Raw genomic sequence first — 72,089 nt, forward strand, 5'->3', positions numbered from 1 at the left:
GAGGCTGGTTATATGCATACAGCAAGTCTCTGCTCTCTGATTCATTTGGGGTTTTCTTTGCTGGTTTTGAGTTTGGGGCCTTTTTTCTCCAAGAGAATACAATAAAATCATTGACCAAGAATTCTGCTATATGTAGTCTGTAATGTTTTTCAGAAAAAAAAATTTATCTAACCAAAGCAAGAAGCAAGGAGTGCAAATATCTGATCAGTCTGATCAGTCTCTCTAGCACTTAAATGCCAGTGTGCTAACTAGCTATTAGTATTTAGAATTTAGCACACATACTTTGAACCAAAATATAAATAACCCTGGATTATTGTCTGTCTTTCAACTGCTTAGTAATTTGAGTCTTCACCTTATCATTCATAGTGAGTGGGCCACACAAACTTTAGGGTTTCAGCATTGTCTGAATTAAATCAGATAAGTGGTTTATCTAGATCGTAACTGTTGCCTTCTACAGAGTACATGAACCTTAATAAGGCTGCTGGCCATCATAATTTTTTTTTTACCTCACCTGTTAGAGGATAAATTCTCAGAAGTTGTTACAGCTGAGGTCTATTTTCCCCTTCCCCAAATACTTTAATTTACAGCCACTCTCTATATATGGGTTGACATCGTCTCTTTTTCAAAATTACACTTGTGCAATTGTTCAGATCTACTTGAATTTTCAAGTAAAATCACATCCTGAATATTACAGCACAATAAAGCATGCATTTAAGTTGCCATAAAAGCTTGATTTTCATACTATGAACTTTCAGAAATAGTTAATATAAAATGTTTACCATGAGGATATTGTAAATATTGACAGATTGAGTCTCTATTTCCTTACGCTGTTTTTGTACCAGCATGATATCATAATAAAAAGCAGAGAAGACAACTCAGCCTCTGAGAAAGCAATCTCCTCTTGATGCTGGACAACTCAGGGCTTTTCTGCTTCTACAGTGGGCATTAGCACTGGCAGTTTGATATTCAGTGCATGATATTGAACAAGTAAGTTTTTGATAGAGATGTGCATAATGTGAAATGTGTAACCAGCCCAGAGTGCAGAGTCTGGAATATGTGTGAGAACCCTCAAAGAAGTTAAAAGTCCTATGGTAGGTCACCTTTTTGCTTTCTCTATTTCCAAGGCCCAGTACCTATTGATTTATTCCAGACAACAGATCAGATTCATTATTAATGGGAAGTCTTCAACTTGCACTAATCCCTAAACTTGCAGTGGAACCAGCTCAGAACGATAAATGAAAGGGTGGATTAAGTATTTTTGTTATATTCCACTTAAAGTTCTATTAAGCATTTAAGTAAACTCAATATTACCACAATAACAATTAGGTAAATTGGCTTTAGTGAGGACTTTAAGTCTCAGAAACAAAGCTGTTTGACCATGGTATTGAAAGAAAATATCATTTCCTCCTTATTATAGCTGATGATCAATATCTATGTTATACTATTAAAAAAGCATGGAAAAGTAGTAAAAAGGATCCTGAACTGAGCATTCCAAGCAGATGGAATGTGTCATTTATCTGGGCTGAAAAAGGCATACTCACAGAGCATGAAAATTGCAGGAGCCTCAGGGTCCTGGATTTTCCTGTTGGCCAGCTCCAAGAGATGACATGCGGAGGACTTTGGGTGACACCAGTTCTACTCTGAGGGTCTTAAATTTTCTACTGTTGCATATAGGTAAAGCCTTATAAAATAAGGGCCTTTTTACCTTCATAAAATCATGGCTCAGGCCTGCTACTTTGGCTAAGCAGAAAAGGACTATGGGAAAGTGACTCAGCTGAATTGGAGGTAGAAAAACAAGTTGTAGAACCATTACATGCTCACATCGTGGAGTATGGTGGTTGGTTGGATTATGTTTGTCATACTTAAATGGAATGATATTAGGCTAACTGCTTAAAAAGGCCTGGTTTTTGCAATAAAGCAGCTCTCCTTTGCACCTGCCTGGGGACTCTGAGTCACTTTGTACATTCTAGCACCTTATGGAATAATTTACCACAAAAGTCAATTCTGTAATCTGAAGATTATCTAAAATTAATAAAGGCTATATTTTTATTATATTTAAAATGAAAATTACATTTACTCTGATTTATGTTTCTTGTTGCTGGCCTGCTATATTTAGAATTACTTGCATCAACACATCAGCCAAAACATAGGTCAGGGGGAGGGAAAAGATTCAACATGAAGTTTGCACATGATGTTTATTCTGGGTATGTGGACAACTATGTGCTAATTTCTGTCAGAAGTCACCCACTCATAGTCCTGGAGTCAATCCCTGGATGTCACATGATCTCTCTTTTTATTCAAAGATTTAATTTGATTTTTAAATGTTTTTGTTTATTTTATTTTATTGCTTTTAGTTTTGTACAAATTTTATTTTTAAGAGTGTTTTGATAGTTTCTTTCTATTTTGAATAAAATATCATGAGGCAAATTACTAAGCCTCCAAGGAAAACTAGGACAAAAATTTCATATTTATAGGCAGTTTCTTTGAACAATTAAAGGTACATTCTTAAATGAACTGGGCTATTGGTATGAAACTTTATGACATAAATTGTCAGTAGCTCTTCAATTTATTTGCCTTCATGTAGCTGGGGAAAACATAGGCCTTGCACTTACAAGGTTCTTTTTTCATCCTTCAACCTTCTATTTTGGTCTTTAGTAATTTAGTATAATGTTATGCTGCTTCTGTATGCTGCCTATAGGTGGAATAATTTAATATTTTCCTTTCTTAAATGTTTTCCTATTATTTACACAAGCAGCTTTGGCTCTGTCACATAAAAACAATCACTGAGGCTTTGCATCCTTTTATAGTTCCCATAGCTTCATCACCTGCATCATTTCTGCCTGTATTTTAACCTTTACATACCTATTTGACAGTGATTGAGTATTTCAGTAGGGGATGAGTTCTTTGAATTACTTAAAGATGAGATTTTATCTGATCTTTTAAGGGTTTTACCAACACCCATTTCTAATGGCCTTGCTCAATTTCCTTGTATTAGGTAAAGTAAGCTACAAGGTAGTTAGGTAATGTAAGGTACAAGTCGTTCAAACTTTCTTTATTCAATAGAGTAACCATTCCACTAATCAGGAATCACAGTCCTTCTCAGCCATGGTGTGTTCTATCTATTTCTCAAACCCTGCACCTTCCTAAAAAAGCAGTCATCCACAAAGAGAGGAAGAAGTCAGAGCTGGATAATTCAGTTTAGCTGTTCAAGGGTTGTTATTCTCCCCATTTGCACTGTGGGAATGAAGCTGGCTGCCAGTGGCTCCTTCAGTCAACATAAAGACTAAGCTTTCCTGGAGAAACTCCAGTCCAGCCTCTTGCTATTATCCAGGTTATCTGACTCAGGGCATCAAGTGTTTAAATTTGGTTTTGTCATTGTGTACTTCTAAGACTAGCCAGAGGATATGTTGATAGTATCTTAAGGAAAGCATTTACCCAGGCCAAAGACTAACCTTAATCTTCTTGGATCTTTCTGAGGGACAAGCAAAGAGTTTAGGAGCCAACAAGTTTATTTCCTCTGGCTAAAAGCATAAAAGAAGTTTCCAAGATGTAATCACTTCTTGTCAGATACTCAAATGTCTCTGTCTGAGTTTTGCAGTGCAGTATTGATTGTGCAAACACTTGTGTGGTTTGTTTCTATATACATAAACGGCAAGAGGCCAATAAAGATCTTCCCACATTTGTGTTGTAGTTTAAAAATAATACAATTTATCCAAACAAGTTTTCACACTAAAAATGTAAAAACCTGGGCTATTTGTTTAAAGGATGGTAAGCATGAAGGCAAAAAAAGTTTAGCTTTGAAAAAAATTTGCTCCTTTAGTAACATATATAATATGACCACATCTTTTTGGCACAATCAGATACTGCACAGTTAACTACATTATCTTGTTAGGACAGTTATATTCTCTCATATGACAATGACTTGCAGTATGTAGTCACTGCCTTCTGGGGAAAGGAAAAAAATCCAGCAATTACTGTGCAGTACTCGAATCTGCCTGCCAACAGCAGAACAGTGATTTGTGAGACACATCAAGAGCTTCTGGCAAGATCAATCTAGTGAGACCCCTCTGATAGAGGAATAATGAGTTGACAAAGACCAATGTTCAGTTGGGCCCAAGTCCAATAAGATTACTGTACAGCATCATCAATATTGTCTGTGTTTGGAACTGACACAATCAGAATGGAATCAATTGTATTTTCCACAGCACTGTCACACATGATTTTTAACTTTGGCTCACAACACTGCAGAGAGGCTTGCAGATGTTGGCAGATTTTTGCTAACTTATGGGATGTCATTATTAAGTAGGAGCCATGCACTACAGTAATTTGTGGTTCTGTGTGTTCCATCATATGGTCTCTGTGTTTAGGAGGGAGGAGAAGGAGAGGATGCAGTAGCCGGAGGGATTTGTCTGTTATCATCCTCATTTTACTGTGATTGTTGAAAATACCATGTGATCCTAAAGGTGTAGATTGTTTTTCAGAGAAGGACTAATTTGGGTTGTTTAGCAAAGTGATTTTGCTCAAGCATGAGCAACCGTCTCTCTTTGAAAAAAAAAGAAGTGACAATGTTTTGATTATCTGACAAAAGATTTAGGATAGAGATGACCCCAGCTGCGAATAATAGATGCTCTTCCCAGGCCTTGTAATCTATATTTTAAAAATATAGAAATATAAAATATAGAAATATATAAAAATATTGTTTTTGGAAACAATTTTGTTTGGTCTTGTGACTACTGGAGTTAAACATTCTGTCACAAAAAGCTGTCATCTGTACTTACTGAGTAATCACTCACAGTAGACACTTAATGTATCTAGGCATTTCTGCATATAATATAGCTTAGCATACTCCCCAATAGGCAATAGTACAGTAACTTGTGAATTAGTTTAAATTAGACTTTTAGTTATTTCAATTTAATTTTTTTGAAAAACAAAGAGAAAGCTAAAAGGTCAAGTTTCTTCTTCAGAGGTTTCTTTGGGTGCTAAAATCTTTCTTTTTCCCCCTTTGTTCATATCATTATTGTTATTCCTTTTTTCTGTGTGGTGTGTATGCTTCTTTTTGAGAATGGGATTTTAAATTTCATGAAAAGTAAATTTGAAAGCCCTGAAGACAGAAGTCACATTTTGGTTTGTAAAACACAATAAAGCAGACATCACAACAATAATTTTCATATAAGTCTGCACCGTAGAATTTATTGATGTTCACATAAAGTTGTTTTGATACCCTTCAGTGTTTGTCTAATAAATACTACTTCAGACAGAAGACTGGATTAGTGTTAATGAATATTGTATTTGATTTCACTGTAGTCAAGAGTTTGATTTTGAAGACAAGAGATTAATGGCTTTGTATTACTCTTACTAGAAGCTAAAGGACAGCAAACTATTCCAGAGATATCATTCAAGAGCAATCAAATAATAGTAAGCTTTAACCATCATCAATTTGCTCAGAACTTGAGTCAGTATCCTGAAAATGAACTTTGGGACACCCATTGTGCCAAATAATTTCTCTTGAATCTGTCTGGTTTGATAACATTACTTATCATATCACACACAATTTTTTAGTGGCATTGCTTCTGTTGGTTATTCTGGTTTTTATGAATATAAGGGAATTCCCTCCTGGGGAAATTCCAGATAAACATTTAGTGTCCCCAACAAAATGAGAAACTTCCCAACCAAGACAATTACAAAATTGGGTTAAAATGCATTTATGCTTAGTAGTGTAGTGTAACTTTTAATGTAAATACTTGTTTATCTGAAACCTCATTCACTGGGATATGCCCAAAAGAAGAGGGAAGCAGCTGGCAATACACAGCTGTATGACTTACATGGTTACTTACTTACCACATAATTTTTTTCTGACTTGCATTCCCCTCTTTTTATAAGGTTTAACTGACAGATTGTTCACAGGATCAGATAGTTAAACAACACACATGTTTTCTGAAAAGTGTAATATGGCACATAACCTATTCAGCTAAATGTAAACATATTTAAGAAATACATGAAAATAAAATATATAAAATATATTAAACAAATATTATTTGGTATGCTTTTGCATATATGCTTTTGATAGACCATTGCCAAAATTGTTATGCATGAGAAACAGATAAGCCAAGTCACTACAAATCAGGCCTAAACTCCCTTATTTCCCATCACACTAAATCTTTTCTATGTTCATTTTTTTTTGGTTAATTAAATTTTAATCCTACAGGAGTTAGTCAAAACAGAATTCATACAACTTTACATATATTGTATTATGCAAATTAATAATCATAGCATTAATATATTCAATATATTCTGTACTTAATGTACTCATTCATATTGGTTTATTTCTCAGCAGCTGTAAACGAAGTTTGTCACGTACTGAAACTTCCTGATACAAAAAACCACCACAATTATTTCACTGAACATGGACAAAATGCAAACTTTCAACAGATATGAAAGAATAAAGGCTTCATTTATATCTATGTGACTGAAATACAAGTCAAACAAGTAAAGTGACAAAAACAGTATCTGCCCTTTGGGAAACACTTGCTCAAAGTGCCTCGAGAGTGAGGGGTTGTTTGTTTGTGTGGGAGATTTTACTGGGTTTTTTTTCCCCTTTTCTTCTCTATCTTGTGACCATTTCTTTTAGCCAAAGGTGTTTCATGCCTCATGGTTGGTATTCACCCCCTGGCGAGGTTATTAAAAACAGCTCCTGTGCTACCTCAGAAGATTACTTTTGATAAGACACAAATCACCAACTATTTAAACAGTCCATCTAATTTAAAGGACGACTGCTCATTCTGGGGATGGTTAGGGATGTTGATGTCACTTGCTGAATTGGGACTTAATTGTGATTTTAAATGACAATAATTTATTAAGTTTATTTTTATAGACTACACGTGGCCCTAAATAACAATAAATTTATGAATAGTGATTGCGTGCCGCAAATAACTCTTTTCTGTGGTCAGACAATGTGTGATTAATAAGAGTCTTTTTTATCATTTCCTGGACTTAAAACAATAAATAAAAATGTGCAATCATAGATATATAAATTAGGTCATGCTATTCAGAGGGTTATATTGAGAATTCAACCATTTTTGGTTTTTCCTTTTTTTTCCCATTTTACTGTATCATAACATGTTCCATTTTTATTGTGTACATAGAATGTCTCTTTATATTGTTATGGTGTGTGTATTCTTTATTCCCTTTTGCTGCTCATCCGTCTCTCCCTTTTCTCCCTTTTTTTTTAATGTGACACCTCTGAGCTGGTACCCATGGCAACACCCACTAGTAGGGGTGAGCCTATGAAGCCGCTGCAGCTCCCCATCACTCAGTTCTGACAATGCCAGTCATTAATCTAGCAGTGTCTGCTTACCCAGATCTCTACAGGTCCTCTTCTGGTCTTGTTTCCTTCCAGCAGTTGCTGCCCTGTGCACAAAGATTCAAAAGATTACTGTTAATGATTTTCCATTTATTTAAAACAGCTCAGACTGGCAGCACTGTCTAATCCACTCTTAATGGCACTGAACATTAAAGTAGAGGGCAATCACTGTGTGAAGTAGTTTCCTGAATTTCAAAATTCAGCTCTGAGTTTTTATAGTATCTTAATTCTAATTAAAAAAAACAGGAAAATCAAATAAAAATTACAATTACTTAGGTCTCTATTGTATTGATGGAGGTAGACTACAACATATAAAAATGTCCCCAAACACTTACAATGAAATTACTTCTGTTTTTCAGTCTATGAAGAATTGTTGTTGTAGGTTCTTTAATTAATGAGTGCTATGTTGTAGTTTAGCATCTTGCACATATTTTGCCTACTTCTATACAGACAGGTCTAAGCCTGACATACAAGGGAGCTCAACTTCCATTCCAGCAGAGGTCTTGACCTGTCCAGATACATTTGCAAAAGATACATTTCATTCTGAGATTAATCTTTGACTGAGATTTTAAGTGAGGCTAAAGACATTATGGACACAAATCCCACTGAACTATAACAGAAATTCTCTCCCTAGATCCCTCAGGTGTTTCTGAAATTAATTCTTCAATTTTAAGAGTAAAATCCAGGATGTAAGAATTACATTTTGCTTTCTGTGGGTTACAATTCATGCATTTAAATTCTGTGAAGTTAAGCCTTGGACACTTGTCTAATTTCATATATGTCATGTAAATAAAAAGTGTTTCATTCAGTGAATGAAAAGTTTCTAGATTGTTTCTACCTTTTAGTGCATATCATAATCTGTGCATGATTAGATAGATGCAAAATTTCCAAGGGACCATGCACATGCTTTCTTTTGCTACTATGGTATTTAGCAAGGCCTTTCTGCTAAGATGTGTGTCTGTGGTCATAACTGCAGTTGTATCCATTGAGATAAAAAATGCAGATGTGCTGAAACTTCCTGGGAATGGCTGAGATTTAAACTCATACACAACCTACCAGGTATTTCAAGAATCTGTTAAATGCCATTCTAAAACATGGCCTTGCACTGGGCCTCTATTTGAACTCCAAAGACCTATCAATTTTAGACAATGCAGTACAGAAACCTTTGTCAAATTTTTCTATTCCAACTTATCCAAAAATTTGTGTCCTTGTACTAAATAGCTCTTTCAAGACATGCAAAATATACCAGAATGTCTTTTTGTTAACAAAAGTTAACAAAATCTTTCTTTCAGGTCATATTGCCAGGCAACTATGAGGGACACTTCAAGTTTAAGATAAGTGCCTATCTTGACAGTTTAGAGGTAGCTTCAAATCACATTGTGGGAAATCTCTTTGACTTGATGATTGGCTGGTATGAACTTCAAAATATTTTGATAAGTGACTAAGAAGTGAATGACAAAAGTGAAAGTGGTATTGGGTTAAACTCATCAATCCATTTGTTGGGGGGACAATTTGTTGGAACAGTAAAGAACAGAAATTTATATAATCAAAAAATAGCAGACACTAGAATAAAAATTCCAAGATGCATTTATTCTAAATGGAAGAGGAAATTTAAATATGCCAAGTGCAGTTGAAAAATTTATCCTAGTCAGGGTTAATGTTAATGTATGTTCCGGTTTTTTATGTTTATCATTGAAATTTGGGACAGTATTATTAGATCGTTGTAAATACATTATCCTATGCTGAAAAAAAGAAAAATCTATATGTATTAGAAAATTATTCCACTCTTCTGTGAGCTCTGAAAACATGCAACCAGAAAAAGCATTCAGAATTTTTTGTTATGAAAAAAGCATAATTTCATACAAAGCAGATTCTTGTACCTCTTTTATTTTTTAATTTTTAAGTAGGAAAAGGTGGATAAAAGCTTTACAGAATAATTTATTAGTTAAATATTTTTACCACTACTTGTGGTATAGATCTAGCATATCTATTATCCATTATATGGCTGATTGTTATAAGCTTTTCAGTTGTTTTTGCTTGGATGTGCCACCTGAATTGTACTTTCAAACTTCAATATTCTAGGAAGTAAAGAGATGCATTTTCAACTCAACTGTAGATGTACATTTTGGGTTGACTATACATCAGATTGCCCAATTTAGGGTGGAAATGGGAACATACAGCTTTAAATTAATTTTAAAACAGTCAGAAATTTGGGAAGAGCTTTTCGCTCATCAGACACCAGAAGCCATGAGAACAATGTCATATCGTGGTCAATCCAGCAATTATGCAATAGAGGTTTTCAGTGTGTTATCTCTCAGGTATTAGCTGAACACCAGGATTTGTCCTGGGAAAGAAGCTGGTATCTCCTTCTGGATATGGAGAGGCTGATACGGGACTTGAATTAGAGCATTTTTAGCACAATTGTCTAAGGTCACTTATATGTCTGAAGGATCAAAAAAGCTGCTCCATTTATGAAATATTTACTAGAACTTTCTTAATCCAGTCCCCAGCAAGTATCAGGAAGGCAGATTCTGCTAACTAATTCTATAAATACGATGGACAAATAATAAATGACAATTCTTATTTAAAGATTTTTTTTTCTCAGTACCTGCACCAATTTATAAAAATACTGTTTCTTGCATATGGTTTTCATTTTAAAGTCAGGGAACCAATTTTTAATTTTTTTTTTCTGTAGTGAAATTGAATTGGACATCCCTCATAAATCTTGTAACTTTAGTGGACATTACTCATTTCACCCAAAAGCATGGATGGATGTTTTAGAGTTTCTCAGTCATTAAAATGAAAGCAATCTCAATATTACTTTCCTAGTAGCCAGACCCTTACTCATGGTGAGTCGTGCCTTCATCTGTAATAGGTGCTATTGATTTCAATGAAACTCTTTGATTCCTAGAGCACTGCTGAACAAAAGCCAAAGTGGTAAAGTCTGTCCCTCATCCCTTTCAACATGTTTTCATAAACACATTACAAAACCTCATCCTTAACATCTCTAATGTATATGTTTCCATTAAAATCAGTTCTTCTAAACACATGTCGATCAATGAAAAATCTTTGATGTAAACACCACACCTAGAGATTTTAAATATATATATAGATAACATCCTCAGGTTTTCTGGCTGAACAAAAAAAGGATTTTGGTAAAGATTAAAAAAATAAATTATCCTTGTTACTAATATTGAATGGATTCCTGTGTGAAAAGTCTACTCAGACTCAGTAGTAAGGGAGCCCAGAGCCTTACAAAGTACTGGAACTTGCATCATTGAGGTAGTGCTGGATCAGGAAGTGTATTACAGACAATAGTTTTGCTAGTTGACAGAAACTATAATACCAAGGGGGGTAAATTATGTTCAAGAGTACCTCAAAAGCAAAGGAGGTTCTTTGATTAATACATAACTCTTTATACTAGGTAGAAACTAATTAGTTCCAAATTCTGATCAAATCATGAGATTACATCCACATTAATACAAATTAATTTGTCATAATGAATGTTAATAGAATTAATTATAATTAGACACTGTTGCACTGGGTGAAATATTTCATAATGGTCTCTTTCACATTAGTAGTATATTATGTGCATATTTCAAAAATATATAAAAGCAAGAATTACATTTAACATTTTTTATTGTGGAGGCATGTCAAGAACAATTACATGAAATTTTGAGTCTAGTTAATGGCCCAAATGAACTTTTTTCTTGTTCAAAGCTAGCCTGCTAAACTCTCTTGAACATTGAAAGCCTGTTTATTTTCTCCTAGGAGGCAAGACATCCAAATACTGTCCAAAATCAAGAAGAGTTGACATCTTCTTTGCTTTTTTCATATACTCTGACTTACAGTCCCCCATGATGCTTGATGCTAAATCATGATATAATGAATACTGAATTACTTAGGCCTTTTCCAATTTCCATAGAAAATGGACTTTAATTCAAAACTATGCCTGGTTAATTAAACTTTCCATGATCTAATTTGATCTAATTATTTCTATAAATTGAGATGTAACCAGAGTTATATCCTAAGGTAGAATTAGGCTATGGTTACCCATTTTTACTCAGATGGAGGGAACAGTGATGTTCTCTCCTATTAACCCTAACCTTGCTGGCCACTTAAATTGACACTGTTCTGCAACCCAAATGGTGAAGAAGAAACTATATTTTCAAAATGTCTGTTGGGGGTGGGAGATGGTATTTTTTTAGAGATTGGTTTTCCTAAATGCCTTTGAAAACTACTGTTTCCCTTTGCATCCATCTTGATTGTTAATAGCACAAGAAAATATTTGATGTCATCCAGGTGTCTTATTGAAAGTCCAGTACATATTTTTTCTCTTTTTCATTTTTGTTCAGATGCACTAAATTATTAAATTCATTTCTCTCTAAAGACATCTTTTTATTTAGATCTGCTCTTCTAAATCATGTACAATATAATCTGAACCATTTGCATTTTTACTACATTCTGAAAAAAGGGACAACTCCTTGCTAAGTTATTTTATCTTGCCAAAAAAAAAACCCAAAACCAAAGCTTGGATCTATTTTTTTCTTTCTAGCAATAGTTTTTACCTTCTGAAAATAACTGCTGGTCCTCCTTTGTGTAGTTTCCTTGAGCAGTTCTCCTTGAGTGAACTATCATTGTTGCTCACCAAAATCTTGTCACATTCATTCAGCTGGTGTACACATATACTGTTCCTTGCATTTACCATAAAATAATTTATTTCTGAAATCTTTGCTGACAGAGAAGCAGAGTGCAGATGCTTGCTTTGCAAACAAACAAGGCAATCTGATGAAGGATTCAAGGCTTCTGGCTGCACTGCCTGAGTTCGTTTAGAGGTTAATAAAATCAGCTCCCTGCTATGCGTTAAAATAAGTAATTAATTTTGGGATATCTGTTAGAACTACAGTGTTATGCCTGGAAAGTAAGGGTAGAAGGCAGTCCGCTTACTGGAAATATCCTCCTTGAGGCATATCCTCACAACTAATTTAGAAGCCCATTTTCAGAGCAGCAGACAATCCAGACCACCTTGTGTAGCTGCCAAAGCTCTCTACAGACAATGAAGAGAAAAAGAAAGAGCATTCTGAAAAATTGAAGGCTGCCTGACTTTAGTTACTTTCCTGTCAGTACACATTGGAAAGATAAGGACTCCATCAGAAAATCAAGTCCATGTAGGTGAGGTGTTAAGGTCTCTATTACACCATCTCAAAATGAAGAACAGTAGGAAATCTTAGGTATTTCCATATTTCTATAATGTAATCTGGTAGTTTTGATCAGTCAGTAACACACAACACAAGGCCCAGAAGGTAGCCTTACTCTTTCCTTGTGCTTAAGAGTAATCTGGGAAAAGGCCAGACTTCTTGATCAAGGTCTCTGGAAATGTGTACAGGCTCTACATTATAATATTATTGGATTAAACAAGAAAAAAAAAGTTCAGAAGTTGAGATGACAATTTTAATTCTTTACCTACCTATCAAGAAAATTATTAAACCAAAAGCTACACTTTCCTTGCCTACCCTAGCCCACAAGTCAAGTAATCAAGGCATAGCTTTGCCAAGTAGCTCAGTAAGAGATCATGAATTGAAATCTTTACTCTAAACTCTGATTTTAAGAAAAGGTTTATTGAATAGAAATAATGATATTGTCCTTCTTTAACTATCAATTGTTGATCATTTGTTGATATATTTCAATTTTATTTCATTAAAACCAATAATAAAACCTTTTTACATCCCTAATTATAGTCATATGACAATATTTTATTGTTGTACAATAGTATCATAGAATGGGAGTGTAAGGTTCATTTTCTTTCATTGTCTTTTCTTTGTATATCCTCAAGTTACTCAACAATTCTGGTAAGGTATTTAGCATCATCTACACACTCTGTTGTCTTTGTTTGTAACAATGCTCTTTGCTAACTGGAGAAGTATTTTGTGTAGAAATTTACTAAATATAATAGACTCATTCATTAAGATAAGTTTAGTAAATAACTTGCATGAAGTATTAACTTTGAGTGATAATATGCTCTACTATGACAGAGATTTTGCTGGGAGACATAACAAACACATGTTTAACAGTTTAACAGAGTTAAACCTAGAATAAAGTCTATAAAATGAATTTTGTCCATTAAAAAAAAAAGAAAAAAAGAGATGTAATTTGACATGGCAATAGCAGCTACAACATTAGCTACCTGACCTTGCCCTTGAAATGACCTCAACCTTGACCTGCAGGGACACTCTCTCTAGGGATGAGAGGTATGTTATTACATGTTATTTCATTACAAGGCCCCTGCTGAGCAGCAACTGCCAAATGGGCTCAATTAAGTGCTTCTTGTGATGTGGATTACTGTCTACTGGGGCAAGTTGATACTAGCAAACATATTTCATTCTCTTAAAGTTTGACTGGATATGAAAAGCATGTGAGTTACTCATTTGGTGACACTTCAGTGTATGATTTATATCTGTTTAGAAACACCATAAGATACAGACATCAGTTGTGCACTGCAACCTTTTCTTGCTCCTTGTCCTTCAGCAGCCAGGCCCTGTTATTACACACAAGGATTATAGAACCAGACCCAACCTTCATAAAGCAACCTTCCAAAAAGAAAAACTACATCAAACAATAGTTGAATTCTGATAGACAAACTCTTGTTTAACACTGAAAATGAAGTCCAAAAATGTCACAGACGCAACTCTGTATGCTGTCTGACTTTTATCTCAGCAATGTTGTATCAGGGATTAAGTTCTGAACACCTATGAGGGCTGCCTTAATTTATTGCTTCTTTAAAATCAATCTTCTACATTGAAACAACTGTGTAATGCTGTTGGTAAAAATGGTGACAAGTGTTTCTTTCTCTCTCTCTAGGTACATGAATTTTATATTTATGAATTAAACACACAGGAATTAAACACACACCCTCCCCCTCATTTTCACTACATTTTTCACTACATATCTAATGGTTTTCCAGAAGTTCTTTTCTGAAGTGTCTTTTGAAACTTGTGGCAAAACACCTCATTGGCTGCAATGTACCTTCTATCAGACTGCCAAAAGAACATTGAGCAAATGAGCAAGACATTTAATGCAGAAAGAACACATAAGGTTTTCAAGTAACAATTTCAATCTCATTTTTATATCTCTGCATAAATTTTTTTGCATAATTTATACGCAGGAAAAGTAAGAAAATTACTTCAGAATCTGTTTTTGCATCCTACCTCTTTCCTTTTTCACCAATGAAATTTGGAGGGTAAACATTTTGCATGAAAACAGCTGGAAAAAAAAAGCTAGCCCCATGGAATTCAGTGGAGGTGTCATTATTTCTAAAGGAGCCTCCACTCCTTCCTTTGACCTCTGTGAAATGGGAAAAACTAGATAGCATTCCTTTGGTCCTGAAGGTAAAAAAAGGAAACATTAAAGGAGGAAATAGACATGTGTAGCCTTTCTTTGTACACTATAAAGAGTTCAAACTGTAAATATATTGTAAACCAAAAATGTCTCATTAATGCATAAAACAATTTCAAGGTTGGGTTCCAAGGTGGCAGACCCTTTTTGGAGGTGCTCAGTGAAAGGAAGAAGAGCAAAGGTCATAAAGAAAACACAAAAGGTTTCACTTCAACATGAGGAAGAACTTTACACTGAGATTGGCAGAGCACTGGAACAGGCTACCCAGGGAGATTGTGGAGTCTCCCTCTCTGGAGACATTCAAAATTCATCTGGATGCATTTCTCTGTAACCTGGTTTAACACCACCTTGTCAGGGGTGTTGGACCAGATGGTCTCCAGAGGTCCCTCCCAACCCTGGAAGTTCTCTGATTCTGTGATACCTTACCTTTCTACCATAGTTTCAGATAAAAGATATTTTGCAAGTTAATTGTCATGCACTGCTTTGCCTAGGAAAAAATCCTGCCTGGATATCTTCTCATGGCTGTTAGAAAACTAGTTTGTTTTTTTTTTTTTCAATTGTATTAGATTTTTACAGACACATAGATTTTCTCTTTAATTTTTGATGTCATAATAACTCATACTTTTTAAAGTGTAGTCTGGATAAAAAACCCCATAAAACTAAAAAGAACAGATGTTGCTTTGTGATGTTCATTGTTTTCCCAGAAACAGATACTCAACACAAGGTGGGAATGGAACCATTTCTTCATGAATATGACTACATTGAACATGAACTACACAAACATGAACTGCACAAACAAGTATTACTCATCTGCTTGACAGACAGTGAAAAAAAGTCTGGTTTTCTTTTTTAAAAAAACATCAGAACCTCAAGTGAGAAAGGACTATACTCTACTACTGCTCTATTACCAGGACTATACTCTACTACTGCTCTATTACCATCCTTTTCTCTACAATGATGTCTGGATGCTTATGCCAAGGAATTCCTTTCCTTTCCTTTCCTTTCCTTTCCTTTCCTTTCCTTTCCTTTCCTTTCCTTTCCTTTCCTTTCCTTTCCTTTCCTTTCCCTTTCCCTTTCCCTTTCCCTTTCCCTTTCCCTTTCCCTTTCCCTTTCCCTTTCCCTTTCCCTTTCCCTTTCCCTTTCCCTTTCCCTTTCCCTTTCCCTTTCCCTTTCCCTTTCCCTTTCCTTCCCGCCAAGGGGCTGCCACCAGTGCTGGATAGCCAGTTCCAGACAACTCCGCAGTGGACCAAAGCTGAGTCAGAATCTGTGGTGCTTCTGTGAAAACCTATTTTTAAACTGCAGAAAACACAAAGAGGGAGGGAATCAGGGCACGCAGAGAGAAAGAAGAGGAGAGAAAGCATTAAAGACATTGAAATTGAAATTATTGAAATTATTGAAATGGAAAGATAGAAAGAAATAGAAAGAGAGGAAGAACTAGGAAGAAATGAGAAGCAGAAGAGAACATCAGTCAGATATTCCGCCATGGTGGAGCAGGTTCTCCCATTAAATGGCTTTAGTCTTTGGAGAATATTATGCTGCCCAGCAATCAGAAAAATACGTTGAAATAAATTGAAACTAAATTAGGTCATTAAAATGATCAGAGTATAAATAATAAAAAGCAAAAAAAAACCCCTCTCATTACTTTCTTATGTGTGACTTTCTTTTAAAGTCTAAGGCTACCAAGACAAGAATGATTTCATGAAAACAATGAGGACTCATTTAGGAAAGGTGAAACATGTCTTGGAATAATGTCGGTTTTAAAGGAGATAATGTTAGCATCAGAAAAGGTTATTTATTTTTTCATGCATCTAAATTCTTTTTCTTTTTCTGAAATACACCTAGAAGCTACTACAATTGCTATTGCCATTATATCTGTGGTAGAAGAAGCAATTGCTTTGCCTAGTCTTGTGCAATCTCAAACGAATCCTTTGCAAGCATGAGGACAGATTAACCCTAGTTTGCATTTTAGATATCTATGCTTGTAATAAAAACTACTTGAAAAACCAAATGTGCACTCAAAAGGGAAATTAGTATAACTGCTGTTGAGGGAAACAAGTGTTTAGACTCTTCACAGCTTCAGGATAACTGTTAATTAGATAATGTATTCTGAAAGCCAGAGAGAGATATTAAGATCATCTGATTTTTCCTCCGGCATAATATGAGATTTAGGACCTTCCTGGATTAATTACTGCATAAATTAGGATGAAATATATAGAAAAACATCTTACCATGGCTGAAATCCTTACTGTGATGAGGATTCCTCTTAGACATTTGAAAAACAATTCCCTGATTTGGATGACTTTTTCTTTCTAAATGAGTTCCCAAGTCATTTTATGTTAGACAATTATCTAAAGTACAGGACAACGTAATTGTTTCTAATACTGCACTTGGAATTTCTAATAATCTTTGATGCTTGTACTGTAATGCAGTGAAAATATGCATTTCATCCTCTTGCATACTTGAAGGTAATAAGACAAATGAAATTACTGATCAAGATTCTGGTCTGTGATTGGCCTGGTTCTTTATTAATTAGGCTCTGCTGTCTTCCAAAGAGGAAGTAGTACCAGCTGAAATCTTAACAGGACAAAAAGGAAAAGCTAATTTCAGTTTTTATCAGAATACTGACACATCCTTGTGCTTGCAAAGCACTATAAAACAGGTACATTAGAGGAATATAGTTATGTTCTTTCAGAAAAGTCATGATTGCTAGTCCCTAGATCCAAAAACTCCCTTTAATTGACTGTATAAATGTAAAGTAATTATGTTTGAATGTGGAAAGATTAAACTCTGCACCTGATTTGCTTGTCACAAAGTGCCTTATTTATTTCACTCTGAACTTTTAGTTAGTATTATGAATTAATCTTTTAATGAGCCTTCTTTGTTTATTAAAACATTTTTGTGTTTTTAAATTTTTGTGAGTTAAATTTCTGTAATTATTTTTTTAATTTTTAGTTGGAAAAATACTACCTAGGTCGAATTAAAAATATATTTATTATATTACATTCGGTGTGATACATTTCTTAAATTTCCTTTGTTAGCTGCAAAGACAACTGTATATAAGTATGAACTATCTCACTGATAATTATTCTTGGGGCTTTTTTCTTAGAATATTTGGTGGCACCTGCTGTCTGGACAGTCATGATGAGTCTCCCATTATAAACTGCATCTAGTTTTCTAGACACTCACTACATTTTCTTTGTGAAATTTGAAACTTAAATACTTGCTAGCTGCTGTAGCTCCTGGAGCACTGTGAAAAAACTGAGGTTGAGCAACTACCACTAGTTTCAATTTTCACTTGGCATTTGTTGCCACCTTGCAAAAAGTTGCAAAATCAACAAATGAAGGGGCTTGTTTTATCTCATTGTGGAATTATCTATCATGGACAAGACCGAAATCTAGATTTGCCTATACCTAAAGATTAAGTGAACTGCATAATGTGTGTCCCTTAGTTGTACTTTTTGCTATGTAACATTAAGTTCATAGACATAAATCAGTGTTGACAATATAACTACATTTAATGTTGTAGGCCATTATTAAAAGACAGAGACATGGGAAAAAAATGATTGCTTTTCCCTTAAATTATATTTATAAGGCATGAAATAAGGCCTGTTAAATCTCACTATTCTTTTGTCACCCAATATTCTTCCATGTTTTCATATTAAATTTAAGTGAATACATTAATTAAAGTTTGATTATTTCAAGAAATTAAATAAGGGTACTTTAGTACTGGTAGTCACACATTAAGAGGTTGGTGCAAACATTTAACTCTGTTATGAAGTTGCCCACTTCAGGGAGAAAGTCAGAAAGTGCGATGTATGACAGATTATAGGGAGCTGAGGGCAAGGGCAAGCAAAGCACAAAACAGAGTGCCCAAGTAAAAGCACGCATGAAAGGAAACTGTGAGTAACTGTTCGATACAGGCATACTTGTAAGAGAGAAGTGTGCAAAAGTTATACTGCTTTCTCCAGAAAAAGAGAAAGAACCAGTGGAGTCCAAGAGGTAATGGGCAAACAGCAAGCAGAATAAATACTGTACATGTTATGTAAAACTTACAACATGTGAGAATTTTTAACACGTATATGCATAACACAGATCGGCCTAAAACCATTACATGGTCTTTATAAAATTTTGCAATTCGTAAAAGTTTGAAAACTTACTGGTGATTTCTGGAAGCTTGAGGTTGCTGGGGGTGCTCTATTTTTTTCCTGCTATAGTGTTTCTTTGAATGTGTAGTTATTATTTATAAGTGTATGGAACATTAAAGCAAAACTAGCAGTATCACCCCAGACTCCGCTTTCTTTACAACACAAGTAAACATACAGTCTGGATGGTGGATGATGTTTTTTCAGGGAATGAATGAAGGAGCATTCTTACAAGGTTCTTGTTGATCTTGTTTGTCAAACGATCACCAAAAATACATAATATATGGTTTTGGCTTTTTTTTCTTTTTTAATGTGCTCTTGCCTTCAATTATGTAGTAATTGCACACTTGTTAAAAATAAAGAAAAATTTCTGTTAATAAATACCAGCTGGAGAAGTGCTTTTTGTTGCCTAATAAAGCAATTGAGAATTAATTTAGGTCATAAGACCAGCATTGAACATTTTTAATGTATTCCCTAACCCTTAACTTTTTTTTTAATGTGGACAGCCTATTTGCTATCAAAGTGGGAAAAGTTGCAGCATATTGGCAACTACTTATTTAAGTGCAATACTCTGATATGATCTGTTTCAATTTTTTGCTTCTTAAGAAATAACCTTATGAAATTTATATTATAACATGTTTTATTCTAGCAGCTAGAGTTTTCAGAATATGTATCAAAAATGACACAAATATGATAGATCTCCTCCTCCCACAAAGTACCATTGCCCTTTTGGCTGAGGAAGAGGTGGCAGTGATAGCAAGACAACTTAGCAACAAATTACACCATGTATATTTTAAAAAATATAAATTAAAATCTGTCAAGTAAAAAAAACTGGCTGCTATCTGTTCCTCTGTTACTTTTAAGTTGTCTTAAAACTTTGTTGAACAAATTTCTCTTCATGATTCCTTGTATTTGATGAGTTTTTCTATGGAGTCCACTCTCCAGGAATATCATGAATTTCAAGGAATCAGTGTTGTTGCATTTAGGGAGCTTTGAGAATATGAACCTACTGAGAATTAAATTCAGTCAAAAAATTATCGAAATGGCTGAAGGAGAAACATTTTGTTTCATTTTAGAAGGATACCTATATAGCTTTCTGGCAAGCTTAAAAAGACAACCCAGTCAGCCGATGAAAAAAGGATGAAAGCATTTCTTGCACAGTCATCCCCGAGACTGGACACTGTTGCCTAGCAGTTCTGACAGATGATTTACACTTACCTGGTTGTCACACACACCATGAGATGCAATAAACAACATCAGGATGGTAGATTTCCTAACCTCAGAGTGGTATATTTTCCAGGCACACTATACTGGTGTATGGAAGGGCTCATACATAATTTTGCAAGCTAAGTTGTTTTCCTCTTGGGCAAGCCCTTTCGTCTTTTCTACTTCCAGTCTGCCTTAAACAATAACATTTTGCAGTTTTTCCCTGACACCTTCATCTTGCTGGCTTTTGAAAGAAAAGAAAGCTTCTTTTGGTGTACCTCTTAGAATTACATTGACCAGTAACACCATGTTATGAATTAGGAAAATAATGTCAGTCAGAATTGGTTGCATTTACCAATTTAAAACAAATTCCATTTCAAAGCACTTTGCCTGCCATCTGAGGTAATTGAAAAGCCAGTTTGAAAAATCTTCTAATGTGCTTTTTAAAATTGACCAAGTTTGCAGAGGCAGCTTCTTAAACAAAATATAATTAATTTCTATCTGTCTATGCTGATCAGGGCAGGCTGACAGTCCTTCTACATTCTTTGTTTTAAAACATGTGAATTTTTTTCAATAGACTATACCTGCCTTTCATCTTCCTCTTTTCCCTGTATAGATTGGCACTTTCTGTCTTCCAGGAATCTCATTACCATGCACCAATTCTCCATTGCTTCATAATAAAGGTGCCCAACTTATGTACCAAAAGAACTGTAAATATCTATTTTTATGTACCAAAGATTTTTTCCTTATAAACTTATGGTTACAATGGCTCTAACATGTCAGTAGTTATCTGAATTATCCTAACTCATGATATCTATTCAATTCAATTTCATTCTACATCCATACTCTTTGGTGCTATATAGTTACTAAGATGCTCCAAGGTCATATAGGTAACATTTGATTAATTTCTAGAGCAGCAGTTAATTTAAAAATATCCTGAGAGAACTGAATTATGTAATCTGAAACTCTAAGTCAAAAAACCCCCTCCAAATAAACCACAAGTATGAGTCTTGGGATGTACTGCTATCCTTACATACACTTTCTGTGTCATCTTCAGTAGTTTCCATTTATACATATAAGATCAGACTCTCTGAAACAAACCCTCAAAATCCAACTGACATTTAAATGTACTTGTTTCTTGATCTGAAACATGAAATATTTTTTTCAGACCCACAGAATTATTACAAAGTCACATAAACTGTTTTTACAAAATATATGAGAAACGTCAGCAGGATAATAATTTCTCCTTTTCATCTTAGAACATGGTAACACTAATGCAAGAAATATCTGGAGGGCTGATAACTATCTGGATTTGCTTTTTATTGCTTTGATGGTCATTGGATCATAGCAATCAGTTATTAATTTCCAGAAAAATCTCAGTCCTCTGATTTCATTGCCTCATTAATAACTTGCTTTCAGACCCAGCGATTGCACCAATCTAATCCCAGCTACAGCAGTATATCAATAGCATGCTTCCACTTAATCTCAAACTTCCCTCTGATTGCATACATATTTTAAAAATTTTACAAGAATAGTTCCTTCTGTTTGCCGCAGGCTCTTTTTTCTTTCTTTCTTGGAGACATTCTTATTTTTGCAAGTGAAAATTAGCTGCTGGTGTAGGACTTCCATAGGGACAAACAGATCCCTTTCTTCTCTCTAGTATCCTCTGCTTCACACCATTGTTTATGACTGCTCTTTTATCCAGTAAAGTAGATCTGAAGAAAATACAATTACCAGAAAAGGCATCGTGCATAGAAAGGAGGACTAGGACTTTCTAGAGTCATTGCAGGATTTAAGAGTTTCTTATAAATGTATGTTTTTCTTTCCTTTTTCCTTAAAGTTGAAATCGATTCTAAATATTTTGAGGTGCATCTTTTGATTTTAAAGAAAAGCTAAAAGCAGCATTTCCTGTGGGCTTTTGGAAGTGAATTACAGCCATAAAAACCCCTAAAACCAGCTGTACACTACTGGGTTTAAAACGCTTTTTCAGGGTTGGCTTCTTTATCCTCATGGTTCAATAAAGAAGCAGTTTTGTTTTTATAATAGTATACAAGATGCTTCAGGTTAATATCAGGACATCAGAAAAATCTCATGAGCCAACAAAGGCAAAATAGAAAACTGGACCAAAGTATGGAGGGTCTGATTGCAGAGAGTGACGGAGAGTGAGAGAGAGATTTATTTATTTAAAAATATTTACTTTGACACTAAATTATGTACTGTTGTTTTAAAGTCTTTTGTATTAAATCCTTTCATAAGGACTCAAACTGTGTTGCCCTACAGAGGAGAGGCGGCTTTGTTGATACTGATTACTTTTCATAAATTTTCTACTCTCATAGGGGAAACATGGTATGCATGAGAAGTTCTGCATATCATCCCATAATAGCTCTATTCATCACTACTAGCTTGAGCCTTAATAAAGTATGCCTTGTAACATTTGCATACCTGCACAAAGTGACTAAACAGCTTAATGAATGTATTTACAGGATAAAGTGGTAAAATGCAACAAATATTTTGCAATAAATATTTTGCAACAATTCTTTTACAGGAGTGGTTTTTTTGCTGACAAAAAAAAAAAGTTTAAGCTTTCTATTTTTATCTGAAGTTCTGTGAACTTCAAGATATTTTATGCAGGCTGCAGTACATCCTGTTGTATGAAGGTGAAAAGTGGCAGTGATCAAGTTTTAGACAATGAATGTTGCGAGAAAATCAATAGTCTGATTAAAAAAAGAAAGCTCAAGAGGCTTCTAACCCTAAAAAGTTGATTTGTTACTTCACTATATCTCATTGAAAGCACAAACTATATTAGTCTTTAGATTTACCAGGCGCATTATTCCTTGTGTCGTTCCGAACGTATCAGCAGTAATGAGAAAGAACATCTTTAGGTTAGCCCCTGTTTTCTCCTAACATATATCAGTTAGATCTGTAGGGAGAAATACTCTATACTCTATCAGGCAGGTGAGCTATAAAATCTGCCAGAACAAGGGACTTCTTTGCACTATTTCTGACCCTGAAGATTAGACTGGAAAAATCTTGGTATCAGACATTAAAAAATGTACTGTTCCCAAAGAGACAGTGAAGATATTATATACAGTGCAGAAAGGACTATTAAAAGTTAAAGTGAGTATGTGGGAAGGAAAATTATATTAAATGCTAAACACTAAATTAAAAGACAAAATGTTTAAAATATTTATTTAAAGTACTATAATGAATGATAAAGGAAATAATGGTTTAAAGCTTGAAAGAGCAAAAGTAAGATGTCATCTGTAACTAGCTACAGTTTCCAATAAAAAGGGATAAGAGTGGTAGGACATTTAAGGCAATATTATCAGAGAAATTACTGAAAAAAATATTTTGGGAAAGTTTCCATATGGTGAAGCAGAATATACTAGGTCAAGGACAAAGTAAGCAGAGTTTCACTGCAAAATATAGGCAACTTCTGTACTAGCAGTGAACTTTTGCTGATGAACCTCTGTGGACTCTTTCAAGGAGGCAGATTTCTGGGACTCAGTCCAACAAAGCACTTATTTTCAACTTAACTTTAAACATGCAAGTCTACATGTTAGACTTAATTCATGTAAAACATTGAGTGAATATAGCATTTTTCAGGACATAGCCTGATAGCTTTTGGTTTCAATAAGATCCTCTTTTGTCTTCAAGTTCTTAATAAATTTAAACTGCTGCAAATCATTAAACTCTTGACTCTGTTGTCTTGATACACAGTGAGTAAGTGCATATGGGCTACAGCCCAAAACCTTGGAGTATTTAAACACCTACTTGACTTGAACAGTGTGAGCAGATCTGGTCCCCAGTATCAAGAGAAATACAGTTCTTTTAGAAGAAAATAAAGGACATTAAAGACCAGCACACTTGATGAGAGGTATGTTTTTTACACAGGGAGAAGATAGGCAGATGGGAAGGCTGCATTTTGGAAAAGAGATGACAGAAGTGTGTCATAGATGTCCATAGAATCAAGAGAAAAATGACGATTCTCATATCTATATGTCTCTATATATATGTGCATGGATAGATAGATAGGTAGATAGATAGATAGATAGATAGAGAGATTATATATGTATAATGGAAGAGTTACAAGGTACCAATTAAATTACCAGCAGCATGTTTAAAACAAGCATTATGAAATGTATGCACAATATGTTTTATTAAACAGTGGTGCTTTTGAATGATAGGACCCACTAAATTTTATTGATCTGGATGCAGCCTTTGGCTTGTTGATCCTTATTGCCAGAAATGGAGAAGTACCATGCTGTACTTGCCTGAGCATACAGTCTTTTCAAATCACTGGCTCTTGGCTGCTGTCTGAGACTGTTCTTAGCTGGATTGGTCCAATCTTATGTTGGATTTTCACTCTATAATCCATAGAACACATGTACACAAGTAATTCTGGGCCCAGTAATGTGAACTCAAGAAAGCATAACAGTGCTAAAAGCAGAAAAAATGTGAATGCATCACTAATAATAAAACTCAACACACATTTTAACAATTAGCATCTCATTCATTTATGCCAACATGAATTGAGAAGATGTTTGTAAATTCGTTGTTATTCATTTATGAGTTAACTTGCTTTCAGGAAACAATACAGTGCAGTTGGCTGAAGTTGTAAAATAGTTTTGATATCTTATCTTCTGCTCACTGCAAAAAAGTAAGATATCTTTTTTGATTTTTTTTGTTTGTCTGTTTGGGGTTTTTTGTAAACAAGAACCAATAGTCTTAAACCTTGGAGTACAGTGATTGAGAAACACTTTAGTGAAAAGCACCGAATAACACACTGGAGAAAGTTGTTTAGGGCAGCTTTAAGACCAGCTTAGACTCTTGTTTTTACAAACAGGTTAGTATCTAACTCAGTCCAATAGTTGCTTTTCTTGTAGTTATGTAAGGATTATATATTGTTCATCAAAAAGGTCAAACCACATTTGGGTTACATAAATGTGTTGACTGAAGACCTGTTTATTATCATTTATTAAAACTACCAATATGTTCAAGAAATTCAAACAAATACTTGCCATTTAACTTGTATATTAGATACAAATAGGCAACCTGAACATAAGAAGAGGCTATATCTTGACAAGGTTTATACATCAGGCCAAAAAGTAACCCCGTGTCTTCTTAACACACTAAACCATAATTCCTGCAGAGAATATGTGCTATAATAAAATAAATAAAATGAAGTTTAAAAAGCATAAGCTAAGAATTCTTCATTTTGGTGGAATGAGTGTATATTTTGAATCACCTAGGAAAATCTGGGATTGTGATATCATTTGCATAATGGTTGATGGATGTTAGTGTCTGGTCCAAGACAACCACATTCAAGGATTCCTTTCATTGAAGTAAAACCAGGCCTTTGCACAACCATTTTAAATATTATGTTAATTTTTTTCTTCTTTGTAATGACTCCAGACTAATTTATAATTTTATTTGTAACCTTGAATTGTAATGCTGAAAATAAAGTATATTCTTTTCACAGTTTACTAGCTATGGAAAAGAAAGAGTACAGATTTCTTTATTATTTCTGAAACTAAATTATGCCAAAGTAGCAATACAGTGGTTTTAGTCCAGATTGCTATAGTAAGGACTTGATTTTAATAATATGAGGCAATTCACTATTAATGAATTGTGATGCCTCCAAAGCAGTTGTTCTCTAAAGAAAATATTTAATTATAAATTAATAAATTTATTGAAAGTGAATCAAATCAACTGAGAAAGGATACATTAATAAAACCCCAAACAAACAAAACAAAAAAAGCTCCAACAGACTACAAAACTGAATAAAGACTTGAAGTAGTTGAAACTATTAATCAAGACCAGAGAAAATTAAACAATAAAACAGATTACCTATTTTGATTGAAAAAGCTGAAAAAGCAAAACTATTACAATGTGTGTAATAAACAAGATTAACAAAAAAAAGTGAAAGATATGAAATTCAAAAAATATGTAATGTACCTTAAAATCCTATACATTTATTCTTCAAAACTGTGTGGTTAATAATAAAAAATACTGCTATTGTATTTCTTATACATGTTAGCTTAGCTTGGAAGCAAACTCACTCAGGACTTGAGAGGCTTGGCATAGTTCTAGATGTGCAGCTTTGAGAGAAAAGTACCCATTTTTCATGAAGGATAATCTCTGTTGATGAAATTAATAGAGTAAACTGTATTACAGTGTATTGAATTGAGCTTTTGAGCAAGTGGTAACCTAACTTAAACATGGCTCAATGAGAAATAATTTTTAAAATTACATCTAAAATGGATTTTGTTATAGTCTATGGGGTGATTTGACTGAAATGGAGTCATTAATATGACCCACCATATAACCTAAGCAATGAATTTCCTCATGTACCTTAGTCTCTGAAGAGAAACAATTCAAGGAAGATGTCTTATCTACCTAAAGTTTCCCTAGTAACAGCAATCTCTGCATGCAAGCACTACTGTTTGCCATAGAATTGTCTAGGAAGCTCCAGCTGAAGACATGAATAAATCACAGGGGCATTTCAGAAAGACAATTCAGTTTTTGTTTCATTTTAATTAGCTGGGAAAAAAAAAAAGAAATAAGTCCTCTTGGGAAAATCAGAGTAAAGGGAAAGGGCTGGTCAAGATTAGCTTTTAGAGCAACAGAAAGGAGAAGCAAAATGAGAAACCTTGTCAGATAGCTAGGAAATATATTTTCACCATCAAAAGTATCTGTTAAGACAAAAAAATTAAGCATTTCTGTTTTAAAATATGGAAGGTTCTGCAGTCTCTGCAAGGACATGTCATTGAAGAAACAGGCTAAAATCTCCTGAATGACTTCTGTGACATCAGGGAACCGTTTCCTTCGAGCTTCAAAGAAAGATAGAAGTCATCATCTACTACTTAATGGTGTAAAAATACATTAGCAATGTAAGTTTTGGACTGTTTTTCTGCCATGGGTAGAGTATATTTAGAAGATTCCAAAATGAAACATCAAGCAGAGAAAATGTAAATGTTACAGTAAAGTGACAGCTCTAACTCCTTTCCATTTAAATTTTCAGTTAATTCACAACTCAATTGCATGAGCACTCAGCTTTTTTTCCCAGACTTTTTAGGAATTTGGTTTTATGCCTCTACCTTCATAAAATCTGTACTGTATCAGCCCTCTAGTAAAGTACAATAGGGTGCTGTGCTTTTCAGAAATTTCAGTTAATCTGCTGAGACTTGAAATGTCAGGTTAGTAAAAAAATCCCCATGGCAATTTCATCAAGATTCCCTGTAGACAAATTCCAGCTGGACAATTGCATTCAGGCGATATAAGACTCCAATAAAGTCCAGTCAGACATGCAACTTCTTTTCAGTTTGGAGCTATAAGTGAGCCACTTTTTGAATGATTCTTCATTTCAGAGATGACTGAAATGCCTGCAATATAGTACAGAGATGATCAGAGTTGGGGTTGTTCAGCCTGGAGAAGAGGAGGCTCCAGAAACACCTTATAGCAACCCTTCAGTACTTAAAGGGGGGTGCAAGAGAGCTGGAGAGGGACTTTTTTCAAAGGCATGGAGTGATAAGACAAGGACCAGCAGCCTTAAACTGAAAAAGGGTGGGTTTACGTTAGATATTTGGAAAAAATTCTTTGTGGTGAGTGTGGTGAAGCACTGGAACAGGTTACCCAGAGAAGTGGTGAATGCCTCATTTGTGGTCCTCTTCACAGCCATGTAGGATGGGGCTTTGAGTAACCTACTGTAGAGGAAGGTAATCCTGCCCATGGCAGAGGATTTAGAGCAAGACAGTCTTTGAGGCTGTTTCCAACAGAAACCATTCTATGATTCCATAACGATCATGGTAGAAAGGTTTCGCAATCAGTCTGTAAAGATAGACAAGTATTTTGGAGTTTGAGATGTCTGTGTAGAAATATCAGTCTACTACCCTGAAGTGTTAAATGAAATTCAAGTACATGTCATTCAAATTCACTTATTTGAGATCCTCTCATATTATTAGATGGAGAAAACAAATGGATTAACTACTTTTTGCTAATTGGGAAGTCTAATTTTTTCTGACATCCTATTTGAATCTCAAGCTTGCTGCAACTAAAAGTTTTAAGAATCCTATAAGAAAGACTTCACACAGAATATATAGTCCTTAAAAAGCATGTTTGGCCACAGGACTGAAACCTGAAATGCAAATGTGCAGCAAATCATACTGAAGTATGAATGTGTTTAAAGCAGTGTAACTTCAGTTTGGAGAACTTTGTCTGATTTAGTCCAGCAGAGGAACATTGTGGAAAAAAGGCTACCTAGACACAAGATAAAGCACGAATTTGCATAACCCCGTTGATCCCAAAGCTGGTTAATGCAACCCAAGAAGCGGGAAAGGCTAAGCATGGGCCTCTCTCTTCACAAGGTTTTGCCCCACTGAAATCCAAATTTTCCCACCCACTACACCCTCCCTGGCAAGAGTAAAAGCTCTATCACCTTCTAATGGCTTCAAGAAAAGCATGCTTTCATATGTCTATTTTATCTCATTTATAATTTGCATTTCCCTTTGTCAAAGTGAGCGGATTAAGTCCCACATGTGCTCATTTTAATATCTTTGTTCTTTTCTTCTTTGTGTAAGCAATGAAGAGCTCCTCTGGGCATTGGAGTTGAAAATCAATTCCTCTGAAATAATTTTAATTTCACTGCATTTATCATGAAATAAATGAAACAGAATTTTTCTCATTTGTCTCATACATTCAATAATCAGAAGATCATGAATGTGCATTTATGAGATTTTTCCAAATTGAATTCCAATACAAAAAAGTCATATCTAGGTATAACTGACCTGAATATTTTCCAAACTAGACCATGCAGATAGAAGGTTATTCTACTGGCTAATATCTAAACAAAGTGTAATAATATCCAAATGTATTTCTCCAGTCTTTATTCATAATGTCACAATTTTTTTCCGTTATGCTAATTTTTTAAACATCAGTAATTGCAAACCATTTATCTTATGTTATGCCTTTCAGTACAGTGGACAGTCATTTCAGTTCCTAAAGAGATCCTGATTCCACAGGGAAATATCAGAGATAATTAAGAAGACTTCTACATAGAATGGATAGAGAAGAAATCTATCTTTTGAAAGGTGAAACACAATGAAAAACCAGGTGACAGCTTACTTAATATTTACAGTTGAGTATGACATCAGACAGAAGGGTAGCACTGATTGATTTTAATGGCAAGCAGCTGAGCATGCTTATTGATTTAAGAGATCGGTTACTTCACAAATGGCAAAGACCATTAATACACTAAAATCATAACAGTGATGATATGAAGAATAAAAAGTGACCTTGCATTTAAACTCTCTCCTTCCAGGTAAAATGCAGCACTCTCTGGATGGGAATGTACTCCCAGGTAAAACTTAAGCATCATTATTATTTCTTTTTATTTACTACAAGGCAAAATCTCAAGAGTCATCAAAAATACATGAGACTTCATTGAGATCTCATAAATTATTTTTTTAAATAAGAGTTTAAGAGGTAAGTCAGAAAAAAAATTTGAGATTTTTTATAGACTTTTACATTTTAGCTTTAATGAAATTAATTATAAAATGGAAATCATAATGAAATGAATTTTCACCTAGAGTTACCAAAGTCTTTCTAATATAGTCCTAGAAATTCTTCCCCGTCACTTTTGACTAAGCAGATATTAAAAAAATTAGGAAGCAGATAAAAGGAAAGCAGGCAGGAAAAATGCAGCAAAGAAAGGTAAGTAAATAAAGATTATTAGAAACAGAGATTAAATGAATAATGCCCTTTTTTGATTTCTCACCTTCCTTCTTATCAGTGCTGTTTAGGTCACTTTCTTGTTAACTCAAGGTATACTGAAGATCTTCTGGAATTTGTATTTCTTTAGAAGGGACCATGGATATTTTGTCATTGATTTAATTTAATTATATTTTCTATGTTACAAAAGGCTACATGTAAAAACCTGAAAGCAATATTTTCTGCATATTTTCAAGTACTTCATGTACAATATTTTTGAGTTCTCAATAATTTGTGTGTTTGTGTAACCAAAATTCTGTCCCTTACTAGTACCAGCAGGCCACACCAGAGAATTAAGTCCATACATCCATAAAATCAGAATAAGTATATGCAGTTTTCTTCACAAAGTCATATGTAAGACTATTTGAGAATACATGAATGTGACAGCTTTTCACTCAGGAGCACTCAGTCAATCCTGAATTTTTAAACTAACTCTTGTATTATAAAATGAATAACATATTTCATGGACTGCATGAAGCAAAAAATGACCATCAATTTGAGAACCAGTATTCTTTGACAGAATCTCTGACCACAAAACCAATATACTTTTATATCAGCTGAAGAAGACAAATTCACCTTTTGCAGTTAAACAAGTTTTTGTTATCTATTGAATTTTCTGTAAATGGAAATAGAAATGTCTCCAAGTTTTATCAGCTGTAGTATAGCTTATAGAATAAAACATCATGACTTAAGAACATAGAGACCACTGGTTTCAGAGTTAGAAATGTTAATAACAACCATATCTCCAGCAAAGAATCATACAATTTAAGGAGCAACTAAACCGCAACTTTATATTGAGGTGGGGAATATTCTCAGTCTGACACTAGCTCCTATAGAGTGAAGCAGAAGTTGCTCTACCATGAGAATCAGGAGCCCCACAGACTAATACCAAGATGTTGTTTTATACAGTTGGCATCTCAAGCAACTCTGAACCTGTTTTTTAAGGGTGTGAGCAGAATCTTTGTTTCCACATGGTAAATCACTGGTTGTGGGCCAAGAGCAGAAGAATGTGATGTACCATGTTTGTTAGAGTCTGCACTGTCAGCACGCCTGGCAGGCAGCAGTGGTGCAGCCAGCTGAGGAAAGCTTTAAGTAATCTATTAAATAAGAAGCAGATATATGATAACAGCTGTCAAAGTTGCAATTTAAGGTACAGAGAACTTTATCTTCTGTTGTAATTATTGTCATAATAAACACAGAACCACTGGCTCCAGTGGAGTTATATCAATTTCAAGTATCAAAGTATATGATCCACAATTACTGTATCATGTCAACACATTGATATGTATATTAATGTAGCTACACATAAATATAAATTTATGTATTAGGCCGCTCAAGAGAGAGGTGTTTAATTCAGAGATTTCAGAATCCTTAACCCATCAGGCAGTACTATTAAACTGAACATCACTTTTTGTCAATAATTACAAAAATACATATTGTTGTCAGCATCTATGTATGTTTGTGTGTTTCCTCCAGCAAGTTTAATGAAGCCAAAGCACTTAAATCAGCACACAGCATCCTGCAGTTAGGAGAGGTCAGAGCTTCTCCTGAATTTTACAAGAAGGCAGCATGTGTGCTGTTACCTCTTGTCCTCTGTGGCAAGTTCAAGTTCTAGCGGGATCTGAAAACCCTGAACCAATATTGCTCACAGAGGTATTTTGGTAATTGCAGGAAGTTCTGGCTGTTGCCCTCCATGACACATCTTTGAAGAAGCCATGTGTTGCTCACAGACAGTTAATGTTCAGGTGTCAGGAAATACTCATTCTGGGAGCAGCCTCTAAATGTAGAGTCACCTTTTCCAGAAAAAATTAGATATTTAGAAGAAGTTTTGTGTAAGGCCAAAAGTATAACATCAGAAAGGCATGGACTGTAGGGAACTAAAAAATAAGCAAGATAGTAACAAAGAAGACAGTAGTTTAATCTACATTAAAGAGAAAACTTGAAAATAATGGGTGCTTTATAGTCTTCCCAGTGGCCATGAATATGTTAGAAAATACAGGTGGAAAAAGAATTTTCTCTTTCACTCAATAGGTTTTTATGGCAAGAGAAATAAGATAGAAATACCTTTATTCACAACAAAGAAAGAAAAACAATGACCTTAGTAAGAAACAAAGGGCCAGATTCTGGTCTGGTATAAATCAGATGTTAGATGCCTGCCCTGGGGCATCCTGTGTCATGTGAGAGAGCTTGAACAGTACCCAGCTCTCTCCCTGTGTTTGCATGTAACCCCTATTGAAACTCTGTGGAGCATTTTGTTGCAGATTTCAAGCCTTTCAATACTGAAAAAATGCTATGTAGAAGCAAATCTGATTTCATAAGGTTTTGTATGATAAAAACTGACTGTATTCTATAATGCAGCTGACCAAAACAATACCTGTTTTCTACCTACTACCATTGTGACTATCACTCCCTGCCAACACAGCATTATGCAAAGCAAAAGCCAAAAAAAAATCTGTGGGGATAGAAGAAGTAGAAGTCTTATGCCAGAAACCTGCTTTTTTTGATTTATTTGATTTGACCTTCACAAAAACAGCAAGCAAGAAAACTATTTTTTTTCATCAAGTCATTGTGGACTGATTGCAGTAGTCTGAAAGAAACAATAATTGATTTCAATAATTAATTCCTTCTGACTAAAGCAATGTTGCTGTTTATGCACTCTTCCTAAGGCCAAGTAAAAAAGAACTTTTAGCCAGGAGTGCATAAGCAGTAATGTTACTTTAGGGAGCAGAAATCCCCTAACATACTGTTGTTTTGGGAAAGGTTTTTTTTACCCCCAGGCTATAAAATTTTTTTATATTCTCTCATGTTGCCTCAGGATGACCCTGAGATTCTCTCAGATTTATAAAACACAGGAAACAAAGTGGTATGCTATTTTGACAGCATAAAAAGAGACACAAAATTAAAAAATATAGTTTTTAGCAAGTTGAAAACATTGAAATATACTTCCAAAAATATGTGGAAGTACTGTAAAATTAAAGTGAGAGCAGAAATGAAAGCATTCAGTGAGGAATTTCTTTCAAGTTTTTTTCTTCTTTTTCATGATGCCAGTGTTGTTTTTTACATATTGTTATCTAAACAGATTAAGTACAGAATGAAAAGCAACTTCCTATTATAAATGTTGTAACTTTTTCCCTCAATTTTCATGGTAGTCACACGGATTCTCATGATGCATGGTTTACCAGGAGTCTAGCAAGCAAAGTCTTGCAAGGATTACTTTTTAAAATAATGTCTTGTTTATAACATAAACTCTGCCAAATTCATACGAGGGGCCTGACAATTCCATACCAAAATGATTTTGCTCATCTTTCTTGTATCTTGATGGTATCCTAGTCTGTGTTTCTTTACTTGTCTGGAATTTATTGCCTAAATCTGCTGTAATATCAAAGTTTTATTATTGGTGTTACTCCTATAAAAATGACATAACATAATATAAAGCAGTACCTTATTATTCACTGGATTCCGCTTTAACTCCGTGCAGGTAAAGAACTTGACCTGGTGTGACTCCACTGGTCCCTTGGTGATCAGATTCCTGTTATATAGATCAGATTTAAAGCAAAACTAGACCAGATGTTTTTTACTATTAGATAGATTAGCCCAAAACTAAAATTAGGAAAACATACTGGAGCTGATTTACTATCAGTATGTGATCTGTTGCTGCAGAGGGAGCAAGGGATAGCAGAGCAGAGGCAAATGGCAATTTATTAATGCAGGCATGGGAGTCTCATACCCTCACCCCTGACTGCTCTAAAAATGCTGAACAGAAGGCCCCAGTCTGGTGATGAAAGCTGGTTTTTGACAGGAAAGCTCAGTAAAAACAACACAAAATCATTTCAAAAATGGTGCATGAGAAAGTTCTGGGGGAAATACTTACCACTACAAATTTTTTTGTCTACAGATATATGAATTATATGTCTACAGACATATAAGTTCAAACTTTGCCTTGAGTGTTCCCTTGAAAATATTAATATGCCTGAAGCATTGTGATGAGCCACCAGAAAGCAACATCCATGCAATTCTGTTCTTGAGTAACGAGACCCTTCTTTTTACTATGCAAACTGGCCTTGTTAAAAACTTTGGATTAAAAAAAAGGCTTTCCATAGAGTATTGCCATTTAGCATAACTAAATTACAGCATGAAAAGTTCATGCTCTGAGGCAGACTATTGTAAAATTTCAAGAATATAAGAGATTTTGTCACAACCTGCATATTAAAAAATCCTTACATTCATATAGCAACTGAAAAAGATATTCTCATGATGTGTTCATAAACTTATCTCAAGACAAGTTCAGAATAAAGCTCCCCAGAATTCTGTGAGAAGGACAAAGATGATCATTGGAGCTTTTCAAAGCTTTTCAGTCAAATATTTTATTCACCAAAAATGTAAACTTAGGAAAACTGACAGTTTGTGGATTCAATTGCACATGCTGGAAACTGTATGTCAATGGAAAATTGTGTATTGTGAGACTGCTTTCATAATTTTGGAATTTAAAGAAAAACACACAAAATTAAATGAAGCTGTTGTTGATTTTGAACTAAATCAATCTGGAGAATTCCTATTCATCAGGAAAATGACAGAGAAGTTAATGGTTGTAAAAGCCTATTTTATTTTTTCACTTCGATGACTGATGTAAAAAGAAAACCAGCCATGTGCTCTATTAATATCTCTGTTTTGTGCATGACTGAAGTGAAGCCTTACATATGGTTTTATGACATGACCAGTCAGGAGCAAAGTGATGGGTGAAATTAAGTTTTCTTTTAGTAATCTGCTGGTTGGTTTCCTGGTTGGTTTCCTATTGACTCAGAAAGCACTTTATCCTTCACAGTAGCAAGTATTCAATCCTGAATATTTTGCTTTTTTTCCCCCTCTCCCTTAGGGCACACCAATATCAAAGTAATTCTCTGTCCGTGTTAGGTGACTGCAGAATCATGTCTTCGATTATAGCAGTGGCAAGAACTGTCCACATACCATCTCAGGAACATCACTGCTTTATGAATCATCTCTCCAGTATGGAGGTATCACAGAGCCATTTAACCAGGGAGTCTCATTTCTCAGGAATCTGGGTTGAAGAGCTGATCACAATGAGAGCTGCCAGATAGAAGCAGTGATTAGAGCAAGTACTGCAAGGTAACTTCAAAATGAACTCTTAAGGACTCTTGTAAAATCTGTCCTAGAGCAGATGGGGAATACTCTCTCAGGAGTACATGTTGACTTCTGAAATTATGACAGGCATTCCCAAGTGCTACTTCTTCTGGAACTCTGCCTTAGAGCAAGAAAACCCCTAAAGTAAATGGGCTCTGTTGCTCTCCAGTTATGTCTCCACTTTGTGGTCATCTGTCTACACACCTCTGCATATTTGAAGCAGCTCAACACATCTGAGCACCACTGTGGTCTGCCCCGTGCACTTGCATACAGCCCTGCTAGTCTCGCTGAAATGGGGGATGTCCAAAGAGGTGCATCAGTCACCATGTCAGCCCTGGCGAGCTGTCCGTTTCAAGCCACTTCTGCAAACAATCTTTTTATTTCTTTTATGTGATATAAAGTATGATAAAGTATGTTCTATTGCTGTTTTCTTTCACACATGCTTCCACTGGAAAGTGGAGAAGAGAAGCAGCTTTTGAGGGCATTATGGTAAGAAAGAAGCTGGTGAATCTGTTTTCTGTTTGCCTCCATCAGTATTCCTCACATATTCTCTGTCCCACCACACCTGCAAATGAGCAGTAATAACACTGTAACTGTCAACTTGCTAACTCTCACCTCACCTAATCTATCCCTTTGTCTCTTCATCCACAATTCATCACACCTCACTTTATTTTTTATTTCAGGTTCACTGAAAATTTTGAAATGTGTTATATCTCTATAAGATCATGTCCAAATTTTACCCATATTTGATGTAACATTTATGACTGTACATAAATGCAATGCACATTTTTGTTACAACACATTATGCAGTAAGAACATTCTGCATCTGGTTAAATCTAAAGAATTTAAAGATTCATAATATTAGATGTTAGCAATATATTAACATAAATATTAGAACTTTTTTTTGCCATTTGCAAAACCAGAGAGATAAGTGTTTCAAAAATAGAGATTAGTACATTACGGGCTTGAGGAGTCAGAGAAGTTACTTAAGGAGATGTTTTTTCATTGAAAATTAACAATGAGTGATGCATTTTCTTCTTGTGCAAACCGACAGTTCTGTAGCCTTGCTTTGCACACTTTGGAAGTTTAAACAAAGATTAGACAGAGAACTAGAAAGGGGCTTTTTGCCATTATTGCTGGCTGCTGGTATTTTAAGTAAAGATTCCTACTGATATTTCCCAACTAAGAGACTCAAATTAAAGAGATTTGCTGACTGTTAGTTCCATTTCCACATCAGAGGGAGAAGCAGTGTGACAGGCTCCGCATCACAGCAGCACAGTTTTGGCCAAGCTCCAATTGAACAGGGGCTGACTTAGATCTCAGTGGGTGGTGGCCATTACACATTTTGGGGAGGCTATTTAAAACTGGCATGTGAACCAGTTCTATCAGAGAGGAGAAAGTACAGGTAGTAAAGTCACCCTGTGACATCTGCCCTCCTGCTGTGGGTTAACAGAGAGAAATGAAGCTATATGTGAAGCACAGAACCATTCACAAGAGGGAAATAAACTGAAACAAATTGGAGATAATTTGATGTTTTTAAAATTGGAAAAATTACATCAAAAATTCCTATGTAGTAGGATTTGTAAAGGGCTTCTGCTGTGACTAAGCACTTGGCAAAACAATAAGATTCATGCAGATTATGCCAGAAAGATTATTGCTACCCTTTAAACTGATTGAGGATATCCAGTAAGCTTTTTGACTGGCAGTCCTGAAAATTACAATCATTTTTAGTTAAAAAGAATTCTGGAAATCAAATTTGCCCTAGTTTTCCAGTTCATTAGAAAAATAGTTTGACTCAGCTAGTAGCCGGTGGAATATTTTAAAAATATAAATGTTCCTCAGTGTATAATGCCTAGAATCATCATCCAATGCAGACCCTCTCTGCTATTTACAAGCTATAGGGCCAGAAGAGTACTGGCCCTGCTGCTTCACTGGTGGTAGTCAAATCAAATGGTTTTTAGTCCACCTGCCATAGAACATTTCAAAAGACACACAACACTATAATGAAGTTGCAGAAACATAAGAAAAGCTTTTTTCAATGTATCGTAATGTTCACTAACCTGTACTCCATATTTTTTTGACTTACTGTGAACTTATTGTGAATGGTGGCTACACAGTAAGAAAAGTTTTGTTGTAAGACAAATTACTGATGATAGCTGTTATTAACCATTACGGGGAAATATTCTGTTATAGTTTTACATTTTTCAACTAACAACAGAAACATCATTTTCTTATCAGCACATTATTGCTCATAAATGATACACAAATTTGTCACAAAAGTCTTTGCTAAAATGAAACCAAATGTATTGTTTTATCTTAAAGGAAACCAGACTCCGGAACTGTAGGTGACAACTGCAACATTTACTGTTAACAAGTATTACTTCAAAGCACTTGGAGATGAGGAAAGCAACTTTGGGGCAAAACAGCTTAATAATAGATTATTGGTAGAAATTCCAGTGAAAGAAAGAAAAAATATAGGATATTACAAAAAAAAAAATCAACAAAAAAGTCAATAAGATATAGGTTCTTCAAAAGAAGATCTTGTTAGAAAGGCACTTTTTAAGTGGAAAGGCATATTTTTTCTATGAAGATAGCAGATACCTGGTGAGGCTATTGATAATTCTACTAATAAAAATGTAACTAAATAGGAATTTGGCTAGCTAGCAAATAACTAACAGATACCATAACTTTACTCAAATAACTGATGGCTAATTTGAAAGTAAAGATATTATAAAGAGCTGAATGCAAGCGGAAGTATGTTAGTATAAATATAGATGTGCATTTTTCTGCTGAAAATATAAGCAAATGGTGTAAAAATTTAATGACTATCAATAAATACTTAAACACATGGCCAGTTATGACAGAGCCCAGATTTAACTGCAGTCAGCAGCACTATGCAAACTTGTGGTGTGCAGAGTCATCAGCTATCCCTAAACAGGACAGTTTACTGCTTAAGTAGTCAATAGAAGCCAAACTTCTCTTGGCCAGGGTGTCTCTGTGGAAATACAACACGAACTACGGAAGAGAAGACCCTAAACACTGAATTGGGGAGTACCATTCCTAAACCAAAACAATGTTAAAATGCTTTAAAACACATGATGAAAAAATTACTCAGTTTGCAGCTCAAGTGCATAAAGTGTATGATTTACACTGCTGCGCCTTGAGCTATTTGTGAAATCAGTGGTAGAAATTTTATCTGTAAGCTGTATATCTAGTTCCTCTTCAGCCATTTTTCTTTCATCTAAGAATAGGGCAAACAAATTTTCTCTGGGTCTGCAGGTAGTTTTCTTTATTGGGAGACTTTTTAGAGTTATTGAATTTCCTGCATAGAGAATCCATTATTTCACTGTTAGTGATTGCACAGTTTTCTAGGAGTGGAAAATTTTGCTGCTTGCAAGTATTGAAACTATAGGGCTGTGACCTTATTAATGTCCAATCATACCTGAAAATAATCATGCTGAAAATCCCTTAGAGCTCATGACATTTCAGCTTTGCTGTACTATCAATATCAGGCTTCAGTTTTATGACATCAAGACCATTTTCACACTGGTGAAACCACTGAAATTAAAGAAATGGTTGCTGCCTATGCAGCAGTAAACATGTTCTCAGTTATGTCCCACAGTTGTACTATTGGAGTAGGACTGAACATGCTCAAAAGGGACAGAGGAACTTAGTTTCCTGCATTTTTAGTCTTTAAACAGTGAGGCTTATGTATCATGTCAGATGTACGGAATGATGGAATGTGGGCATTTCTTCCACGCAGGGAAGATGACCGGAAAGAGTTGTCTAGAATGTTCTTTATTATAGTTACCATGATTCACAATGTAATCAATTCTGTATTCTGCAACTGTGGTAAATATATAGAAGATACAAATCTTCAGTTTTTCTTTACACAGTTGTTTCTTGTTTTTATTATTTACTAATTTAAGGCTTTTTGGCTATATAACCTTCCCACAAAAAATTATTCAGAGTTTTGAAAATTAATTTGGAATTCAAGACAGATTATTCTGTTTTCACACATTAACAATATCTCATTATAAAATTATTTTCCAGCTGATATTATCAGAAGTTTTGCTGTGTTGTTTCAGATTGGCAAAGAATTACAAATGAAATTTTTGCTTTAACATGTAAGAAATGAAAGAGCAGGATGACAAGCAACACAGCTCGGAACACCTCCCCCTTCCTCCATCTTCCCCCAGCTTTACACTTTGAGCATGATGCCATATGATCTGGAATATCCCTGTGATAAGCTGGGGTCAGCTGGCCTGGCTGTGTCTCATCCCAATTTCTTGTGCATTCCCAGCCTTCTGGCTGGTGGAGTGATAAGCAGAAAAGGCCTTGGCTCTGTGCAAGCCCTGCTCAGCAGTAACAAAAACATCCCCATATTAGCAGCACCATTTCCAACACAAATGGAAAACAGCCCATGCTAGCTAATGTGAAGAAAATTACCACAGCCAAACGCAGCACAATGGGAAATTATGAGTAGTTAATTATGTTAGTCTTCTGAATTTTTTCAGCCGTTCATTGGAATATGATTAATATCATAATTTTCAACATTTTTTTCAACTTAAATAGTAACATCTTAGCAAAGCAGTTGTGATTTTATCTTTTCTTCTGCGCAGATTTTTTTTTTTGTTTTAATTTCACACACAACACTTGACCTCTGATTGAAATCTCTTCAGGTTTCTTTCATTAAGCACTGCATGAGTATTTTACATTAAACCTGTTAGTTGTCTCCTGCAATTAGTATTGGCTGTTTGTTCAATAGAATCTATTGGCAGTTATCAATGATTTCTAATGCTATCTTAATACTGGTAAGCCGCAGGTACTAATGGCAGGCATCAATCACAGTTCTGTCTGAAATCTCTTCATTTAGTCTTAATAAGAAAAAGTTAAATTCTCTCCTGTTTAATGATTGAAAAAAACAAACTTCAATTATCAGCCAATATGTCAAATCTTTTGGTAGTAATTAATTAAATGATTCACTGATTAAAGTTCAAGGGATAGGTTAGGATTTCGGTTTCCAGTGTAGGTACATGTGTTTTTAAGGAACAGTGAAACAAAAGAAATTTGACATTGCAAGAGTGCAAAGTTCAGAGTGGGCCTCCATAAAAAACAGAGCAATGGATAGTTCCCTTCAGGCAAGCTTGTTCTAGGTATAAAAGAAGGTTCGGAATAATGAAATTTTTTCTTAGTGTTTATTTATGCTGTATTCACAAAAAACAAACTTTCTGTACATTTCTAACAAATAAATTTTCCTACAGCCAAATATATATCTCACTAGTCCTCATCAGTGTATCCTTCTGATGGAAGCAGGAAAAAAAAAATTGAAAGCCCTTGAATACTAGCTAATTAATAGAGCTTGAAGAACATACCAAAATGTGGTGCTGTATGTTGTCTGTTAGAAAAAAATGTAAGAGCTCTGCAACATTGTCTGCTGGGAAACATTATAAAGAAGAGTGAAAGAAAGGTAATTAAGTCTTGTACTAAAGTCTTATAATACCGCACTCCTTGAGAAGAATCTGTTTCTTGAATAAACTCTGAAAAACTAGTGTACCACTAAAGACATCAGGTATGTGAAAACAAAGTTTCAAAACCGCTCAAACAAAACAGGTTAGAGAGACTCCAAAAACTTGCAGACTCAACAATTTCTGAGAAATACAGCTATATGGTATTTTGACTAATTATGATGTTAGATAAAAACACTTGAATTTTGAAATATTTAGACCAAAGACACTTTTTATCACTCTCTGCCAAAGTATGATTGACTGGTCTTTATTGTACATGAAGGATAGATTTTACATTTTTTATGTAGATAGCACTTCATAAGGATTTCTCCTGAAATTGATGTCGGAGTCCTAAGTGTGCTTGATGTGAAATGCATAGAGTATTCATGGATCATTAAACCAAACAGAACATATCTGTTATACATTTGGATGCCAAAAATATGTTTTAAATATCTGAAAAATACCTGAATTGTATGAAAATTGGGAATTTGTTTGCTTTTTCCAGTGGGTCTAATAAAAGACATTATGACCCGCTCTGCTAGTATCTTAATATTATTGTGTCTACAATAATGCCAATAGGAGTAGCTAAACATATATACTGTCATTGTACCTCTCCTGTGAGGATGAAATGGCCAAATATTTATACATATGACATTTTCTTTACATATTTTTGCTTTACCCATTTTGAAAATTAAAATATAAACATTCTGGTTAAAAAATCTGTTCTCCTCATCGTGCCACAGAGTCAAAGTCTACATCACTTTTGCTTTGTTTGATATGGAGTGTATATGGGTGTATAAAATACATTAAAGGTCTTTGTTTCACTGTATTATGAAATTAAAAACCATGCAGTCTCTGTAATTACATTGTCCTTTGCCGTCTCTTTAAAAAAGAAAAAGACTGTGTTCAAATTTTCCCCCTGTTTTATTTGCACCCTATTAACAACTGTTACTAGAGCTTTAATTATGCCCCTGTGATTGCAGAGATGCGGCTGACTTGTGTCATTTTCCTCCCAGGGGATGCTTTATAATTACCAGCATCCATCGTGGCTGCCTGTAAGCTGATGCTTTTTTATTACCAGTTCAATAATCACTGCATCCTTGTGAACATCTGCTCTACAAGCCATGCATCGGAGGTCCCAGTGCCTGTCACTCGATGCTCCCTTGCTGTGGCGACCCTTTTGCCCTCACCTTCAGTTTATATCTAATTTGCTTAGCAGAAGCTTCATCCAGATTGCCTCACAGGAACACAATTAATGCTCCAGATTTGCAAACAAAGAAATTTTCCCCCTTTTTTTTCTTTTTTTGTCTTATTATCTTGATGTCATATCCTATAATTTGTATTCACAGCAGGGTGAATCAATATAAATCCCAGAAAAAATATAGTATTTGGTTGGTTATCTAGCTTTATAATGAAAAGGAGGTAAGTGATGACTATTTTTTTCTCCATAAACATCCATAAAGTATTCTCAAATAAAAGATAAATATGAGGGCTTTCTGCATATATTTTCCTACAACAAATGTTGTAGAAAACCAGAAAATGTTTTCTGTATAATAATTTAAATGTTTTCTAATGAAGAATTCTTGCATAGAATGATTTAATAGGCGGGAAATCACTACTTTTATAAAAACATAACTGTTCATGAATGTTCAGATTCTTCTATGGAAGTACATAGATTCTGAGCTGAAAGAGGGTTATTGTTAGTTGCAAATATGGGTCATGTGGAGAGGTCCAAAGTAGCTGGAAACACCATCAAGTTGTCTAGTCTGTAACTCATGTGATAAAGTCTTTAAAGTGTACAGATTTCTGCCAACATATATTTTTATACTGGCCTATCTTATCAGGCCTTCCACAGTCAGGCAAGGTACAACAGACCTTCAAATGAATTGCAGTGAATAATGTAAAGTACAGAATCAGCAATGTTAGTGTTTTTCTCTACATGATGCTGTAACTTATAAGTCTCTGATTAAAGATTTTTATGTAACCTAGCAAAATTCTAAGAGCAGTGAACACATATTTTCTCAGAACGAAGGATGCCAGAAAATTAGTAAGCACTGCATATCCATTTTGAAAGGCAGTAAAATACTAATTGGAAACACACACTTCTACTTAGTGGCTATTTCTCTGTAGTCTCTGGTAGTTTCAGCCTTGTTTCTTGTTAAAGAGGTCTATTTCATACAATAGCGTCAGCAACGGTTGTGAAATTCAGTAAGTTTCTATAGAAATGCTCCAGATATAAATTTATTTGAAGGTTTGAACACAGACTTCAAAGAGCTTATTACAATTTCTGTGAGCCAGTTAAAATACATGTAGCTATAACTTTTGTGCCTAGGATGGGCCTTGCCACAAGTTAGAAGAGAAAGCTTGGGAGACTCTGATCATACGGCCATAATCCTGATTGGCACTTTAGAGGGATTTGAAACTGAGAGAAAGTCAGGGAGGCTTTTGTGAGTACCTGCAGAAAGACACAAGCTCATAATATCCATCCAAATCGTCTGATACATGCCCTCTCGACCTATGTGTCAACATTTTCTGCCAATTAATCTGTTTAAATTCTGCCTAGATTGGATCTGGATAAGGGAGGGAGATTTGAATTACCTGTCTGAATGTCTGCCATTTAAAAATTTATAAAAATAGAAGAAAAAATTTTTGGAGAGTGGGGTATACTGCATCTGACTCTACATACCTCATGGTCAATACGGTGTGTGTTATTAAAAGTTCATGGTCAGGATATTGTAATGTACTCTAGAAGCCAGAGGTCATAGGGTTTCCAAGTATAAAACAGAGATCATCCCAGCCTGTGTCTTCATCCACTCCAGAGAACACAAGGGAAACAGAGTTTTGCCCTGTAACAAACACTTCCAGACTTTTAGACAAGTGTAGTATACCTACATCAGATATACAAAAATATGTTCAAAGAAAGAAAAAAACAAACCACCAAAAAAAACCCAAACAAAGACAAAACCTACCATATCAAAAACGTGGCTTAAGCTTAGCCATGGCATTCAAGAGGTGGGTCTTGCTCTTTTTGTCTCTGTCTGGAGGAATCTGACTCGAATCTGACTCAAATCTGAAATCAAGCAAAGAAGCCTTGAAGGGAGGTCTAGAGAGCCCATCAAGGTATGATTACACCACAGAGCTATCTCAGCACCACTCATGGCCCTCCCCTGACCAGGAAGAGTGGCTCCAGGGCTGTAATTCACTCGTGGTGGGCATAACCCTGCATCCCTTGCCAAGTCTGGAAATCGAGTCTTGCTAATGGGTCCTGCAGCTGCTCTGGATGCCAGCTGCCGCCGGTGAGGCGTAAATCTGCCTTTGTCTCTACTAGATGCTGTGTCTCCCTGTCTCTTCATTATTTTCCAAGGGGAAAGTCTTTTCTATGACCCAAAAAAGACACTCAGCACTCTTAAAGAAACAGTGTCCTGGTCTTTCTTGTGTTGAGAGGCAAGCAGAAGCTCAAAGCACCTCTCCTCTAAGTAGGATTGCACTGCTCAGCTGAAACTTTATAGCCTTTGGGTTAAACAAAGCAGAGAAAAAATGCTTTCATTAACTTATTTATGGAAAGACCTTGTCTGTATGACATTTAACACTTTTTATAGACTGTAAAGTGCAGAGTTTAGTCAGCTAGTTACTCGACTTGAATGGTTTTTCATCCTGTGTTCTTCTCCAGGATGAAACAGCACCCAGTGTTTCAATGCCATCTGTAGATGTCACCATAAGTACCTCTCTTGCAGGAAATGAATCATTTCATAAATTTAATGCTCAACTCCATACTAATTATCAAATTAGATGATTGCTCTTGCATAATCCTTTTTTATGCAAGGTATGTTACATGATGAAACAGGATTTATCTTTCTAAAAGTGGTGACTTTTTAAAACACCGATTTTTTTTTCCTTTGGCTTCATTTTGTTAAGGGCTTCAACAAGTGCAGTTCTTTATAACATTTTAATCAATCTTCCAATATGGAGATGTTTTTACTATGACTGTAATTCATATATTTGGAAGCCACGCACATGAGGCCACTTTTCCAGAAGACGTAAATCTCATTAAATCCAGTTGGACATAAAGAACTTATTATTTCACTAAATAAAATGACAACTTTAGAATTCTAAAAATAAAAAAATGGTGATGAGTCATCAGTCTCCATTTCACTAACCACTATAATTTCAGAAAATTATTTTTAAAGATGATTACTAGATGTATTAATTAACCTTTTGGCATCAGAACTAAGAAATGGAAAATGTTCAAGACTAGAATAAAGTTTCACAGTTTGATAAGGAACTAACAGATCTCAGAGAACCATGAGGTGTGACTGATCTTACAGTAATTGCTGAGTAACTGAATACTAGTCCTTAACAAACAGAAGAATATAAGTTCTTAGGTAATACCTCATTTCTATTATCAAACACTGGACAACAAAACAGAATTTATTTTGGTAACTTCCAAATGTAAGTCTGCTCATTATACTTAAAATAGTTTTATGGTCTAGCGGACTAAATATAATAAAATTGGCAAAAACCTGAGTTCTAGTTGCTACTTTGATATTTCTTTTATGTAGCTTTTCTTAGGTAAGCTATATGCATTTCTTTTATTTAATTTCTTGCTACCCATCAAAAAACTGTATATGGTTCATAAGCACTCACAGCATTTGTTTATGTCAGGTGTTGTGATAATAAGCAGAAATATGTTTAGTTTTTAGTAGAGTCCACCTAAAATTCTTAGTGAACCATATTCCACTTAGATTCTATCAATCTTTAATTTTAAAAAGTACTTTGGAGTAAGATAAACTGATCTGGTCTCTGAGAAATTCCATTATGTATATAATTATTAGTAAAAGTAGAATTAATAATTTGGAGTTAGAGGCTGGAAACCCTGGCTTGGTGCACAGATATAACATGGTAACCCATTTATAATGTTTTTTCTTGCTTATTCCAATTTGAATATATGTAAATTATTTGTAAGGCAACTTCTTCAAACTTACAATGCAAGTGGGCCACACATATTTATAAGAGAGTTTATTGTCTTGCATGAATAATTGCTTTAATAATTTATTAGAGATCTTTGAAGACATGACTGTTAAGTTTCTTACAGGATATAAGCCAGATGGGTGCTCTTTAGAGTATAAAAATTATTTGGAGGTAGTAACACTGTGGTGCACATTCACACACACACACACACACACACACACACACACACAAATAAATGAAGACAAAGCAGCATGGAGTGTACAAGGATAATGAACACACATATATGACATTAGAAGATTTGGTCTTGCCAAGTAAATTTTTAAAAATGTAAATATACTACATTTAAAGAACCACAGAGGTTGCCTGAGAAGACATCCCAATTTCATAAAAATAATAATTGGAAATAATGCACTAGATATCATTGAAGACTCAAAATACCTAATATAAAGTAAATAATATTCCATAGAATATTGAATAAAACATAAATAGCTACATAATAGAAAGTCAGATTTAATTTACAAGTATGAAATAATTGTTATAGTACTAACTAGATGGTGAGCATTAATGTGAGCAGTGATAGCTGTTAACAAATAAAAAGACTGAAAGTTGCCAGAGAAAAATCACTGCTATGATTTTACTGCAGACAGTGCCTGATGGTAGAGCACAAAGACAATACCATGGGGATAAAAAGTTTAGTAAGCAGACAAAACTTCAAAGCAGGACAGTTTTTAAAATATTCTGTTCATTTTAGACATCTCTTTTTAACTTAATGCCCCAATGATACCTATATCCCTGCCTTCTAGGTAATACAAACAGAAGGATAGGGCAACTTTCTGTACATAAATAGGTCCTAATGGGAAGAAAGACCACTAATCACAAGGTAGTACAGACAAGGTAGTACATTTCCCAAACTCTGGAAAAAAATTAACGTTCTAGAGAAGGAAATATAAAAATGGAAAGTATATTACAAGTAAATTGTGAAATAATAGCATTGAATTAAAACCTCTGTACTTGTGAAGATATTTAAAAAAATTTATTTTTTCAAAATGTTATTTCATTTCCAACTGTATTTGAAAATTTCTGGCATCACAAGAAAAACTTCATCTAGTACAATGTTCAGTATTACACATGCTACATTTCTTTTCATAAAACCAGTTTACTGAATGAGCTTGAAATAGGAAGATATCTATATTACATACAACTAGGGACATATTTCTAATTTATTTAAGATAATAATTATCTGTCTACTGACTCAGATGTGCTTTTGATCAGGTCTTTTGATACTCTTTGCTTTCTTGTAATTTGTGCATGTAACTATTGGCTGCTCTCATTACTTTTATAAAAGGATCTTTAAAGAATTCTCCCTTTAGATTAATTATTTCTCTTTGTAATATATGGAGACAAATCCTAGAAGTTTATTTAACTTAGAGCAGGGTCATGTCAATCTTTTTCCAAAAGTGCTGTACAAACACAGTTATGACAAGTCCTTTCATTACTTGAATAGGCATTCAGATGGCTGCTCGCTGCAAAACAAGCTAATACATGCAACATTTGACAGCAAATAAGTACAAAAGCAAGTTTCTAACATTTTTCCTCTAAGTCAAACATCAATTTTGGAAAAAAAATCCTTTTCCCATTTTTAAGCTGAAGAGAAGTTTTCCTCATCTACTAAGACTCCTCTTTTAAGAGGAGTCAAAATTACTCCTCTTTGTCAGAAAACAGATCTCATTTTAAGTATACAGATGTCTTTATTTCTGCAAAACATTGAAAAGGTTTGTAGTCTGAAGCAGAGATACCCTAGACTCTATTTTCATTAACTTAGTTATTAATCCATTTTTCACATCATCCTACATGATTTTTCTTTTTTCTTCATTAGAAAACAACCTCTTCTAGCACAGTGATCATCAAATGTTACTTATACTTTATTAAATGCTTTCTTCCTTCAGTGTACAGTACATACCTCCTGTTCTAAAAGTGTAGAATACTTTCTAGAAAATTTGTGGTGAATGTGTCTTAAAACCAGTGAAATTCGTCAAGTGTCTTTTCAGCAGCCCATTTAGAAGCCATTACCCATGGACTTTGATGATAATTTTTCCATCCATTGAGAGTATATTTAATTGAGCACCAAAACTCAGACCAATAAAAGTATTTGTATGACAGATTCTCAGGATATGGATAAGTAAGTTTCTTATGAGTAAAAACTCATAAAATTTAAAACTGTAGTGAGAAATCAGTCACATGAACATATGAAAACATCCCCTACGTGAAGATTTTGCATGTTAAAGCTCCAACAATATAAACCCAAAACCACTTGAATAAATCAATTAAAATCCAAACAGCTTTGCTGAAATATTACAGAACTACAACAGAGTGTGTTTCAGTGTCTTTTCTTAAAAATAAAAGTTGGTTTGGTGGGAGAAAGGGAAGCGTTCCTAGAAGCAGAGATGAAATATGGCAATGCCCTAGCCTGAGCTTGGGAGAAAAGGGAATTAATTACATTACCGTTTCTGAAAAATCAAGCCACTTCAATACAACTGGGATTTTTAGTGAGAGGAGAGCATAAACTTTGTGTTCATGTTTCATGACCCTTTAAAAAAAATTTATTCTTTTCTTCCTTTCCCCACCCCTAAAATTAAAATCTGTGAGCTTTTACTGTGCATTGATGGCAATTTTTCACTGACATGCTCGTATAGTGGTTTCCTAACTGCAAATTGAAATATTTAGATATTTAGCTTTTCTGAAACCAAACATGTAGATCTTGTCCAAGTTAACTCAGGTCATTAGTTTTCAAAAGTGGATGCACTGAGTACAATGGCAAAGGCAGTGTGCAAAACTGAATTAGGATATTACAAGTGCAATTCCTAAATAATTGCAATTAACAAAAGAATAACAACAAAGAATTTGTTGTTTTTAGGAAATTGCAGGAAAAAAGTTGTCTATTTTTTTGGCAGTATGCAGCAGCTTCTGTACAACCTGGAAAACTACAGCCAGCTTTAATATTGAAAAAAAAACCATATTTGATCACCAATATGAGCAATAACTATGAGGTAGCCAGGCTATCTATACAAAGTACAATCACACAAAATTTTAAAAAAATGACTCTTCACATTCTCTTCATTTATTAGGATGTTGCAAAATAGGATTGTATCTCCAATGAACCAATTACTGTATAAACCAGCTTAGTAGTGTTAAATACAAGCCAACACTAAGAAAGCCTTGACAATGCTCTTTTGCTACCAACATCAAACAACCTGCTTGTTTCATCAGAACCATCCTTACACTTTCTTAATAAGCAGTAACTACACATTATTTAAATAATTTTATGAGGTTGCATATTTGCCAATTGAAATCCTGGCTGAAAAATTAAAACCTGGCCATCAGTAAAGAGAAGAACTCTTAACTCTTTTTTTCTGCTGCTCATGTTTTTCTATTTCTCTTTGTTTCCCTTAACACTAAAATCGACAGATGGTTAGAATATTCAACATTTCTTTGGCTAAACAATGTATTCTATTTGATTAACCTGTAAAAGTTGAGGACAATTTAAAAAATATTTCTCAGAGGAATTACAGACTTTCTTCTTTGCTTTTTAAATATATATATGCAATTATGTCTGCAAACACAAGGTAGCTGTTGCCAAAACCAGCAATTTTCATTTTATATTTTCTATTAAAACTGTTTTCTATTAAAACTGTAGTTTCTCAGGCTTAGAACAAATGCAATTTAAAGAATTCCATGCTACAGTTTGAGGAAGGCCAACAGCCTTGAAATTTTGAATATTTGAATTTTAATGTGTTTAAATGTGTTTTCTAAAACACATGATTCAAACACACACTAACTGTACTGCTTGGAATGAAATAGGCCCAGTCCCATACCAGAGTTAGCAAATATTTAGATTTTAACTGGAAAATTAAATCAAGGATATTCCTGGAAAATGGGAAATGTGATTTACTATGTTTGTTTTTTTCTCTAAAACAAACCAAGTACCTCAATCACAGTAAATTGATTTTTGACATTAAATTATTCTCACTCTCCCAGGAAGAATGAGAGTAAAGTAGCATACACAAAAATGTTCTATGTCTCTTCATACTTGCTGAAGCATCATGTTACAAATCTGTCTTCACTGTGTATTTTCATGATATCATTACAATTCCTTTTATAACAGTAGAAATGGAGGTAGTACAGGTTTTTTTATATATATTCAGATCAGTGAAGGTCCTGTTTTCCCTGATTTGAAATATGCACTGTGCCACCACAACAGTTTCCATGTAAACATGGGGTTTCCATGTTTACACGCGGTAAAATAAAAGAATTCCAAATACATGTTGTGTATTTATACACAAAAGTCTTATATACTGTACTATAAGCATAATTATTGATGTAATTCACTCTAGAGTTTGCAATAGATTTGGAACTTCTAGAACTTGGTAAATACTAGTAGAAAAAAAATCCATTAAGGAAGAGATTGTGCCAGTGAAGAGTTATTTGTGTAATTAATATAATATAATAGGTTGCAATATTATTGTAACATTACCGTATAATGGTTGATTGTAATTGGTCCAATACATCTTTAGACTGTATAATAAAGTTTTACTATAAAAGAACTATAAGTAGAAATATATGGAATGTATGTATTTTTCTTGAAAACTGGAAACGAAATTAGGTGGGATTTTTATGTGGAGGAATTTGTGCTCACTGGGGATCTGTTTCTAAACAGGAAAGTCAACGTGGTGGTGAAAACGGCTGAAGATTTCCAGGAAAAGGCATTGTTCTCTTTCGGGAATAGACTAGTTTAAAGCATTCCTTTGAAGGAGGGGGAAGTTACTTAGCCCAGGTGGGAATAGAAGGTCAGTCAGAGTGAATGCTAAAGACTGAAGATTTGCTGCTGCACAACTGTAGAAACTTTTATAATTTTTAATTGAAATATCTTGCTAAGTAGCATTTTGGCATTTTCTAGTTGTAGGGACCTGGAATAATTCCAATTCATGTAATTACATTGTTACTTACTCTCTCCCTCCTTGAAGTTTCAATTACTTTCATCATCATTCTTTCACATCCTGTCCAGAACTACCAAAGGTTTCTCTATTAACAGGACTTATGTTCTAAATAGAGCTAGTGACAAGGAATTTTAATCCATAATGGTTGTTTAAAGAACAGAATCATGGAAACAAAATGAGCCTCATTTTTCCCCAGTTATTAGGAAAATAAAATTGGTCTAAGAAGAAATATAATTTAAACAATTCTTTTCTTGTTAAGTTAAACATCATGTTTGACCCAAATGATCCCTTTTCAATTTTATGGTCCACTGAAACTTTTGTGACCAGCATATTTGGAATTAACAATGAATCAATTATTTAAATTAATGGAATTTCAATCTAGATATGATTTCATTATACAAAGAAATATTCTCAATGGATTATTTGGTATTTTATGGTGTCAGTGGCAATTTATTGGAAGGGACTGAGAACTAATCTGGGAGGCGACACAGCGCTTGCACTGTAGCCCAGTTGAAATGTGGCACAATTTCCCCTATACTGGTTTTAGTGGAGGCCTAAACCCCTAAGTCCTTTGACACACTGATATTTAAATAAAGCCTAAACAGTTAGTTGGAGTTACCCACATGGCTTAAGTATACAAAATCCTTTAAAGTTAATGGCAAAGTATCACTCCAGTACAGACGAACTTACCTCCATCACATCAAGATACAGGATGTGGTTACTGCTGCAGAGCATCCTGATGTGAGCGAGAGTAGGTGGGTGCTAAGGAGATGCAACAATCCCAGATATCTCCTTCTGGAGCCCAGAGTTACTGTGGTCAGAGGGAAAAATAAACTGCTACTCTGGAGAAATCCAGGCCCAGGCTAACACGGGAGTTCTCAGCATTGAGAAACAACTCATAACAGTACCACCTTTGTAGAACAGATTTCACCTAAAACATACAGAAAGCAAATCAGTAAATTGTTCTTTCTCCTTTAAATGATACTCAGAAAGTCAACATTTTAAAAACAAAAAGAAATTTGCATTTAAAAGGTCAGAACCTATTTTCAATGTGTATTGAGAGCAAAGGAAATCAGACGCAGAGAAATTTGAAACTTACTTTTTCTCTGCAACCTAAGGCATCACTTATCTCTGATCTGATCTCAATGAAAAATTTGCTAGGTACAGTAGAATAAGTTGCAGAGAAAGAGGCAAATTATGGCACACACCTCAAAATATTGTTGGGAATATCTTCTTTGAAAACTAGCAGCACTTTTATTCAAAGCATTTTCAATTGCAAGGCTCATCCTTTCTTATCAAGATATTTTTCCCTTAGTTATGCCTGTGAGTCTGAGTTCACTAGCTCACAGATCTCTATACTTATTGTTCAGGCAAGAATCATGGTAATTCCCAAACAGCAGTTTCACATGGCAATGCAGCAAATGTGGTCTATTTCTGAAACTATATGTGTTATCTCAGTGTTCCAGGAAAAGTCCATTTCTTAACAGTGAAGTATGGGGTTTTTATGTTATGTTGCTAATGTGATACATTTAGTCAAAATGATAATAATCTGACTTCACATAATATCCTAAATATCTTGAAATGTAACCACAGTAGACATATATATCAAACATACATCACTAAAGAAAAGATTTTGATTGAACAAGCCTGAAGTGAAATTGATAGTTTTAAAGAAGCTCCTGTTTAAAAATATTCTTTAACTCTAGATAAAGAAGTTTATTGTGGCATAAATACTTTCAGAATGGACTTTTCCCTCTTTTTTCTGTATTTAAGTTATCTTATTGATGACATCAATTATTTTTATGTTCTAAATTATAACACTAATTGGGATAAAAGAAACCCCAGATTCTTACCAAATATGTGTATCTTCTGTTCTCAGTTTTATGCATTTTTGCATTGGCCTTATTTGCCAACAGCAAAAGTAACAACACATTTTAAGGGTTGCTATCCCAGAAAGAGCCAAAAAGTACAATATTTCCATGCTTATCTCTGCAAGACCATAGTGTCTTCTAAATTATTTCTAGTAATTAGCTAAACCTAAAAAATCTCCATCTTCTGAACCTTTCAAAGCTGAAACAAATGCTAGTCATATCCTGAAATCACAAACATGTGTTCTGTTATCAGCTAAGACATTTTTAAAGAGAATTGAAGGACTCTTCTACCTGTTTTCTGAAAATAAAACAGTAAGAATGCCAACTTAATTTGGAAATCAGTTCATGATGCAGATGTTTCCAAATATCATCTCCTTCTAGGATCTGTAGAAGGAATGGAGAGCAAGAATTGTGTCTCTATGGAAAATGAATGCAAGATCTAAAGATTTCCAGCTATTTCCATATACAGCTTGCAGGAAAAACAGTCCCATATTTTACTGGAATCTGTTGGGAGATATGCTTTCATGAAACATTGTTTTTGACTTATTGCTAGTTTCCCTCAAGCATCTGTTCATCTCATAGCCAACTGCACTCACTTCATTGGCCCTGATGTCCTCAGTCCTGTCATTCTGTACTGGTTTACTCAGTTCTGCTGCTGTCTCCTCTGCTGATGATTGCTTAGGACAAATTTTCAGAGAGGGATAAGAGCTGCCAAGGAGCAGTTTAGTGTATGTCTGACAGAAAATTTATGACGAAAGCATAATATAGCTTTTGTTATGGCTGCGTGCTTCATTTCATTATGGCTGCACTTCAAGCACGTGCCTGCCTGCACAAATTCTAGTTGTTCTTTCTCTTGTGCAGAGGTTCCAGAATGTGGGATATCCATGTATCATGGCAACTCTGGACATTTGGAAAACCTAACATTAGTCTTAAAAGCTACATTGAGAAAAAATGTGAAGCTAATCACTGCTCCTGACAGGGGGGTTGTAATTAGACGAACTTTAAGGTCCTTTCCAACCCAAACCATTCTGTGATTATATGATTCCAAGCCGATGTTTTCACTGTAATGCTACAAACCTCTGTGGGTCATTTAAATTTTTGAGAACATTGTCCATTGTTCTTTGTACTGCAATAGCTTGAATAACTCAGTTTGAATGATTTGTTCAATTGTTTTGACTGGAAAGTGGTCCGTCTGCTAAGCTCATGTGGGAGATGGTAAGAAAGTCTTGAGGCTTTTCAAAGGTAACTTGAAGCCTTACAACAAAGTAATTAGCAAGGAATATAGACAAAAAGGAGGCAGTATCCAACCTCTGGTATCTACATTTGAGTGTGTGAATGCCAACTGGCTTGCAGTGAAAACACCACTAAACTTGAGGAGCATTTAAAGTGTGTTAATCGGAAACACACATCAATACTTGACACTTGATTTGGATACAAGGTGAATAATGTTGATCTATGCCCATTTAGGGTTTTTCCTCTTATTCTCTCAGTGCCATTCTGTATAAAATGAAAGTCATGTTATCATTAAAATCTTTCAAATTTTTGCAAAGATGCATTGATGCATCTTCACAGTTAGCCATGAATGGTAAGTTTACTTTAACATGTATAGTCTTTATATTTTTGGAACTATTTTGAAACTGAATTTATTTTCCATTAACTGTTTTCAGGCAGCAGTAGTGGCTGTCCTGACAGGTGACAATGTCACCTGTCCCTTCACATTGTGTTTAATCCAGAATTTGTTCCACCAAAGTGTGAGCTGCCAAAACTTTCCAGGATCCCCATCCATGAAGAAAATGGACAGAGGATAAAGGAACAACCTTTTAGAACTTTGAGTCATTATTTTCACTGATAAAGTCTAGGTTAAATAATAGGAAGCATACCTAGGCATACACAAAATACAACTAACTGCTTTGCATTTCACTCAGCCCTTAGAATATGCCAGTATACCCAAGCATCTCAACATCACTAACCTCTGTAAAATGCTGTATGAAAAAGTGGCCTAAACAAATGAAATGTTGATCTGCCTTTTATTAATTTCATTTTTTATCTTCTTGTATACAGACGTTTGACAGCTGTGACATTCATGGGCAATGCATTCGAAAAAGAAGACATAAATATTCAGAGACATATTAGAATGCTGTTCAATGTAAGCACCTGTCTACTTAGTGTTGACAGAAAATCATTTACTTTGCTTTATGCATGTTCTCTCCAGAGACTACAGAGGTCCTATTTTATTTAAGGAGCTGGTCCCAACATCAGTACTACCTCTTGAAAATGCAATATATACATCTAATTATATTTATTAAGGAAACAACTTTGGCTTATATTTTCTTTAATACTGAAGCCATTTTTTCAACCTCTACTTCAGAATTTTCTGCCCTGGGGAAATGAAAAAGGAACGGGAAAAGGGAGCAAGGAGTAGAAAAAGTGTGACCTCATGATGTCTTTAATTACAAAATCAAAGAAGATGGCACAGAAAGAAAAATGTAATGCAAATAGTACATAAAAAGATATGTAATGCAAAAGGGATCACTGCCTAGTCTTTCTGATGTCCAGTGCTCCAATAGTTCTGCCAACTTTAAGAAGTGACATATATAAAGGTAACTTAAATATTTTTTAAAAAGGGAAATTGATGCTTAATGTCAGGTTATCTTGAAAAAAATCTTCAAGTATTGTGAAATGTAGGGTTTTTTCTGCTTTTTGATAGTAAGCCAAAAGACCCGTGGAAACAGAACTCATGCAATGACTGGGACTGCTGGAGCTCTCAAAAACCAACCAACAAAAAAAAACCCCCACAAAACCCAAAACCAAACCAAACCAACAACAACAACAACAACAACAACAACAACAACAACAACAACAACAACAACAACAACAAGAAAAACCAACCAAAAAAAAACCAAAAAAACCCCACCCCAATCTCTCCCAAAATCTATGTCCTGAACTAAATAAATACACACATGAGAAATCTGGAAGTCATGAATTTTAAGCCTGAGAGAGTAATGTCTCCCACAGAATGTACTTCTCAACTACGGAAGATCTTTTAACAATAAGGTTCTATTTTCCATAACAAAGAATGCCAAGTCAAGTTTGTAGAGACAGCGAGTGTCTCGCTCAGTCTTGTGGGTTTTTTCTTTTCCTTCGATAAGGTGGAGATTTTGGTGCATTTACATGAAAATGACCTTTAAATCTCAGTGAGGAGAGGAGAGGAGAGGAGAGGAGAGGAGAGGAGAGGAGAGGAGAGGAGAGGAGAGGAGAGGAGAGGAGAGGAGAGGAGAGGAGAGGAGAGGAGAGGAGAGGAGAGGAGAGGAGAGGAGAGGAGAGGAGAGGAGAGACAAAGGGAGAAGGAAAAGGAAAAAAGGAAAAGGAAAAGGAAAAGGAAAAGGAAAAGGAAAAGGAAAAGGAAAAGGAAAAGGAAAAGGAAAAGGAAAAGGAAAAGGAAAAGGAAAAGGAAAAGGAAAAGGAAAAGGAAGGAATAAAATTCCTTAGAAGCACAGCCTAATTTTTGACCCAAACACTTCAGACCATTTTCTTTCACCTGACGTGAGTATGTAATGATGTTAACTCAGCCCTGATCACAGAGCGCTGTGAGTGGGGGAGGTCTGGAGAGAGCCTGGAATTCCTGGCAGCATCCCGAGGCGCCACAAACGCTGACAATGCTGCCACCTACGGACCGAGCGGGCCAGCACCAGCTCCGCAGAGCGGTCCGCAGGCACACTCAGCCGTGCGGGGAGCAGAGCAGCGCGAGCAAACTCGGGCTCCCGCACGGGCTCAATTCACCTGCTCGACTGATGGAGCGGCTTCTTCGGTTTATCTAGTTCAGTGCTTTTATATAATTTAATTAGGATCATCACACAGCAACCTAACCTGTCTACAGAAATTATGAGCCGCAACTCCAGACCCCATATGAACTCTTTTGCTCAATTAAAGCTAAGAAGCTTTTTATAGAAAGATTTTTTTTTTTCCTTAAAGCGCACACCAGGAGCAATGGAGCATGATATGCCTTTCTTCACATTAAGGTAATGATGTAAAGGCAGTAACATTAAAAATACTCGCTGAAGTCCAAAATTTACACTGCTATTGCAGGTATTTAAGCCTGTCATTTAAAAGATATTGCCACAATTTTCCTATTCTATGGAAGAAACATGGATGATTAGACCTAATGCCTTCAGATATCTTCATGTCACTCTCCTAATATTAGCACTTACTACTAAAATACCATGATAATCTAGAAAACTAATTTTCTAAAAGCTGTTGGGGCATAACTGTCTGTATTTACACCTTTAATTTGGTCTTTTCATTGTATTTCCATTTATAAATGATATATATTTCATATAATAAATCAGCATTGCTATTTTATTGTCACAATTGTCAAGTTCTCTCCCTTTTCAATCTTACAGTCCTTACTAAGAAGATAGTTCACCTAGCTGGAGTAAAGTAGTCCTTAAACAGATTTACTTCTCAACAAAATAATAATAAAATAAAATAAAATAAAATAAAATAAAATAAAATAAAATAAAATAAAATAAAATAAAATATTTCTCAACTAATCTGCCAATGCTTTACTGTTATACAGCTAATAATGCAAGATGAAAAGAGTGCAGTAGAGAACAAGCTGGTAGGCTCTTACCTATGCAGCCATGTAGGGGCTGGAGATGACAGAAGGGTGAGGAAATCTTAGGTGCCACTTTCTACTCCCAAAGATATCTCTGCATATCACATTGCAATCACTAAACAAAATACAGAAGCAGAAACCTGACAGGATTCAAAGTAGACAAAAGTGGTGCTGGCAGGCGGGCTCCAAATCAGATAGGATTTCTGTAAATTATTGGCCATCTGTAGATCCTTGGAGAACCTACAGGGGTTTTTTGAGCACCTTGCACAGCAACTAATGTTCCTTATGTGTTGTACCAGAACATTAAGGTAAATCATGATACTATTTGCCACATCTTATATATTTCAAGCGTCAATCTGCAAAGTAGTCAGTTCTACAGGTACACACATCCTCCTATATTTTCCATCTTTCCCATCCGATCATTAGTCTGCTAACTTGTTATGATGGCATTAAACCTTCAATACTTGGGAAATACCCCAATTAAACTAAATTTTGTTCTCATTTATTTTCATGCTACCCATGTACCAAAGGAAGGCCCTGATACAGCTAACTGAATAAAACTGGCATCGGTAGACAAGGTGGAATGGAGAATCAATCCCATAAACTGAGTAAGAAGCACTTGAGAAGTTAGAATATCCTATATTTTCTTGAAAGTAATACTGCAGTGATTTTTAAACACATTCGTTAGTAACTTGTTATTTATTATGCACATGCATAAAAGTGAGAATAAGAGTTATCCTATTAAAACCAACAGAAGTACTCCTGTGATTAAAATTTCATTTATGCTGAAATAGGGCCTTACATTCTACATACACTTCCATTCAATATGTGCATATTGTGAATATTAAATAATGTTAAATTACTCCCTTTTTCATAATAGAATCAGCTTGACAGTTACAATGTTCTAGCACTAAGCAGCACATATTACAATGGCAGCTCCCTATCATGCAGTAATTTTCTTCCTTTTAATATTCTTGAAACTTAGCTCTCACAAGTAGGTGAAATGATTCTGTCTTTGAAAAGTAATTTGGCATGCTCCTTTAGACTAGTCAGTAACTCTACTCTGTCATGTATCAATGTCTTTGAGTAACATGAGTTTGTTGAGACTTGCTGCTTCTCAGTTCTCTTAAGGAGCTGAACAAGGATGGAGAAATTAGTTCATCCTAGATTCCCATTTGAGGAGAATGTGTCACCACATCCACCCTGACCACCACTGTGGAACCCTCTTTTTTTTTTCCACAGCAGTGGAGTGGAAGGTTGGAAGGAGGACAAGAAGGCAATACATTTTGTCTTTCACTTCCCATTAGATACTGGGTACTCTGGTTTTCTTCCCGAGCTTAAGGAGTACTAAAGTGAGGGTACAAGTAGAGATCTTCACTGCATTCTTCTTGGGCACCATGTCAGGTCTAAGGTCTCCTTAATCATTTAATGAAGTCAGGAGTCCACAGATTTAGGTGGTAAAAGAAAGAATTGCATGCATAGTTGTAGAACTAGTAGATACTGAATACAACACACCTTGCTTTCAGTAAATTTTACTACTATGATTTAGGCAAAGAAAAGGAGGCCAATGACAGTTCCTGAACACCACTCTTTTAGGAATTATGTATTGGGGCAGACAGTGAGCTCAGAAATTCTGGAACAAGGTCAGACCTTGTGTCTTTTTGCTGCAGGTGTCAGGATCTGTGTGCAGTCTTTATGTAAGTATAGATTTCCATGGATGTCCCATGGCTAATTAAAACCCCCCTACTCCTCGGGGTGTGATTAGAATTTTCTACCTTCTGAAAGACAAAACACAAAGGTGAAATTATTGCAGTCCTGCCACCTGAGGGTTAGTAACTGTATTTCTGTAATTCAAAACCAGATTTTATCTGTAAAGAATCTACATTTGGAAGGAAAGATGCTCTAAAAAAAAATAAAGAAAAATGATCAGGCATATAATCTGATATGGGTTCTATGGGTTATGACTTTATCTGACAGCTCTCAGGAATGTCACAGTAAACAGTGATCCAAATAGAATAATGGATTCATACACATTCAAGATAGAAAAGTCCATTTTGTAATGACTGCTTTGTGGTAGTGCATTATTATATGCTAGGCAATCTACTGTTTCCCCTCATGTTATTTTTTCTCCAAATCTACATCCTCTATAGATTTTCATTTAAGAGATCTTATTTGGTCTGCTTTACCAGATAAAAGAACAATTCTGTAATTAACATCCTTCTTTGAAAAGATGACTTCATTGCACTTCAGAAATTTTCAACGATATTTGGTTTAGATTGGGTTAAAAATACAGATTAACATAAATGAAACACTCATTATTAGAAACTGAACACTGTGGCTAGGAAATACTGAAAAAGTAAATACTTGCATTTATGACTCATTGTTTGTAGGATTAACAACTCTTTTAAATACTAGCTTGATTTAGCTGTAACAAGTGCGTTGATGTAAATATAATAGGACATTCCTGAGGGGAATTGCTATTATAAAAAATTTTAAATTCCATATTTACGACAATAAATGTTATGCCAAAAAATTTTATAGCTACCAGAAACATAGAAAATACTATACCAAAAGCTAGAATAGTGTTCCAGTACAAAGCATGCCTAATATATAACCTCCCAAATACACAGTATATCCCTAGTAAAGATATAAATTATGGTTGCAAATGAGACCACAAACAAAATTTTGCTCAAGGCATGAATCATAAATTCAAACAATAATCATCTCCTGCATGAGGCACAACTACTTTGTTTACTTCTTATACCCTGTTTCCTAAACATGAAGATGAAAGTAGGTCAAGTAAATTTAGCATCTTTTCACATGAAGTATGTTATGATAGCGGGTGGCACAGCCTAATTTACAATTACATGAGTTTACATGAATATGAAAATATGTGTTTTCACTGTGCTGTGTCATTACACATATTGACATTTTACTCACAATGACACAGAATCATAGAAAACACCCAAGATTTGGAGAAGGGAGGGAGCAGAAAAGGAGAGAAATATTTACCACAGTTGCAGCCTGAACGAAATATTGATGTATTAGGAAAGAACTTCATATGATGTTGAATGTTATTTTTAGAACTGTTTGTAGGTATGTTTATGGAGTGAGCTACAAGGGAAGAAGAGGGAAACTGAGAAATAAACTGTTTTATTTATGTTCTGAAAAGTTTCAATTTTGTTGTACCTATTAATCATGAAAAAGCTTTTCTGAGAAATTTTCTGAAATTTTCTGAGAAAATTTCAAAATTTAACAGCTGTGTTTCTTAACATTGGATCAAAATGCAAAAGAAACTTTAAATCAAAAGCTGTAATCTGAAATTTTGTTATTCATTATTCTGCCATGAAGTTTCAAGTATGATTCATCTAGGAAACTTACTTGAAATAAATGTTTTGGTTTATTATAACAATTTCCTTTTGCAGAAGAAAGAAGGATTTTGGTGTGGACAAAGAACATTATTTTTGGAACAAACAGGTTCAAAAAAAAGTTTCTCATCAATTGTGGATGAATATCTTGCTGAGACATTAGTCTATCAAGACTAGAATATGGCTTGTTGTGCTAAACTAAGCTTCTTATTTACCCAACTTTAATGGAATAAAAGCAACTTCAAGCAACATAAATTCTGTTTTCAAAGAAGCATCCTTCTCTGCATATATGGCTGGATGAATAAGCCTATTTAATAAAGAAAAGGAGAAGAATGAGAGAAGGTCACATACCAGGAGCTGCTTCCACATAAATCAGTAATTTTATCACATTAGTGTTTAACAAATGCTGCAGTATAGTACACATTCATATTGCCCCAAGTCTATCAGAAATTGCAAAATGAGTGGATTTCTTCTTGGACCACAGGGTTTAAATCTTCAGCTTGACAAGGTACTTTGAAATTCACTCATGATCCAGGAATCAAGTCACACTTTTGAAGTGAAATGCTTTGAGGTGAAATGCTTCGCTGAGGTTCAGGCACTGGCAGCTTCCTGAGCTAACACAGCCTGTCTCTTAAACTGTGCTGAATTCCTGAAGAAACTTGTCCATTTTAAGAGGCATCCTATTCTAACTATGCTTCATTATGATTTGTTGCATTATTTGAATATGACACAGTGTTTTGAAACTTGAAGTGTTTTTTTGCAGTTGAGACCTTGTCTTCAATTTCAACCAAAATCACTTTTTTCCTGTAAAGTAACAAAATTCTAAAACCAGGGAAATATAGCTAAAAAAAGTGTAAGTTAAAAAATAGGCAACAAATCTTTTCTTCTTGTTTGATCAGAATCATCCCAAATAACTAATGAGAAATGTAATCACATGTTTACATACTGTGTTTGCCACAGTAAAACTAAACACAGATTGAACTAAAACTAAATGCAGATGAACTAAAAAAGTTTTGCCATTTTTAAGACTTACCCAAATACTGTGAACCAAAATTTAGTCAGACTCTCTCTATATACTTTAATGAGTGAATAAAAAGGCTCCAATACAAAGGTAAATAATACTACGCAGTTGTCTTATATTTCCAGTGTCTGAGAAACTTGAAGAAAGTCTTTTATAAAGAAAAATTATTGAAATCAGATGTGATATTCTGTAATATCTATCTTAATGAAGAGATTTTATCATGGGCTCCTTCCTTTTTAATTTGCAATTGTTTTACATGTCTATGACAATTCCAACACTTACTTGCTAAAAAAAGAGCACCATTTGAATGCTGTACTTTTATTTCTTTTTGCAATGAGATAGCTGAAAACAAGGAGAAGCAGCAACAAAAGCTGAGGAGCCACTGCCTTTTTGGACAACATATTCTTTGCAAATCACCATTTGAAAATCATGGATAATAGTGATTTTATGACATTGTAAAAGAATACACTGAGTGTGTGTGTGTTCACTGGCTACTAGACTGGCCAAAAGAAATTATACTTTGTAAGTAGGAGAATTAAATCACTAAATAGTGAACAAAGTAATTCTAAATATATTTACAAAACCTGCAGGATACTATATATACTGAAAAATGGCAGGGCATAGTTATTCACCAGCTGCCTGCTACCCCAAGTTATTTGCAAATAAGAACTAACTCTGAGGCTTTGGAATAAATAATGGTATAGAGTCAGTACCCAACATACAGTTATGTGGTATTCACAGCATTATCAATTTAGTACCTTGGCAAAATAAACCTCAGTAAACATGCTTAAGAAAGCCAAACATATTAGGAAAGCCAAAAGAATTGTGAAATGTGTTGGCATTTTTACTGCTACTGACACTTGTTCACTAGTTACTCACCAAGATACATATTTCAGCCTGACCACTGAAAAGCTTTCAAGGGTGAACAACTTTCAGCCACAGTACAGAACTGTGGCTCTAGGCTGCTGAAAGCTTATATTTCACCTCTGCACTGAGCTTTGCATGTGTTCTGATTCCTTCTCCTTCCAGGATCTCTCCTAGCTTCACAAATGTCCTCATTGAGAAAAAGTGCCAGAAGCAGCAAGTGCTATAAGAGCAAAGGTTAACATTTCCTCCTATGGAAAACCATAGCAATGACATTTTACCCTCACAAAGCATTTGCCTCTCTGCAGCCGACTTATTAAAGCGCATGTATTCATGCTAAGTACCTTGATATCTAAATTCTTCTTAAGCTTTTGCTTTCAACAGAATACTCAAGTCTCCAGCCAAACCTGGCCCTGGTCAGTAACCCAGAAAGACAGATTGATGCAAAAACCTGCTAGTCTGGGCTAAACTGCTACCGGTTAAGGTGTAATGTCACATTGGGGGAAGCAATGTATTCCTTCAGCCAGCTTGCAGATACTTATAGATCTTCAAATCAGATTTACAGAGATTTGTTTACAGAGAGAATTCCTTCTTCCTAATTCAACCCACCAAAAGTAGTCAAGATCTATTTCTGGGTCAATAAAACCCACACAATTTCAAGAAGACATTTTCCCTGTCAACAGATGAACATTGGACAGTCACAGCAGACCCAAAATAACAGTGTCTGCAATGACAATTATAAAGAATGTTTCATTTTGAGTATACAAATACAAGTAACAAATTCCACATGGCTTTTCTCAAAATTATATCTTCCCCTATAATGATATAAATAATAATAGATGAGGGCTCAACAATTCCATAATACATTCCTCCTAAGCTCCTTTCATTAAGAATGCATTTCTGGGCATACATTCAGCGCACATGCATGCTGGTTTTACATTAAGGGACTTTTCCACTGAGTTCTTCCTGGCCAGGAAATTTCAAAATGTGAAATTGAAATTTCCATGACATATTATTCTTTGATGTTTTCCCCATATCCAGGATTGTTTGTTTGTTTGTTTGTGTTGTTTTTTTGGTTGGTTGGGGCTTTTTTAAGACCAGGGTTCCCAAATGCATTTTGTTGTAAAGGCCAGAATCTTTGCAGGGCAAAAAAAGAGAGGAATAATTAACAAGTAAATATGATATACCTCACGTTAGCTCCAAGCAGAATTTTTATTAAATTTAAAACCAAATAAGTGGAGGGGGGGTTAGCTTGTTTTTTAGCTTGCTTTTTAATCAATATGCCTAAGCTCCCCATACTTTGTGCATTTCTCCTACACAGAACAATGCAGTTCTTTCCTGTCGAACAGAAAGGTCAGATAGATAGTTATTCCCTGTACCAAAGTGGTGACAGACTAAATTAATACATAAGAATTTTTAGGTTGGATAACAAGTGAAAGTTAATGTTGCTCTGTAGTTATCAAACAGATTTTTAGCTAATATGTGAGAAGCTATGATGCATGACTAGCATTTGGGTACTTTCTAAGTGTCTAAGAGCTGCCATTGAATAGACTATCAATGACACTGAATAGCCAATGCAGCTTGATTTAAAAAAAAAAAAAAATTAATAAAGAAATATAGAGAGGAAATGCAGAAGTATTGAGCCATAACATATCTAAGGATTTGTTAATTGCAAAAAACAAGCACTTAAATTTTCAGGAGTTTTTAAGAAATATGGGTCAAATCAAAATAATTTCTGAAATATGCATATTTATAAAACTTCTCAGGACATCTATTTGCTAATAGATCTTTGAATATGCACATTTTGGAAAAAAATACACTAGTTAAGTCATCTGATTATTATTCTTCCCTCCTTTAATCTGCTCAGCAAATGTTAATAAAAGTGCAGACTACTACTTCTAAAGTACAAACTCCCACAACTACCCCCACTGAAGTTTTAAGCTTTGGAGATTTAATTTATTTAAACAATAAGGAACAAAACATTGTAACATACTGAGCATTAAGCTAAAGACAGGAACTGACCTTTAAAATGGCCAAGTGACCAAGCCCTTGGATGACTGTAGAGGAGTGCAAGCAGTTTTTCCCACAACAGTAGCATTGGGTATACATCAGGATGTTCAACGTTTGTGTTTAAATCTTTTTTAATTTTCCCTATTTTTAAAGAAACCCCTGTGAATTCAGGGAAACTGATTACAATGAAATTCAAAAGTTGTCTGAAAATCACATTTTTAAAATAACTAGTCAGCTTTTGTCACACATGAGTCACCTTCATTACCTGTGTCACCAGCAATTTACAAATCTTTCACACACCTGAAGCATAATATATGAGACTTTTATTCATATGTGGTGTCTTCTAATGCAAATCTGTCTTCAGTGTAAAACCAGGGCTTCTGTGCTGTAGGTGGAAGGAAGGGTGAAAAACACTCTACCAACAGATAACCATCTGGCAGATTCCCTTTCTCTCTCTGCTATCTCCATGTGATTTTTATCACTTTACAAAATGTCATTAAGCAAACAGAGACGACCACAAGCAAACCTTTAGTTTCACAAAATCATGTTTATAAACTGTTGAGAAACACTGACATGTAATGAAACCCTATTCCCTATATGTCTTCCTCTCTGTAAATGATTTCTTTCCCTCCCTCCATGTATAAATAAACAGAAATGTGTCCGTGTATTTGCCGTTTGGTCTTTTCCCTTTCTTTTTTTCTTTTCTTTTTTTTTTTTTTTTTTAATTTGGTCATCATAATCAAGGGCTATTACAGCAATAGATCTTATCTTTAGAATGGCAGTCCCCTTGCACCTTCAGTTCAGATTTTTGTTTATGCTTGGCTGCAATTGTGGCTGTTTCTGATAGTTTTAGGTCAGCCATGACAGACTATGGGTGACACTAAATAAACAAGCTGGGAGTCTGTGACTAGGAAGGAATGATACTGGTTCTCAGAGTTTCATTTTCTCTGGTTGATCAACAATTTGCTCAGAATAACTCATTGTGAAAAGTAGCTGTTTGCTAGACTACACATATTATGCTGTAAGGTTAAAAAAAGAAAATATTAAAATCCCCCCAACTCATATAGGCAAGCAGAAGGAACAAATCATGCTCAATCTTGGTTTGGTTATAGTAGGCTACAGAATTTATTTGTTTATTTAATTTATGTTCAGATATTTCTTCCTGTCTCCTCCCTTCCTTCTCTCAGTTACATTCCAAAGCAGTAAGTTGATCTGAACAGAGTCTGTCAGGGAGTAGATAGGACACTTCCTTACAGCCTGCTCAATGCCCAATTTACTAACTGTACTCATGGAAGAAGAGGTACAACAAGATCCCATGAGAAGGGGTAAAATATCCCAATCAAATGGGTACCTGCTCCAGTTCTCTTGATTTTACTGCCTGCATTGAAAGATTTTATGCATTTCTTACAACTTCTGCTTCTACAGTCATATCATTATGTCAGTTTCTAAACTCAGTTTTCATTCACTAATTTTTTTTAAATGTAACACTTGCCTCCATGGTCATGGAGGAAGCCCTTAAAAATGTGCACCCTAAGGCTGAAATGTCAACACAATAATAATAATAAAACCTTATTTTTATGTATTTATTTTTAAACTTCAGGAATTTTAAGTCAGTCTTGTGATTAGGAAGAATATGAGAACAGACTTTTAAAGCCTGAGGCTGGTGATGCTGCCTACCTAGGATTATAAAGTATTATAAATTTTCTTCTTTAATGTGATGTTTTTACCTGGAATAATAAAAATTCAAACTTAATGTAAATTAAAAGAAATTAATTATTTTAATGCAATTTTCACTTGTTTAAAATTTGGCCTGGAAGTCCAATGCAGGCTGAGAGTTAGCCATTGAGCTGCCCAGGGGTTAGCGATGTCTCAGCGCAGGTTCTAGTGCACAGACATTCCTTTCAGAAACCAAAAACATCATACTGCACATCTTCTTGCAAAACTTTCACAGAGTAGTGAATAGTTAGAAAATCTACTGCACCTAAACTTCCATAGAAGTGGACTTTCTGAAACTGGATTACCTGTTATGTGCTGGTAAATGAGAAGAAACTTTTGTGAAGAGGTTTACTAGCGCCTGGGAAGATGTAGGTGTCCTGTTTATAATTCAACTAACATGGCTCACCAAAGTATGAGCTAAACTATTTCTTAAGCCCACCTTGGTCATAGCATCCTGATACAACATCTAGTAGCTACCCAAACAAAAACATGGAATTGTATGGAAATAGTGTAAATATGATTTTCTTGAGCCTTGCCTACTGCCAGAGCGTATCCTAATCCTGCTGAAAACTAACTACCAGGTTATCAGTGTCCAAGTTTAACATTGCCTAGGGTTATTTTATTTTTAAATTGCTTCTATATACACCAGAATCATCTCAGCTAAGCCTTCAACAACCCAGGCCTTTAGAATCAAACCTTCGCCAGCACTACTATGGTTTAATTAGCTGCGCATTTGCCTCCTGGCCAGATCCAATAAATATGCATGTATTGGCACAGCTGCATCTCAGCATGCATACTTAAATTAAAAATGTTTCCTTTGATGCTCTGGCAATCTTGGCATTCATTCACTTTGCCAGAAGCAGTATCAAATCACAAAATACTTGTCCAGTCATCATCACAATGTACAATCACGAAAATGTGTTACCAGTTTAGCTGCTCATATTACGTGCGCAGTAACCTGAAATTCTTCATGCTTAATGTACAGTTATGGAGAAGGATGCTCCCATGCTTCTCATGGCTGAAAGGTATTCCCATATGCCAAATAAGATGAAGCTGGTCAAACAACACCTGTCTTCTATTGAGATTACTTGCACTAATTTAGATTGAAAGGGTTATCTTTCATAACTTCAGTTGCATTTTCTATTTTAAAGATGCAGAATTAATTTGTTTTGTTTTCTCCTCTTGACATTAGCAGCTTTTAGGAACAATGACCTTGCTAGTCACTGATGATGAATTATTAGCTATTTTTACCAAAAAAAGGAAAAATGAATGTTATGCAGTCTTTTTAAAGGACACACTGAAAGAGTGTGCAATGGTATGCATTTCTTTCCACTCTTGACCTCTCTGCACTAAATTCCAGTCTGGTCACAGGAGCAGACGTAATACCTGTAAGACAGACATGTATACTTGTCACAGCATTAGGAATTTCAACCAACCTGAAATTACTAAGCAATACAGCATGTGTGGGTGGCAAGGAGTGATCTGAGGAATATTAGGGGAAAAGATCAGATCAGGAGTCGCACCAGAATTCAAAGTACTTTCTTCTCTTCCTACCGAGATACCCTGGGAATTCAATAAATCTCTTCTATAAATACTTAACATGCTTCAAGTCCACAGTGGAAATCCATCAGCTTAAAAATTCTGACGTGCTATCAGAGAGCATATAGAGAAACTAGATAAATAGTCACTTTCTCTGAAGATGGTTAAGGTATCCTGTTATTTCTTCTGAAATCTAGCATGGTTGATGTTTCTTTTTATACAAACATTAAATGCAGACAAATAAAATCCTTACAATGAGATTCTTCATCATGCTTATCAGGAATTCTATTTGCAGACTGCGCAAAAAATCTTTATTGAAACCATTGGCTGCTTGAAGTTTTTAAAATCAGAACACAAACAAAAGAGAGAAATAAAATCTCTCTTTTCACAGTAAAATTCTCAACCTACCTGAAACAAACCCAGAGCTCACTCTCAATTTATGGAGCTAGATCTACCATGGTAAAACCAGAACAAAGAAATATTTTTTGGTCACCTCATTAATTAAAAATTATAATCACTATCTGTTAAAATATATTTTAAAAAATCCTGCTATTCCACACTGTACATCTGCTAAATCACCATTGTTTTTTAAATCTAGTTGTCAAAACAGGTTCGCACACAGTTGATGTCTTCTTAAACATCACCTCTTTGAAAGTTAAAAGTCCATCGGAGAGAAAATCGTTTTGAGCTAAGATAGCAGATAGAGACTTAGATATATCAAAGATATAATTGCCAACATTAAATTTTCTCCTGAACATTAAAGGTTATTCTGAGGAAGAAAATGAAGAATATTATTTTCTGAGAAGCACAGTTGGATTAGAGACTGAAAACTAAAACTTGATTTTTCAGCTCAGTTAAACTTTAGAAGTGCCAATGCACACTTCCATAAAATAGAATGTTTCACAAGTCTTACATGTTCTGTGTCTTACTGTAAATCTAGAAAACCTATTTTTTAAGATGATAAATGGTTCAGTACTGAGTAGTGAAATACTGAATGATGCTGGTAGAAAAATAATCAATAAGCTTTAAGGAAAACACCAGTATTTCACATGCAGGGTTTTGATTTTTATTCTGCTTCAAATTTTCCTCAAAATCCCAAATTTTAAAATTCTTATTGGGAAATAAAATCCTGATTCAGGATCATTAAAGTATTTTATTGTGATAAAATTGGAGTTTCTCATTAATACAAAAACAGTGTAATACTAAATTTTAAATACTATTTTCTCTGATACACAGAAAATTGATTAAAATTTTAAATAAAGAATTTTTTAACTAAAAGAGCAAAAGAGAAAAATATTGGCTTCTTTGCAAGAAAACTTAAGAGAAAGAGGTTTGTTCCTCTGAAATTACTTGAAATGAGTTGAATTGCACTTTCTGATGGAAAATTTCCAGAGAAAATTTCTCATCCAGGATAAAAACAGGTGTTTCCTCTGAACTGTATTTCCATGTTTAGGTTGATTTTCTTGATGCTTTGTTGTTCCTGAATACACAAAATAATAAAAGTAATCATACATTCTTCAGGAATCTCCAGGAGGGTATAAAATTAAGCTAGCACCACTGATACTTCTATTCATGTTGAAATAATTAACAATTCCAAGGATATTGATGATGTATTGTATGGGTATTTTAGACTGGGTAGGATAAAAGAAAAAACCTTTTGGTGACTCTTGCTCCTACTAAAATTTAATTACCTTTACTTGCTGACCTCATGTTTTATGTAACAGTACACTCCAAAATTGGCCTCATAAATGGTTACTTAATATAAAGGTAAAGTCTTCCTTTTTTTTTTTTTTTTTTTTTTTTTTTACAAACCAGCAGAGCATAAATGGTTTTCTTTTTAGGGTTTTTTAAACTACTTTTGCAAAGTATTCTTATAATAGCTAACATTATATATTCCACCAGCATTACCTGTGGGACGAACTAACTCTGCATTTAATTGAAGTCAGAATGCCTCACTTTGACAAGGTCACTTTTTAAAAGGTATCATTGCACAGGATTTTTGATTTTTCTTTTCTGAACTAGCTAAAATCTCTAAAATCATCAATGAGGAATTATATCTTTGCTATCAAATATTAGTAAAGACAAAAGTGTAAATGTTACCATTAATTGACATAAAATTTATGGATTATGATGATCTGTACTAAATCTGGAAGGCTGTACCTCACTACTAAAAAAAATGTAACTGTGGACAAAGAACATCAGTTTTCAGTCGATACTTAATGTGAACTGTTTAATTTCGCAAATTTAGAGAGGTAGGGTCAAATTCACCCCTGATTTCACTGTAATCATTGCTGAATGCAGACTGTTGTTTTACCTCCTTAAAAGAAGCAGAGGAAATTAATCAGATTAAAATCTCCAAACAATTTGAATATCCGAATAAAAGATATGAGATAATGTGTTTTGCCTTTATTTAATCACATTAAATAAGATGAATATAAGAGCTAATAAGTAGGTACTGAAACCAAAAAGTCTCAAAATGGAAATGGAAGCATTTTTAACAATAAAGCATTTAGCTGTTCAAACATATTGTCAAAGATGAGGAGAATTTTCAACACCTCAAAAAATATTACCAAAATTCATCTGAAAAAACACAGCATCTGTTGGAAGTACCCTACAGCCTTAGATATTAGGAAAATAAAGTATGTTACATTGACATAAAAGAATCCTTATAAAAGCTTGTTTTGAAAGGGAATATGGAACAATCTCTCCATCTGATATATAAAAGGAAAATCAACGATGTTTTGGTTTTTGCCCTTTTTTTTCACAGTTCTCTCTTTTTATACTACTTATTTTGTTCATTTTAGCCATAGAAAGAAAAAGAATAAAGAGGAAAGGAAAAATAACTGGGAAATAAAGTAAATCAAATTAAAGACTGCAGGAAAATGTTTTTAATACAACTGCTTTTCTGAAAATGTAGCATAAAACACAACATTTTTTTAATTTAGATTTTTAGCTGGATTTAAAAATAGAGTGATAATTCAGGATTCCAGAGAATGACAAACATATTTCCTAGCTGTTTTACTAGAAGAAATATGATGAAGAAATAATCCCCTGGGAAGGTATTTTCTGAAAGTCAAAGAAAATTTTTAATAGTTTCCCTTCTGATTAGATAATTTCACTTCATAAGTGGGTACCTAAATGCAGTTTCTGAAAACATGCAAGTAACACCTATTATTTTGCTACATTTTACATACAAAAATAGACCCATGAGGCAGACAGTACCATCAACAACTGAAAACCTCATTTTTTGGACATCTCTTGGTGGCACTTTTCATTTTTTCTAGGAGAAGAAGTCATGTATATGCCAATATAGCTCCTCTTTCACATATTTAAATCAGAGGAAGCATGATTAATTTTTTAACTGAAGGGAAAGAATTCTCCATGGAAACATTAGAAATTGTGGATCTCAGAAATTCAAACTTCCTTGGGCAAAATTTTTAAAATTGAGTCTTATGTTTAGTGCATTTCTGTGTGTTTCTAAGGCATGCACGTATTTGTCAAGAGGTCAGGAATCGTCTAAGCCAAACAAATCAAAGGACATAGCTAGACATTGACACACACTGCAAATCATTAAACAAATTCCAACACACAATTTTGTATTCATGAAGCTAAATTATATTTTCATAGATTAAACAACTATATCTGATATTTTATGAACATTAATATGTGCTTTAGGGCTAGTATCCCTTAGTGTGTATACAAATGTATGTTTTGCCCTGGACAAAACTTTGATACTCCTCTTGAGTAAAATTTCAGTGTCTATGTTTGCCTTGTAACTATGGGATGGCTTTAATGACCAGAGCATTTGCTGTGAAATATTGCTACAGATATCTTTTTTAGAATAGGCAAATGTGGGGATTTATGTTTTATACAACTGCCCAAAGGCATTTAAATATTTTTGAAGACAAAAACAACATAACAAACCTAAATATTCCCACAATGAGCGATACAAAAACAGGAGTCCCAAACTTTCCAAAGTATCTTAATGAGGGTTAAAGGTCACTACTAAGTAAAACTGAGAAACAGAAAGGACCAGGATCCTGTTTCCATTTTAATGTCCCTCATGTTTATATTTTGCTGTCGGCAGGGGAAAGGCTGAAACAATTCCACTTACAAGGAGGTTGCAAACAGGCTGACTATTGCAGCTGGCTGGAAGAAAAAGTTTGTGCTCCACAGGTCTAAGGTGAATGCAAGTTCACACAGACCAGACACATGTTAAGCACTGGGCTTATAGCTGACATTTCTCTGCAAATCCTTTCCTAAAACTTACAATCTAAGCTGTGACCTGAATTCCAGTTCCTTTAAATTGTGTTCCACAGACTCAAACCAATAAGACTTAATTTTAATTTTAACTTCTTCACCATTACTTAAACTAAAATTTCATAGAGAACATAGAGAATGTTCAATTATAAAGATGTGTTGTGCCTGCAATTAGCATAACATTAAAGAGAGGAAGATCTTAAATTCAAAGGTCCCTAGAATAGAAAACAATTGCTAATGATAGTCATCAAAGCAATATGGTGAACCTTAACCTGTCTTTAATCCCTTCTAAATTCCTAGTCCTAAAAACAGACTGCTACTTTTCTGAATTTCATTTTAGTGTCTTGAA

The 72,089-nt window shown here is 34.7% G+C and overlaps 1 long non-coding RNA gene across 1 annotated transcript; it reads right to left on the reverse strand.

Moving 5' to 3' along the window:
* Window positions 1–7,355: 7,355 nt before the first annotated feature.
* On the reverse strand, window positions 7,356–51,392 carry LOC119701017. The gene is made up of 3 exons (XR_005256982.1): window positions 51,167–51,392; window positions 33,310–33,397; window positions 7,356–7,407 (listed from the first exon to the last, which is right to left on the reverse strand). It is a non-coding gene; the product is annotated as an uncharacterized LOC119701017 (long non-coding RNA).
* Between the last annotated feature and the right edge of the window lie 20,697 nt (window positions 51,393–72,089).

This window comes from Motacilla alba, chromosome 5, assembly GCF_015832195.1.
Source record: "Motacilla alba alba isolate MOTALB_02 chromosome 5, Motacilla_alba_V1.0_pri, whole genome shotgun sequence".
Lineage (NCBI taxonomy): Eukaryota > Metazoa > Chordata > Aves > Passeriformes > Motacillidae > Motacilla > Motacilla alba.